This window comes from Zea mays, chromosome 5 (assembly GCF_902167145.1).
Source record: "Zea mays cultivar B73 chromosome 5, Zm-B73-REFERENCE-NAM-5.0, whole genome shotgun sequence".
Classification (NCBI taxonomy): domain Eukaryota; kingdom Viridiplantae; phylum Streptophyta; class Magnoliopsida; order Poales; family Poaceae; genus Zea; species Zea mays.
The window spans coordinates 103,847,951-103,919,585 of NC_050100.1; the positions used below are offsets into that span (position 1 = coordinate 103,847,951).

Here is a 71,635-nt window from a genome sequence, read left to right on the forward strand (position 1 = left end):
GGCCGTTTTAAGGACTAATTGATTTTTACTTCACCTCATCCTTGATGCTGTTTCAAAATATTAGTCACCTTGACTAATTCTATGTTGTGCTCCTATATGCCCCCTTGCCAAAAGTATTTTATTCCAGCATGGTCTACACTTTTCTCAATCTACTAGATCTGATCTCGGTCTTATGCTTGCGACATCTTTGTAGATGACCCCTGACCATAGCCTTTTGTATTTTGGGATTCTTTCCTCTTCCAACATTAAATTGCTACCATTTGACCATCCCTATTCCTTTGGTATTGACGTGCTTGTACCCCTAGATTCTTCAATACTCTTGTTTCAAATACTTACCTCTGAAAAGTTTGTTGCCTATTTAAACATTCCAGTTTATATGTCCATGACCTTCTTGTCTTCTAAGATCCCTCCCTATTCCGTTGCTAAGTCGTTACCCTTTGGCTCTTTCTATTCCCTTACCTTGGTATGTGCGTATCCTTGGAATCTTGCATACTCTTATATTCTTATGTATGCTTATTTTCATACCCCAACGATTGTTCAAGACATTTCAGTTAACATGTTCTTGACCACCCTTGTTTCTTAATGATCCATGAGTGATCATTTTATTTTGCACACCTGTGGTAATCTCATTGTTTCCTTGTAACTTCCTTCGATAATGAATTTTTTACTTCAACTCTTATGTCGGAACCTCACTTATCTTATCCTTGATTGTTTCTCCACCTTGCCATTTCGTGAGTCTTGCCTTGACTCTGTCCATGGATTATGCTTTTCATCATTACCACCTTTATCCTTATCACCTCCATACTTACCTTGAGGTTTATCTTATACCAGCCTTTAAAATATCCTCTTTTCCATCTCGATCTGAGCATTGTACTGTACCTACTTTTCCCTTGGTCGTATCCTCTTCTTTGTCACCTGTGAGTTTTAACTCTGTCCTTTGTTGTATTGTGTTTGTCGTCTCCTTTACCCTTCTCATCACTCTATCCTACCTTGTGATTACATTATGTCTGTTATCTAAAATCTCCAACCTCCCATCTCATTTCGGGACTGGTATTCTACTTATCCTGCCTTTTGGTCGTAACTTCATATTTGCCACGCGCCAGCCTGGCCTGAGCTTCATTCTTTATTGTACTCGTACCCTTGTTCCATTAGCTTCATTCTTTATTGTACTCGTACCCTTGGTTCCTCTGCACTTTCACCTCTTCCCTTACACTCTTGTCTATTATCTCCTTTAACCCTTGTAATATCTGTGTCTTTACCTAAATGCTTACCTTGAACTTATCCTTTAAAAGCCTCCCCTTTCTTTCAACCCAGTTTGAGAGTTGCGAGTTACCCATCTCTCTGTTGATTTATTTTCACTTCTTGTCGCCTTACAAGTTTTGTGTTAATTCCATCCCTTGCTGTGTTTTTATTTGCTATCACCCTTCTATTGTCATCCATCGATCTTGCCTTGATACTCATCTTTATTCCTACTTCTTAAAAATCTCCTCTCTTCCACCTCAATTTGAGAGTGGCAATTTACCTATCTAGCCCTTGGACGCACCCTCTCCTTTTCCATTTCCAGGTCCTGTCTTAACTCCATCCTTTATGGTACTTATATTCTTGGTTCTTATGTCCATTTACCTCCTCTCCTACACCCTTGTCTGGTATCACGTTTAACCCTTGTAATATTCATACCCTTACCTTCATGCTTACTTTGAACCTCCCCTTTAAAGCCTTCTCTTTTCCATCCTTGTTCGAGGATAATGTCTCACCTATTTCACCATTGACTGCTCCCCCTTCTTTGATGCCTTGCAAGTTTTGTCTGAAATACATCCTTTGTTGTGTGTTTGTCCGTTATCACCTTAACCCTTGTCATCCCTCGATCTTTACTTTGATGCTTATCATGTACCTGCATTTTAAAGCTGCCTCCCCCATTTCATTTCAAGAGTGATGTCTTACCCATCCCGGTCTTGTTCGTTCCCTTTTTTCCTATGTCGCATTGCAAGTATTAGCTTTTGCTTGACACCATCCTTACCTTTGTAGTCACTAGACCTTTGCTTGATACTTATTGTAGGTCTGCTTTTTTGAAATCTCCCCTTTTCTATCTCAACTTGAGAGTGGTATCCTACCCATTATGACCTTGGTTGTATTCTTATCCTGGTCGCTTACAATGCTTGCTTTAACTCCATCCTTTATTGTGCTCGTGCCCTGTCCTGCACGTCTTGTTTCTCTCCTTGTCCTTCGACAGCCTTAGAGAGTAGTTATTCCCTTTTCAAGAAAGACCACCATGACTTAAAATGAACGTATAGGAACGAGATGTTTGTTGTTGTATGCTTGTGCTGATTGTCTTTGTGTTATGACTGATTTGCTTCTTTGTGATGAGTGTTGAGGTGTTGTGGCCCTTGGTCCATAATGGCATCAATATGCTAGCTGAGTGTCATAGAGTTAGGTAGTTGGGTGCTCTCTTGTTTCTCTCTTTAATCCATCTATGCTTACCTTTTCTATCCATACCTTTCTTCTTGCACTTGTCCGGTTGGCAACCTCCAACCTCTCTTAATCAATCAAGATCAAAGTCGGCAGCATCTTCATCAAGTGCATATCAACACTTCTGTTAAGGGGGTTAGCCGCTAACCCCAAAGAAGACAATGCGATCAACATCAACCAACAAGAATCAAAGTGCGCAGCGGAAGCGTGTGTGGGTCCTAACCCATAGGTCCAAGAGATCCTCAAGAATTGCATCAATCGGTCTCAAGCATCTGAAGGTCGAAGCAACCAGTCCACAAGTTAAAGTTGCCAGAGTCAAAGTTGAGCTGAAGAAGCTATAAACAATCAATGAACCAATCTTGTTTTCTTGCTGGCCTCTCCTTGAATCTTGAGGGCGAGATTCAGTTAAGGCGGTTAGATTTGTAACACCCTAAATTTGGGGTATAAAATTTCTTTTCCAATATTCACCAAATTCAGGTGTTACCCTCTCTTTTCCTTACTTTTCTTTTCTTTTTCCTAAATAGTGAAGAGTTATTTTGTTTTATATCTATGGGTAAGCCTAGTAAAATAAAATCTTAGAGGAACTTTGATTGTTGCATTCATGTCGATGCATAGTGTTTATGAGTGCAAAATGTTATCGTAATAGGTTAAAGTATCTCGAAGATGTTCCCAAGAGTTTTTGGAATCTTTGGAACGTTTCTTCAAGTATTAAATATGAATTTTAGTTTATTATAATATTAATTAAATACCTAAAATTCAGTTTTTGCGAAAACTATAAAATTTTGGAACTTGGTAATATATATATTTCTTTCTCTCGTCGAGCCTATTCCAGATCTCGTGCCCTTTTTCACGAGATCACCGGACTGCTTCTCCTCGCGATCAACATGTCGCTTGCATCTGCTATCCCCGGCTATCTCGTCGACCCTTTGTTATTCCCTTGACTACCCTCTGTCTAAGTCCACCCCCTCCATCAATCTCACCTCGCGTCATCTCGTCACGCAACGGTCGTGTGTGGGAGAACCGCCCAGCCGCCGCGGGCCCACCAGCGCCCTGTTGATCTTCCCCCAAGAGCCGGAACCACTCAACACCACGTCCTCCACTTTCTTCGTCTAGATAGTTCAGCCCCGCCTCCTCTCTTCCTCGACGTGCACAGCAACCGCGCCAAGCTCGACCCGCCGCCCAGCCGTCTGCACTAGGAGCCTGCGCCCAGAGTTCCGCATGTGCCATGCTCGTCCCAACGTCAACGGTCACCATGAGCAGGTAAGCCCCTCTCCTTCTTCCTCTCTCCCACGCCCGTCTTTGCGCTCCCTTGGTCGCGCCCCCTCCTTGTGTTGCAGCCGTGCCGGCAACGGCCTGCAGTGTCGCGCCCATCCCATGTCGCGTCCGGCCGCGCCACTGTGGGCATGTGCTCGGCGTCGCTTTGCCCGCTACTTCCCAGCCGGCGAGCCGTCGGTGCCGCTCCTGGTCGAGCGCTCTCGCTCACCCCATCCCCTGTGCGGCTCCACCACCCTCACGGTCCTCACCCCATATACCCGGTCGTCACCTCTCCCTTCTCTCTTCCTTGCATCCCATCACCTCTCTCTTGGGCCAACCATGGCCGCTGATGCCAGCTCCGGCGAGCAGCAGCCCCACCGCGTGTCCATGGCGCCACCGGCCGTGGCAGCAGCCATGGCGTTGCTCTGCGCGCCCTGCACCCTGGCCGAAAATGATCGCGCCCCGGTCGTCCCTACGCGACCCTGATCAGCAACCGTTTTGGCGTGTGTGCGGTGCATGGAGGAGAACCAGTCAAACCACCTTGCATGCGAGATAGAGAATCAGGGAACCGCCCATGCCCCTCTGCGCTGGCTGCATGTAGCAAAAATCAAGGGCGTCTAGGAGAGAAAAAAGGAATTGTCATTGGACCCAGGCACATGCACAATAGGTTTCCATGCATAGGGCCAGCCAATAAAAATATTGCCCTCACCCCATCTAAGGGTTTAACTTTGTCCAATCATGTTGTGCCGCATCATATTAATACACGGTGGAGGAAGTATGTAAAACTATTTTCATTAGTTACCCCAAGTGCTATAATATTTGATTACTCTCACAAAGCCGCCGGCGCCTCCGCCCTCATGCCCAGGGGTCGACGCCGACTTACTCTCGCCCCAATTTCGTCGCCTCTGCCGGAGGGCGGTCAGACTGAAGATGGGCGCGCCCAGGGCGGACAGACTGAAGATGGCCGCGATGCTGCTGCTACCGAGGAAGCGAGTTCGGAGGATGAAGTTCTTCGGTCGGCGATGTACGCTGGGTTCTCGTCGGAGGAAGCAAGTGTTTTTTTGCAAGAGAAGAAGAATTCGCAGGTGTCTCAGGTACGTTTTGATGCTCAATTTAGAGAAGATTTCTGGATTGATTTGGGCTTTCCTAAGGGCAGCCGCTGGTGGGAGAACTCGGATTCTCCCATTCATGGTGCGCCTGTGAATCCTAATGCTGTTGTTCGATCCGATGCTAGTCTGGGCGTTCATGAATCTTCAGAGAGCCTACAGGCTAGCCTGAATGCTTTGGATCTGGAATCTAGGATCGGAACACATACGGATCAAAATAAAAGATCATTCGTAAACAGTTCATCGATCCAGGATTCAGGTGCACACCTAAAACCTTCTCGTCGTGGTGTCCATATCCGGCCTTGGCGCGGTCCTCTCCCGCGGCCTAGAAGGAAGGAAGCTATTTCTCTTGCTGCGTTCTGGCCTTCTTCGGCACAGGCCTTCCATGGGTCCTGTTCGCCGGTCTCAACTTCCAAGGTGGGATGGACGATGCCACAGCCCCCAAAGCTAGATGTGCGCAGCGAGTTTCCACCGCTGATTGCTGCTGTTTCGGTAGATTCCCGATCGGGTCCAGCAGTGATCCCGGCGGAGATTGAGGCAGTCGGGATTTTGAATTCTGTAAGTTTGGAAACAAATCGTGCGGCTTTGGTGAATCGGGCCAAGGGATATGGTTTGACAAGAAAACTTTTACGAAGACCTATTCCTAGGACTTGCCGTCACTTCTCCTCTCGGCTCGGCCTCATTCCCATGAGCGACAACAACCGACCTTCATACGCAGCGATGGCGGCCCGTCAGCCGACGCGTGAAGGTCAGCGCCCACCGATGCCGCAAGCACGTGGTGGTGGGCTTGCTGCTCCGCGTGGGGGTAGAGGATCTCTCCCAAGGTCCAGCCGTGGACGGGCCATCTTGGGGGGTCGTGATCGCGGTCATGCCCGTGGGAGTGGCCGCGGGTGGTTCAATCCTGGACGTGGGCGTGGCTTTGGGCAGGTTCAGGCTGCTGCTCCTCAACAACGCTATGTCCCGGTTGACCTTCAGGAAGCTAGCCAAGGAACTCAGGCAGAGGCGCCGGAACCAATCAAGGCCAAAAAGCCTCGTACACCATTCTGTTTTCGCTGTAAGTGTCTTGGGCACCTGCAAGAGAATTGCTCAGCTATTCTTGACTGCTGCATCTGCAACAAAAAAAATAATCATGTGCCGGCAAAGTGTCCTATTCTCAAGATGCCAAGGCCTACTGCATCTATGTTGGGGTGTGCAAAAAATGAATTGACCTTTTTTCGGATCCCGGAGTTTGACTTGATGGTCGAGGCTCCTGCACCGGCACCAACTGCTTTGATATCAGTATCAGGTGGTAAATTAGATGCGTTGGCCATTCAATTGGAGCTTGCCAAATTGTCTAGAGTGGAGTGGAACTGGGAAGCTCTACCCCATGGGGATGATTCTTTTCTGGTAGTATTTCCCTCAGAGGATGAACTGCTCCGGATGGCTGATATTGAGTATAAACTCAAGAGTGGAATTTCTATTAGTATCAGTCAATGGGAAAGGACTGGGGATGCTAGTCCAGCCTATTATTTGGATGAGATTTGGGTGCATGTTACAGGTGTTCCTCATGACTGGCGTCACTTCTTGGCCTTCTGGGCAGTTGGGTCTATGATTGGCACTACGATTGAGGTTGATATGTTGACATACAGGAAGAAGGGGATTATTCGCCTTCTGGTTGGTATTTTAGACAGAGAACAGTTGCCTCTAACAACAGATATTGTCTTCCACAAGGTTGGATATGATATTACTTTCACCCCTGAGCTGCCAGATTTTGAACCGGCTATGCCTTCCCTGGTCCTGGATGCTTCTGAGAAAGAGGACGGAGACAACAAGGAAGATGGGGCTCCGAGGGTCAGTGAATTTGATCCATCAAGAAAGAAACAAAAGAATGTACTGGGTTCCTTCGGTCCAAATTCCTCTAGTGATAGGCAGGACTCGGCCCCCATGCATGTTGATTGCAGTGAGGTTCATAGGCCAATGTACACAACAGGGTCAGGAGTATGTGTTGTAGCACCTACAGAGAAGAGTGTAATCAAATCGTCTTTACCACCTGGTTTCAAGACAGGCAAACCAAATGGTTCAATTAGTCTGATGAAGCCTCTTTCTCCTTCGAAGGAAAGGACAACTGATCACGCTAAGCAGGTTTCAGTGCATGTTGTGCCTGGTTCCGCTTTGGTTGCAGGGACAGGTGCCGCAATCCCAGCAGGTGATCTTGCCTCGGATAATTGGGCACCGGTGGTCCCTCAGGCTGGGCCATCTTTAACCTCCATGGTCAATGGGACTACGATGCCTCTGCAGTTTGGATCTCTGAACATGGCCAACCAAACCTTGGCTGCTTGTTCACGGCCTGCTGTGGAGAGGAACCTGGTGGCGACTCAGCAAATGAAGACCACCCAAGGTGTTGTCCAGGATCAGAGCCTGCGTGGCGAGTCTGAGCCCGAAAATTATGCACCTGCTCCGGTTATTTCTTATGGTAATAGTCCATCCCATTTTCATTATATTGATGGTTTACGCCGTAGCTTACGATGTAATATGCAAGCTGCTAATGGCTCTTACCTATCAGATATTGATATGACAGAAAAGGCAATGCGGCGCGCTGCAGCACGGAATCTTGACGCTGATTTGGGCTCCAAGACGGTGGCTTCCTCACAAGAGATGCTACATTCGCCTTTAACGCCCGTGCAGCAGGAAACTGGTATGTCACAACACATAAATTCCATGTCTTTTGTCACAATGACTGATCGGGATTGTGCTATAAACTTAGACAATTTAGGTCTAACAATGAAAAGAAGTAGCTCAGGGACTAACTTATCAATTAAAGCTCTTAAAAGGATAGAAATTGATAGAACAAGGTTGTATCAATCTAACAAGCGTGAGGCCTCAAAGAAAATATCGCCTAACCATATGGAAAGCAACCCCTTTGATTTAAGTGATGACGAAGCCACTGAGCCTGACAGTGACGTACTCGCTCACTTGATAAAGGATGTGTCGGCTGTGGATCTAGAGACCGAGGATCTAGACACAAGAATTTGTGATCTAATGGCCTCATCTCGCAAGTCACGTAAAAACCGGCATAATTCTAATAAAGATAAAAAGCGGTCTTCATGAAAGGTCTCTTTTGGAATAGCAGAGGTCTTTCAGACTTGGCTAAATACCGTTATATTTCTGATGCAGTTAAGGAAAATAATTTGGACTTTATAGCAATCATGGAAACTGGAAAACAGGATATGTCAAATTCGAATCTGGCGCGACTATCTGGTGGTTTAGATTTCAATTGGCATTGTCTCCCCCCGAGGGGTAGATCAGGGGGCTTGCTCTTAGGGATTAACACTACAGTTTTTGATTTGTCCTTAATTGTGGAAGGGGAGTTTTTTATTAAATTCCATCTAAGCAATAAGTCAGATCATTTCAAATGGATCCTTATGGCAGTATATGGTCCAGCCCAGGATGACTTCAAATCAGCTTTCTTGGCTGAACTTGTAAGGAATTTTCAGCACAACCATTTACCAACTCTAATTGGGGGTGACTTTAACATTATGCGTAGCAGCAAGGAAAAGAATAATAATAGATTCAGTGATAGATGGCCTTTCTTGTTCAACGCTGTAATAGACAGTTTTGAATTAAGAGAGATTGATCTCACTGGCCGACAATATACCTGGGCGAACTCTTTACCTACCCCAACCTACGAGAAGCTAGATAGGGTTCTCATGTCAACCGAGTGGGAGACCAAGTTCCCACTTGTTTCTGTACAAGCTTTGGACAGAGGCATGTCAGATCATACTCCCCTTATTCTAGACACAGGATCACCTGCTTTTTTGGGGATATCTCGGCAGTTCAGATTTGAGCTTAACTGGTTCTCTCGAGAAGGTCTCCATGCCAAAGTTATAGAAATTTGGAGCAGGCCAGTAAAAGGTAGCAATTCAGTTCAACGATGGAATCATAAGTTGGGTGCTCTTCGTAGGGCTCTTCGGGGGTGGGCAAGCCACACCAACGGGGTTTACAAAAGGAAGAAAAAGAGTCTGCAGTTAACAATAAATGATCTAGACATAGCCGCGGAAGTTAGAAACCTGACAGAGCTTGAAAGGGAACAACTAGCCCAAGCTCGAGATGATCTAGCTCGCCTCTTGAGAGAGGAGGAGATCAAATATTTTCAGCGAGCTAAGGTGAAAGACATCCTTCTAGGGGATAATAACACTAGATACTTTCAGTTGATTGCCAATGGCAAACATAGAAAGAAAAAAATTATTTCCTTGGATCATGACGACAGAAAGATTGAGGGTCAGGCTAATTTAAAAGGTTACATAACTAACTTTTATAAAGAACTTTTTGGGGAGCCTGAGGAGAGCCTTTTGACCTTAGATGATGAAGGGGTTGCTGATATAACACAAGTTTCAGATCTTGAAAATGCTCTTTTAACCTCTCAGTTTACTGAGAAGGAAATCAAGGATGCTTTATTTCAGATGGAGCACAACAAGGCACCTGGGCCTGATGGCTTCCCTGCAGAATTTTACCAGAAATTTTGGGATATCATCAAAGATGACTTTTTACTCATGTTTCAAGAGTTGCATTCTGGATACCTGCCATTATTTAGCCTGAACTTTGGTGTTATCACTCTAATACCTAAAGTTCAAGAGGCCAATGTAATCCAGAAATATAGGCCTATCTGCCTTCTAAATGTGAGTTTTAAGATTTTTACCAAAGTCGCCACAAATAGACTGAGCTTAGTTGCAGACAAAGTCGTGAGTCCAACGCAAACTGCTTTCTTAAGGGGACGAAACATCCTAGAAGGAGTTGTCATACTACACGAAACGATTCATGAGATACATAGAAAGAAAATGAGTGGGGTTATTTTAAAGATAGATTTTGAGAAAGCTTATGACAAGGTAAAATGGCCTTTTTTGCTCCAAGCCCTCCGGATGAAAGGATTCTCGCCGAAGTGGATTTCTTGGGTAAAGTCCTTTATTTCGGGTGGCAGCGTTGCAGTCAATGTGAATGACGAGGTGGGGAAATTCTTTCAAACAAGAAAAGGGCTTCGACAAGGGGATCCTTTGTCACCTATCCTGTTTAATATTGTTGCTGACATGCTTTCAGTCTTAGTCAAGAGAGCTAAGGATCATGGGCAAATCGGTGGGGTAGTGCCTCACTTAATTGATGGAGGTCTATCTATCCTACAATACGCAGATGACACGGTCCTATTTTTGGACAATGACTTAGAAAAGGCTCGCAACATGAAGCTATTGCTTTGTGCTTTCGAGCAAATTTCAGGGCTCAAAATAAATTTTTACAAAAGTGAGTTGCTTTGCTTTGGGGATGCTCAAGAATCCTTAGAATCGTATTTGGAACTGTTTGGCTGCAAACAGGGGGATCTACCTTTAAAATATTTAGGCATACCTATCCATTACAAGAAACTTCAAAACTCCGATTGGAGAGAGATTGAAGAACGAGTGGAGAAGAGGCTTGCTAGTTGGAAGGGAAAACTTATTTCAATTGGAGGTAGATTGACATTGATTAATTCAGTGCTTAGTAGCCTTCCAATGTATATGATGTCCTTCTTTGCGATCCCCAAAGGCGTTCTTAAAAAACTAGATTATTTTCGCTCTCGTTTCTACTGGCAAGGTGACGAGAATAAAAGAAAATATCGCCTTGTTAGATGGAGTATCCTATGCCAGCCTAAAGATCAAGGAGGCCTTGGGATCCATGATTTGAGTATTAAGAATATAGCCTTACTAAGTAAGTGGTTATTTAAACTATTAACATCAGATGGGACTTGGCAACAAATTTTAAGAAATAAGTATTTGGGCTCAAAACCACTAGTCCAAGCCGAATGGAAATTAGGAGACTCACATTTTTGGTCCTGTTTGATGAAGGTGAAGCAAGACTTTCTTCGCTTTGGAACCTTCAAAATTAACAATGGGTCGCAGGTGAGGTTCTGGGAAGATACGTGGCTTGGAGCAAAAGCTTTAAAAGACCAATACCCTGGGTTATATAGTATAACTAGAAATAAGCACATAACCATTGCCGCGGTTCTAACGACATCACAACCTAACATCTCCTGGAGACGAACTTTGTTTGGGTCTAGATTGGTGGCGTGGAATGAATTGCTTTCACGCATCGCCAACATTCACCTAACTCAGGATAAGGATGCCTTCTGCTGGACCTTGTCCCAGTCAGGACAATTCTCAGTAAAGTCTCACTATCAAGCATTGATTAGGCGTGAGATACCAAATGTAAATAAAAGATTGTGGAAACTAAAAGCCCCACTTAAGATCAAAATTTTTTTGTGGTATCTCAGGAGGGGAGTGATACTAACCAAGGATAATTTAGCAAGGCGCAACTGGCTGGGAAACAAAACATGTTGCTTCTGTCATGAAATAGAGACAATTCAACACCTTTTTTTTGATTGTCGGTTTGCCCGTATGGTTTGGGCTTTAATCCACATGGCCTTCGGGATATCTAAACCATATAGTGTCTCTAATTTGTTTGTTTCCTGGCTTAGTGGCTTTGATAGAAATATTAGAAATATCATCTTTCTTGGCGCAGCTACAACCTGTTGGTCTCTTTGGTTACACAGGAATGATATCATATTTGAAAAGAAAAACAATTCTTCTCCCTTGCAGGTCATTTATTCCATTGCACATTGGCTTCGAACATGGGCTATTTTACAGAAGGCGGAGTTGCGACCTATGGTTGTGGAGGCTACGCAGTACTTGGTGCAGGTGGCCATGGACTATTTTTCCCGGGCTCATGGGTGGCGGTCTAGTCTGCGGATTGATTACCATTAGAGTGTGTGGATTATCATCTTTATTTTGTCTTTAAGCTGTGTGCTTCTTAAGCAGAGGCTGGAAGAAATTTCAAGAATTGTATCCCCTCGATGTAATGTGCTTGAAATTATTAATAAAATCTTCCTTTATCAAAAAAAAATATTAATACACGGTTTATCAAATACACGTTAACTTTTACGTTAAATGTCTGATTCATTATGTTTCAGTCGCGTTAACTTCTAAATAATATTAACAAAAAATTAGTAACAATATTTTGTTGTAACACACATATTAGTTAGTTAATTAATTAATTGTTTTGTCCGATGGTTATTAGAAAGACGTTCCAATTTAAAACTATTTTATGGTTTCGATTTACGCATTTATAATTAGTCACTAACACTATTAACCTTAACTGAGGTATTCTTTATTAATAATTGTTTGTTTAATCATGATGTCTATTTATTAATTTCCACGTATCGTATCGGCGTGAGTACCGTGTGCGTGCCGCGGTGCTGTTTCACGCGCATCGTCGCATGTCGTTCGTGAGTGTCACGTGTGCTGTTCGCACGTGTTGTCGCACGCCGTTCGCACGCGTTGTCGGGCGCTGTTCGCATGTATCACGCGTTGTTCGCGTACGATATTAAACTGTTCACTTATAATCACTCATGTCAGTTAATTAGCTATTTATTTAATTATCCACAATTAAAACAGTAAGCAAGTCAAAACTAAGTAGTTTTAATTTATATTTCATAAATGTCAATTAATATAATTACGTCGAATTAAATATTCTAATTAATACTTGCTTAGTGTAAACATGCTAACCCCTCGACCGTAGCTTCGAGTTCGACGTCTCTTTTTCCTCTCGTGGCCGTGGAAGCGTGCTCTATTTCGTATTCCATATTTTTGGTATATTTTTCTTTGTATGGTGTAATGTTCTTATGTATATATATTTGTTTTCTTGTGCATGTTCGTCTTCGCTTCGCGTTGCGATTAGAACGCGATCTGTTTATGAGCTTCGAGAAATCGATGGTCAAGATTCGACAACCAAGTGATCAAGCTCTTTGAATTCTACAAGGCTGAAGACCCTGATCATCTGTTTGGTGAAGGCAAGTGTCCTCTGACCCATTATGTCCTATTTACTTTATAATTCACTATCCCGCATACTATGAACAACATAAGGATTGGCTAGTATTCTGTTTTCGTGTCTTTGTTTAACCTTTGGGAATTGGTTACTATGATTAGTATTATGCTACTGCTTTACTTTAATCAATGAACATGATGAGAATATTTATGATACGTTGATGATATCTTGATTATGATGTTGGACTGGTGATATTTTAGGGGACTTGAGCGGTTTCTCGAGTGCCTCTCCGTAAGGACTGGTTCGTTGGATGACCACCCGGGAAAATAGTGCAACCATGAGGGTGGTATGGGATGCCCTTAGCTGATTAATTAGAGAAACTGAGGTGTAGTTCGCTTCGCCGTCGTGCCGTCAATGGGGCTCGGTGTATGTGGCTCGCTCTGCCGAGGGTGGATTGCCCCTTGGGGAGGAGTGCGGTACATTTAGGAAACCTAATGGGCGGCTACAGCCTCAAGGAATCTTTGTAAAGGCTTCGTAGTGAATCCCTGACCATTCACCTCGGGAGTGAACAAGGGTCTTGCAAGCCCGGGCTAGAGAGGGAATCACGGCTCGTGGGTAAAGTGCGCAACCTCTGCAGAGTGTTATGAAACTGATATATCAGCCGTGCTCGCGGTTATGAGCGGCCAAGGGAGCTCCATGGATTAGAGACACATTGATTAGGGCTACTTTGTTTCCAGATGATGATGAAGATAATGTTGGTTTCAATTATGATTATGATTTCAGGTATTCTTTCTGTTTGGAAGTAGTACTTTTGGGTTAACAACTTGGGTTAATGTTAAAAACTGGCTCTCTACTAGTAATAATTACCTGACCAACTAAAAGCAACTGCTTGACCTTAACCCCACATAAAGCTACTCCACTTCAATCAAACGGGACATTTGCTGAGTACGTTGATGTGTATTCACCCTTGCTTTCACAAAACACCAGGTTGCCTTTGATGTAATCTATGCTCAGGTAAAGAAGGCATCGAGGCGGATCTCCAGGAGTTCCAGGACATCGACGAGTTCGAGGATTAGGCTAGCGACCTCCCTCAGTCAGCTGCCTGTGGTGGGTTGTTTACGTTGGCTACGTTTCAATTCTGTGTACTTTGATTTATATGATGTAAATGACTCTAGTCTTTAAAATTATTACTTACTCTTTATTGTAATTCGAAGTATTGTGCTATGATGGGTCATTTATGTAATCGCTGTGTACGTGAATTTCTGATCCTGGCACGTACATGGTTCGCATTCGGTTTACCTTCTAATACCGGGTGTGTCAGGAACAAAATCTTTCTTTCAATGGTATATGAGAGACGGTCCGTAAGTCCTTCCATGACTCTTTTCTAAAGAATTTGTGTGGGGGGAAATTATATTTGGCATTCGGGAGGTATCCTTTTAGGAGTGAACTTAGATGTGTGTGATATTGGAGGAATTGATGAAGGGAACTTTTGTGTGAAGTTTAAGCTTCATAATAAAAATGTGCCTCTTCGTCATTGACATCTCAAGTTGTGCCTCTTCATCAAGGCTAGCAATAGGTGTCTTATAATCATGCTCAATGAGAGCTTTTTCAATATATAGATGATTTTCTCTCATATCCCTCTTCTTTTTTGGCTTAATACTACTTCTTCCAACAATATATCCTCAACATCAAAGGGCACATTGAGACATGGCTTCACATTACCTTGTAATCCACAAAAATGCTCCCTTAGATCAAATGTGTAATACTTCCGCTTGCTTGGCCTATACTACAGTATCCACACTTCTAGCCAAGTTTACCCCTTCTAGTGCCATGGCTCCATCGGTCCTTAATTGTTCCTTTAAATTCTATCATTTTCCTAAAAATATGATTTGTTGTTACAACAAAACCACACAAATGGAGGAAACTTGAGATATTATCACATTTTGTGAAATAGATGAACCTTCTTTAGTAACCACATATGACTTAGACAACCCACTAGCTTCACTACATGACTCACCACTATCAAGTATGGTCTTCTCTTTGCCCTTGCCACTTACTAGTACGTAGTATGAGTATCTAATCTAGGAACTCGAAACAATTAAAGGGAGTCAGTCTGTACTCAAGCTGCTAAAATGATGTAGGCATTTAACACTAATTTAGCTAATAAGCATTCATTCCCATGAAGAGGAAAAAGTAACAATTCCAATCATTGACAAGCATATGAAATTCTTGTTTGAAATCTGTTGTGCCCAAACCCATACAGATTACTGAGATCACTTTTGTTATAGCTACAGGTAAAAAATCGTCATTTTTACATAGAGCTTTGCTTAACATACAAACAATTTGGCGAAAAGATACATTTACATAATCACTTTGCTCAAAATAGGAGAAAAAGCTGAAGAGGCTACAAATTAAGTACTTGAGTTGAAAAAAGAACCTTAATCACTGAAGAGGCTACAGATTAAGGAGAAAAAAGGAGATACATTCCCCAATGATTAAGGTTCCTTTTTTACTTAATTTGGTGAAAAGATACATTCCCCTGAAGAGGCTACAAATTAAGTACTTGAGTTGAAAAAAAGGAACCTTAACACTGGAGAAAAAGCTGGTGTTGAAGCAGAAAGGCCAAAATGAAGGAAAAGGTTGAATTGGGGAGTTCAGGTTTCTAGCTATCTTTAGCAGCTCTCATATCACATCGTATTTTATCTCCTATTTTAACTAACAGTAGTGTAAAACGGTGTTTTATACGATCATATACAAGATTTGCTGGACACCACCTGCGCCACTGCCTTTTGCCTCGGACGAATTGACAAGCAGTAGCAACAGCACCAGCACCGCAGGCTGCCGTTGTGCTACACCATGCTTCTATTAACAGCTTCGTGAGAGTAGGTAGAGAACGGAAGGGAAGAAGATACTTGGAGAAGAAGAACAGAAGAACGGTAGTGTTGTGTTTCTGTTATTGCATAACCCATTCAGTTTTGTCAGAGGTTTCAAGTCCTGCGCCACGAGTGCTGCACTCCACGACACGCCTCCTCGGCTACCGTTCCACTCGGCCTCACAACGATCAGCTTACAAGGCCCACCGTGGCCCAATATATTTTGTATTCGGGATCCTTTTCCGCGCTCCACGGCGCTCACCTTGGCTTGCAGCTTCATCCACCGAGCTTCCCGCTGTTGCCCTTGACGCTGGCAACCACGGCCGGCCCTGAGGGGGTGCGGCGGGTGCGGCCGCACCGGACCCCCAAAAACAGAGGGCCCCTCTAGCTACTGGATGTTAGCACTTTTTTCCCGCTAAGCATATCTACCCTAGACATAAATACGCAAAAGCGATGCACTATTGATCAGTTTCGTTTAGATTGTTAAACAAATATCTCAATTACTTATATAATATTCACTTCGTTTTAAAATAGTATTTGTTTTAACTCTTGATCTTTATGTCTATATTCAACTAGATGATGAGGAATCAACTAGAGAAGCAAAATAAATTCTATTTTAATACAGAGAGAATATTATTTACTATACACATGATGGTTGCATCGACGGAGAGAAGATTTTTAAACTTGAAATATTTTTTGAACTATTTAAGGTTAACAATGACTTAAGAGAGGTTAAATGGTTTGGCGATTATATGTATCTAAAAGAAGTTGTTGGATGTGATTGATCTTAATGGTATAAGCGATGATTTGCATCACAAAATGTTAGAAGATATTTTTAATGACATCGGATAACAAGTATGTGTTTTTGGTATATTTTATATTTGTCATCTTATAAACTTGAAAATAGTGCATTAAAATTTGTATACGTTGAATATTATATATATATATATATTGTGTGTGGATGAGGCCTCTATTTCGGATTTCGCACCGGGCCCCTAAAAAGTTAGGAACGGCCCTACTGGCAACTCCTTCCCATCTTCGTTGCTCACAGCTTCCGGGCGAGCAGTTCGCCGTCGTTGTGGATAACGGCCATCGTCGTCGCTGGGGCTCCTCTCATCGAGCTGCTGGATGAGAAAAATGAGGAATGGGTTCTTTTGTTATGGTTTTGAGGGGCTGGAGGTATATTGGCTGGCACGAGCAATGTTTGGACTGGAGAACGCATTTTTGGCCGACATGAAAAAAAAATCAGACTCCACAGATACAACCAATATATCAGAATTTTCGACAAATATCGTCCAGAAAAAAAACTCTGAGCAGGACTGGTGGCGCTCTGGTATGTTACTGGATTGAAATTATTTCTATGCCTGAAATTAAAGTGTACAAGCTATGCCCTTTTCATAGCAGTGCATCCTGCATTGCGTATAAGTCCACCAAAAGATCATATACGAACTGGATAAAGCACAAAAATGAACATTTTTAAGGAACCAAGGATTTAGAAGGCTTATGCATGAGCAGCAAACCACAATTGTTATCAAACAACCTAGCAAAAGGTGGTTATGAGGAGCTGTGGTGGTTACTGGATGCTTGCAGACCAATTTTTTCTACAGTGTGCCTTGTAATTGAAAAGGGGTAACTGGTGACAATTTGTATGCCAATGTAGTTGGAAACTCATGGTTGCAGCATCTGTTAGAGAAACAACCATTATTACTCTTTTTTGAAGCTCCATCTGCTTTGGAGCATCCTAAAGTCTTAACTTAAATCACCTAGCTTTTAGGTTGAAAATCATCATATCACCAAACAGTCACTTTTGATTTATCTATTCAGATTCAGCAACTTTTTTGAGGTCCTCAATGCCATCAGTGCTATCTTTATTGTGACATGATGATCCTTTAAGTTCCCTTTGTACTGTTATCTGCTTTCCCAATGGACCCTATTTGAATAATTAGATCATTTAACATGCCTAGGAATAAGGACCGCGAAGAAATAGTTTTTCTCCGATCATTTTATCGCTTGATTTTCACGGGCTATCACTCAAGAAGCAGACACAAATCGGCATCACTTATTTGCATGGCGATCAGGATTCTGCGTTGGCACCCTGCAGCAAAATATCAGTATTATGCATTTGCTAATTTTGTACATATCCAATTGTTTTAATCCATATTTATCTTATTTGGACGCCATCTTGAAATTTTGAAAATGCTAAAGAGTTAAATATGTGTAGACATTTAAACATGATGTGGTGTGTTGTGTTAAAGGGACTTTTTTGTTAAGCCATTTAGTGTATTTTTTGGCTGAACCTTACCAAGGCGAGTATTTTATTGCTGCCTTGCGTCCAAGGGCGGAGCTACGTGATCTCATTGGGGTTAGCTGACTGCCTGACTCCTATAAAATGTACTGTTAGCGCTAGTGTATTTAGATGATGATTAGTAGAATGACTCTAATGACTTTGTTGTCTGGCTTCACCTCTCCTTGTACCTTTTGGGTAGATTTAAGAATCTTTTATCATGTTCACCATTAAAAAAAATGAAATGGCTACTCCTTGATTTCATCATTTGTAGCCGGTTCTGTCTTCCACTGTTCCACTTTTCCCATGCTCCTTTGATGCTTTAAGGGCAGTTTGGTAGCTCTATTTTACCAATGGATTCTTATTTTTCTAAGGAAAAATGAACTAATTTTCTTTGGAAAAATAAAAAACCATTGGGATAATAGAGTTCCCAAACTAGCCCTAATTAATTTTTACTATGGCGCTGTGACCTAACAAAACCTTATATTGATAGAGTGGAGGCATTGGCTCCGGCAGTGGAGGTACAGTAGCAAAAGGTGTAGATGCAACTGAATGCTCGAGAGAAAATAGACCTGATGGCAGTGCCCAGTGGATTCTGCAGAACTGGGAGATCTCATAAAGGAGTAGGAGCCTCCCTTCTCTTCACGCTTCATGCCCTTCGTTAAGGAACTGATGAATTTTCTGGAGTTCCAATTATAAACTCTAAGCCCGTTCAGGTTTCGCATGCCTTTTTTCTGTGTTTCCCGCGTCTGAGTGAGTCCTTTCATCCAATGGACAATGGCATGGAAAAGAAGCATGCTATGCTACGCTGGGGAATGGGGATAAAAGAAATTGCGGCGGACCAGGATGACCTAGCGCTTTCCTCGTACCGAGACCAAGGCGTAAGGCCCACACAGCTTTCTCTGGCCAGTGACCACGGTCAAAAGCGTCTAGGCCCATATGGCGGGCACATCCTAATCACGGATCACCGCGGCTTCCCGGGGCGTCGCCGCCGGCATCTCCGCACTCCGCAGACGATTTCAACTGCATAGTGAACTTTGGAGCTCGCTCCGCAGACGAGTCGTTCCTTGAGGTTTCAGATGGTGATGACAAAATTTCTCTTGGTTCTCATATGTTTTTTAGTCATGTTTGCCATTTGGACTATGCACACCAACACGGACAGAGATCGAACCGGCAGAAATTCTGGTAAGCAGGTCAGCCTGTCGGCAAAGCTACCCAATAATGCCCAGGGAAAGTGCTGTTATATATAAACTGCCTTGAAATGCCCCGAATCAACTCGTCAGATCTATACCAAGGGGAGGGAAAAAAAAAACAAATCATGCTTTGCCATGTTGCAGCTAGCTAGAGCTTCATTTTAGATTTTACTAACTCATATCATGAAAGAATATAGATACAGCAAGTGATCTCCTATATGCTGATATATATATATATATATATATATATGCTCCTTCTCCTTGCACAAATGCACCACCGAAATTAGTACTAAGTATTTTTTACCTACGTACTCAACAGTACTACTACAGGGCTACTGAGCACGGCATTTCTAAGCCACCTCAGGGCTCAGGGCTGCAGCTTCGGCCTCTCCCATCAGTTCCATCTCGCTGAGTCTTCTCTGCAGGCCAGCAGCTTCTTCTCTGAGCTTGGCGTTCTCACGAGCCAGGAGAGCATACTTGGCGGTCACATGGTTGAGCTCGACCAGAAGCCTCTGGTTGGTGCCCAGGAGCTCGGCGACCTGCAATGAGAGTTCGTACAGGCGCCTCTGCTTCCTCACGCGCGACCTCCTCGCGGACTCACGGTTCGACGCTAACCTTCTCTTCTTCCTCTCGACGTCGTTGCCACGCCTCTCCTGATGCTTGTCCGCCGCCGCGGCAGACACTGAGCTGACGGTGGTAGTAGTAACGCTGCCATTGCAGCTGCACGGATATGGGTCGAGATCGACCATGTCGAAGGTGCTGAAATCATACATAGGATCGTCATTCTGTGGTAGGAAAAGGCTGCCCAAGTCCAAGCCAGGGAGGCAAGCTAAATCGGCTGCCCAGTTTTGTTGCATCTCTGAATGGAGTAGGCTTGGTGGCTTGCAATGTGGAGAAAGAAGGGAAGAGGCAGTACGTGGTGTTCTACTGCAATTGCAAAAGGAGTGTGCTGGATGGATGGAGGGGGGAGGATGAGCAGGCAAGTGTTCCTTTTAAATCGCAAGAAAACCAGCCAGCCACGCAGCTAGCCCCTAAAGGAGAAGACACTGACCCACCTGTGCTGTAAGCAAAATATGCTTTTCTAACTTTGTGGCCGCTTGAGATTATCGTCTTGATTTATCAGACACAGCCATTTGTTGGCATTTTGTTGCAAATGCGTCAGCGTCATGAGGAAAGCTGCTAGGGCTTTCTAAAAAAACGCCTTTCGATGCGGAAATTCTGTCGAAAGTTACAACTATTTTGCTCTGATCTAGTACTAGCTAGGCACAATATGCAAAGCACCAGCAGTTAAATCATGCCGTCAAACGTGCATGTGATGTGAGTGAGACTACCTGGGGGGAGAAAAGAGCTAGGTCAGAAGTATCACATGAGTACATCCTCTGTTCATGCATTTGCATTTTGCAAACAGGAAATAAACACAGGGAGCTTTGGTTTTGAAGAAACGGAAAGAACCGCGCGCGCCAGCCATTTAGGACTTTCAAGTAACATCACAGATTTACAGTGAACAATAATGCATTGCAATCATATACAGCCATGTATTGCAATCCAGTGTGCCCTTTCAAGTCGAGATACCGTGCTTTTAAGTTAAATGAGGGGTGATTGTTTCGTCCACTACAGTACAGCCCAGGTTGCGTATGACTTGAGAACTGCTTGATAAACAAATCTTCACGCTATTTCTTACTGTAGCTCTTTTTTTTTTTTTTGCCTAAAACCATAATTGATACCGTGCTTTTTCTAAGCAGTTGTGATTCTTTGGTAAGCTCTAGAATTGAGCTACAAAGCAGCTTCAGTTTTGTCGGGCACAACCGCGCAAGCACAACCACGTCTGGACAGTCGCCTGAAAGGCTGAAACACACACAAATATATGGGCCCATTCTTATTCTACACATGGACATGGTAGCCTTGAAATATTATTGAAAGCTTTTTCAAACAAAACCACCTAAAGTGTCAATGATTGTTTGATCAGAACGTTTCAAATTCCTACGAAAACACTTGCGTGTGTCTAATTGCCGATAGAAGAACTAGTTGCTGTTCCGACAGACTAGCGACTAACAATCATATATATATTATGTTGCTGTCAACCAAAAGGCAATAATTAGTGACTTTTGTTGACCGTCTTCTTTCTGTGCACCATCCTTTTCTTTTCATATAGCTATCAGGAATACTGAAGATTAGCTTCATTTCTCTTCACCACGCATTGTTCCACCGATAAATTATGATCATTAACGGTTTCCCTTGAATGTCTACTTTGCATATATATACCTTGTCTTGTCACTGTCTGTTCTGTTACTTTAGTTTTGCTTGTGTGACATGTTTAGCTTGTTCACCTTGAAATGAAAGTATACTTTCACCACACTGGAATTTATTTGCCAGAACAGGAGGGACTTGGATTGGCCAGGTCCTAGTCGGCTAGTGCACATCTCCTACAAGGCTAAGCACCTTGAGTGAGGGAACTAGAGACCATTAGCATGGCCCGTCCATACTTTGCAATTTTTGAGCACCTCAGCGCCCCCCTAAAGGAGCTGACTAAAGCGCTTTTACGATGACGCCACTACTAGGTCCTTTAAGCTATCTGGACAATCATTTAATTATACAATTGATATTGGAGGATAGGGGTGTGATTTGTGGGCTAAGTACCTTTGCCACCACAGTAGCTAGTGCCTTGAACTTTAGATGCACCTGTCTCTTTGCTACGATTGCAAATTAGTATATGTGTAACTCGAATGTGCAGCATTTTGTGTTGTTGCGTTGCATGCCGCCATTACACCATACAATGGTTTTGTGGATTCTAGAAAGTGAACGGGATGATAGGATCGCAATGCTGAATCCTGTCATTGTCCTTGTGATTAATTTAACTAAAGCATCACTTTATTAAAAACAAATGTTGGTGGGTACTTGAAGGCAGTGAGGCTTGGATGTAGTCCAAAGCACTATAATTTTCCACATTCTTCTTATTCTCTAGTAGCCTGTAACGGTTCATGAGGCCTCATGTTCTCTTATTATGAAATAAAAGGATCAGTAGGTTGACTCTCATTCTTTTTTCTAAAAAGAAAACTCTGCATGTGAGGAGAGGAGAGGGTCCCCTTCTTCTTAGCTTATTAAAAGAGAATTTATTTTATAGTGATCTGTATCAATAATTCATACACTCTGTCACAGAGGACAAATACGATGCATGTGCTTGTTGCTGATCAACTTTGGATATCCAGGATAAAATCCATGAGTGGCATTAAGTTTCTTACTAGGATTGTTTCGATACGGTTCTTAGCGTCATGACCCATGGGAGAAGCGATACACTGACTGTTCACATCAGGCAAAGCATATTGTATACCTCGATGTTCATCAGCGCGCGTTGCTCAATCGCAGTAGGTAGCGTTTTGCTGTCCATGGACCTTCCTAGCTACACCCATAGAGGGTTCTCTTCCACCGTTGTCGGAAAGACGACCGAGTGATCCACCCTTCTTTGCCCTTTATTTTGCTTAGGAAGAAGGCCAGTATGCTCTTCCTTTCTATGCTTTCCTAGCCCAGCCTACCAGACCGCCCGGCGTCCTTTTCCACACCGGTCCTTCTCCCTGAAAATACAATGAACCACTGATGTAAAGATGCAAAAATGTCGACAGATTAATAAACTCATCCAACAAAAGCTTTGCTTAGGCTGATAATGTGTCTACCAAAGGAGGCGGTAGTTAAGAAAAGCTTCTGATTCTGCCCAAAAGCTGGTCAAAATGTACCGGTTGATTTGCCTAGTGCAGCGCTGCTGGGTGTAGCATTTGCTTTATAGCCTAGACTGTCAGAGACAGTTTTTGCACTTCCGATTGGAGGTCCATCCACACATCCTTTCAGCTCAAAACAATGGTTTGGAGTTGCGTTGATCTCATATGTTACTCTTCGGTATCACTATTATATAGTACAGTACTAACATTTGCACAAGATTGGTCTATTTGAATCCTCAGAACACCTGTGTATTACACTTCAAATAGAGCAGTGTGTGACGAAAATGACAATAAACCTGTGATATGGTATTTCAGCTCATTGTTCATGTGACTACAAGCTAAATAAAGTACAACAAAGAAAGAAAATTTTGACACACCTAATCGAGACACTATGAAAATTAAAATTATGACGCCAACTATTCACTATCCATCATATGATGATTGCATCTGCTGCAAGGACCCTGCTCATCTTCTTATTTGTCACTAGGCTTTGGATGTGCCTTCGGAATAATCACAAGATGCTGTTCTCTTGTTGCTGCCATGAATCAATCTGTTGTAGTTTAGCAGCAAAACTGGATCATATCATGGATCAAGTGGCAAAACTTCTCACTGTCACCAAGAACAAAATGGACTCCATAGCAAACTAGGTGGGATTATCTGTCTTTGCTTCCGGTCAAAATTTGGATGGTGCCAGCAAGCATGCAGCTGCCTCAACTATAGTTTCTGTAAAGATAATATATCAAATAACTGTTCATGACTTTGACTTGATTATTAGGGCTGCATGTGAATATCTGGTATGTCTTCCCAGTGTATTTTTCAATCTAGAAAGGAGATTCAAGTGACTCATCCCAAACATCTCCACTAGCATTGGAAGCATCTTCACCATCTTCTTCCATCGCCAATCTTACATACTCTCTTCGTGCAAAACGATCCCAGTCTGTTAATGATGGCTCTTCACGCATCTGCACTTCGATTGGGGGGAAAGCAGAGATGTTACAAGTGACAAACAGTTCATATGAGATTATCAATGGGTGTTATAACATGAATAGGAACTCGGCTCACTTGACGGATGAGAAATGGATCCCTAGCTTCAAATGCCATAAATTTGTTCAGATTAAAAAGAATGTTAAAGAAATGTCCAGACAGTTTGCACCTTCGGAAGTCTTTCAATGTCAAATAGCTATCATTCTGGAACAAAATTAATGCATAATATTCAGCATAAAATGTCTATAACATGGAAATGCACAAAAGTACTAAAGGCAACCTCAGGTCCAATCATATCAATGAGCTGACACAAGATGTCCTCAAATAGAACAGGTTCCTGGGCCATGCACTCCATGCGATGAAGTTGCTCCTCAAAGAAGAACTGTAGTTCAATATGTGTAAGTATGCCATTGCCGTCCAAATCTATACATTTGAACCTGAAGAGATGGTGTCACCAAGAAAAAAATATGAGAACTTTTGGATGTTACAGGCTTGGTTGGAGGATAAGAAATTTTAGGATTTAGTTGAAGCTTGTACTGAATCTTAGAACCACCATTCCAAAATGGCAAGCAAATCAAATTCACATGACAGTTTAGACTGATGTGTTTTAGGTTGAGGATCAAAGGCTACCCTAACAGATATAGATATGTCTTCTCGTTTTAGAATTGATCTCCTAGTAGGAATACATTTTTGCACTTAAAAAAAAACTCGACCTGCGGGGGTAATTTTTGTACTTTCTATATTCATTCTCACTTCTTAGTGTTAATAGAGGGTCAAGTTGACTATGGCTCTACCAAAATTTGATTAATGTTTCCAAAACCACAAATTCATTTCTTAGTCCAAATTGTCAAAAAAGGAAACATTTGCTTGAAGCACCATTAATGAAGAATTCTACCCGGATGGAATGACAATGAAACCAATAGCCAGTATAGCTGTGACATTTATTGTAGTTGAAGTTACTCTGTTCAAAGTAAGAGACTTTTTCGTGCTACTGGCCTTTCTCTTTGTGTTGACTAGTTTGATATCTTATAATGAGCTCATCACTTAACATTTTTCTTTCAAAAATATCACTTTAACAAAGATAGTTCTATAATAAAAAGCACCATCTACTCTATGTTTTAGACATGTTATACAGAGACGATTCCAATGGTTGCATGATATGAATATCCATTGAAATCATAAGATAGTAACTGGTGCATAAGCGCTCATGATAGGAAGTGCAATAAACATAAACACTATAGTACATTGAAGATGGAGCATCGATCAATTTTAGAGAAGGCATTGGACCAAACATCAGCAACATACCAATATTCTTGGCTTGGCGCTGATGATTTATCCTCTTCAGACAATATAAAATGGACAAAATCTTCGTAGCCCATTTTCCCTTCAACCTTGCTTGTAAATTTCCTAGGAACCTACCATATATCCATTTAAAACTATCAACATACACTTAATAAAATGAACCTGATGATAACTCAAAGAAAATGAAATTGGTAGGACAAAAAAAAAGAAGGAAAACTAACCTCTGAAAAAATTCTATCTACAATCCTATATGTCAATGCATGATTTCCATACTTAATAAGATTTTCTTTGTCAATAAAGAAGTCATGATCGGTGTCCAGCTCCCAGAACTTGCAATATATCACATAGAAATGCTCATATGAGAAATACCTACAGGGAAACACAAACAAGAAGTTCAGTGTGTTGCATAATGGAAGCTTAGGGTTCCATTGAAGAAAAACTGCACTTGAGAAAATACAAAGGAGCAGAACTGTTAGAACATGATTTGAAGGTGTCACCTTAAAACTTTATTGATATCTTCTTCATCATCAGCATGCCTGAGTGCACTGAGTAGATTTCCATGCTTCAGCTCCCTAAGTGTTAGCTGTCCACTTCCAATTCGATTCAAGCAATAGAATATTCTATACACGACAGTCTCAGCTGACAAATAATGTTGTATAAGCCAAAGAAAATAGAAGATGAGATTTGATATAACATAGCATGTCAAAGAAAGTTTACCATATCTTTCCTGAAATTCAGGTGTGCTCTTTAAGAACTCCAAACCAGGATGATTGTCCAAAAGGTCTTTCAGAATCGGTTTGAAATCCTCCTAAATGAATCCAATCAATCATTTTTTGAACCCAATCAATCATTATGAAGCATTGATTAGAGAAGAGCAACTGTAAGCAACAAGACTTTTACTCTCATCGAGAGGATGACATTATGAGTTGGGGTGATTTTCTGTTTATTTTCTCAAATACTACACAATGTCATATCCGTCTAATGGTTGAGATACATATTTATAGCCCAAGGGGCTGCAACATATGCTTACTAGAGATGTGAATATGCTGTCCTACAAACTGCACTAACCACTAGGTGCTGTTGTACTCTAGTCAAAAGAAAACCGCAGCAAGTTGCTGTCCTCGTAAAGCTGAAAAATGGAAAAGGAGATGTCTGCGGCACGCTATCCTTGCAGTCAAAGACTGCTACTGTGCAGCATGCTATCCTTGCAGTCAAAAGACTGTTGTTGCTGCTGTCCTACAGCAGAGATGCTGTGCGGACTGTCCTCCACACCAAAAAAATAGATATGTTGTCCTCCACACGAAAACCACATGACTTATTCCATCAGCAACAGTGATCAACCACAACATGCTTTCATGAAATAACCCATTGAGTCTTTCACTGCACGATGTTTAAAGCATCTCCAAAAGAATCTTCATTTTTAGCTATCTATTTGACTCTTTATATACCCTTTATATATATATTATATATATATATTGTATATTAGGAGCCTTGGGCTTCCAATAACTAAAAGAAGCCCAGGCCAGACAGTGCAATTCGGTCGAGCCGGACCAGGTCCAGACGTCTATAAAAGAAAATCCGTAGTGCTAGGGATCAGTTTTCCACGCCCCATCTTGATTCATTAGCGACAGCGGTTGCCCGATAGCGCGCGTGGCGGTGGACCCCCGGGCAGTGGCTGCGGTGGCCGCGGCTCCCCGACCTCGACATGCGGTGGCGGCGGTTCCTCGATCCGAAGTAGAGGCGGCGGTTCCCAGGCCGGCGGCGACGGCCCCCGATCCAAAAGGCGAGCGACGGCAGTGCCCTTGTGCGGTGGCGGAGGTTCCCAGGCCGGTGGCCGCAACTACATTACCTCGACGTGCGGTGGCGAAGGTTCCTTGATCCGGAGTAGTGGCGGCGGTTCCCCGATCCAGAGGGCGAGCGACAGCGGGGCCCTTGTGTGGGCAAGCGGCGGCGTCCCCGAAGCCCCGAGGAGGGGGCACTTCCAAGGCCAGCGAGCAAGCGACGCCCGTCGACGTGCGAGTAGCGACGACGACGCATGAGGCGCGATGTTCGAGCGAGCGGCGTCACGGAAGACGCGAGATGCGCGCAGCGATGGTCGCGCGTGACATCCTCCGGTCCGGCACAGTTTTCTTTTCGATTATTGTGTTTTATGACTACCACATGTATTATTTACGCTAAAAACTGTACGATTTTATGCTTGAACATGGAGTTCGTATATCAGTTTACTGCATGTAGATTGGAAAGGCAATTTCTTTATTTATGCTGTTCGTAATTTGCGCGTATGCAATGGAAACTCCCACGATTTTGCCATAATTTTTGGATCTGTATAAAAATAGAAACCGCATGCATGCGTCTGCCATGTTTTTCAGATCTGTCATAAAAATAGGATCGTAATAACAACCTACTAGAGCTATCAACCTCTCATTGACTCGGTATTTACGCCTATAATTGAGGGATTTTATGCTCAAAACTTAAGGTTTTTACGCTCCACCCGGAGATGCGTCCACCAGTGAACAACATGCCAGATTTTTTACGCAGTGTAAGAAATTACATAAATACCTACACCGTATAGTATAATTTGTATCAGTATATATCATAAACTAGTTCTAATGCGCTTAGCTGCATGGCTGTTGGAGGGATCCTATATTTATGAAGGAAATAAAACATTAAATGCGATGTTTTGTTTCTATGCATGTAATTCATTTTCTTTCATTGCACATTATTTTCATCATAATTTCGTGTGCATGCAGCTGGTAACAGATTTTTACGCAGTATACCGAATTGCATAATTATCTACACATGGTAGCATATTTAGTAGCAGTATATATCATAAAATGGTCCTTACGAGTTTAGCTGCATGGCTGTTGCATCGATCCTAAATTTATGGAGAAAATAAAGCATTTAAAAATAGAAACCGTCACACATATCTTTCCTAAATTTACGCGTATGCAAGGGAACATGTTTGACTCATGCATGTATTTTTTTTTTTTGCGCGCACAGACGTGGGCGCGGATGGTGCAACCGACAGACTGATCTAGTCGGTGCGCTGGGTTGAACCAGGTTGCAGGGGTGATCGGCCTGGGCTTTCTTTAACTATTTGGAAGCCCAGGGCACCCGTTATACCTACCATATATATATATATATATATATATATATATATATATATATATATATATATATATATATATATATATACCATCTCACTCCAACAGACTATTTATCTAGTTTGGTTAGTAAAGGTGGCTAGCCAAGTTTGATCAGTGAGAGAACCAATTTGAAGAGTCGGATAACTTGACGTAAATGACTAGTCTGTTAAAGAGTTATTTTACTGTTGAGTAGCTAAAATTTAGCTTGATGAGCCATTTGGTTAGTCTTTTAGAGATGTTCTTAGAGAAACAAGAGATGTATACCTTTGCGAGGTAATTGCGATTCTGTTGCTTCAGAATTGTGAATACTTGGGTTGCACTATCCATACTCATCAAATTGCTATTCACCCAGAAAACAATGAAGGCCTCCCTGGATCAATTGAAGTATGTTAAGTCTATCATACAATAATTTTGTATAAGAGGACAATCAAATTTTGCCAACAACTACCTTGTCACGAATCCAGTGCCCTCCTTGTCTATCTTGTCGAAGAGAACAGTAGTAAAGAATGTCGGTAGTTTGCAGAGTTCCCTGGTAACCATCCGAAATTCTGTTGTGCAACCAAAAGAGACACCGAAAGAAAATTATTAGATGAGTGCCTCACCTGTCATCACAATCTAATGTGATCAAGACAATTGCCGGTTTCAATTGATTTGAGAGGGAAAGCATGAAACTGTCTTATCATCAGCATCACTACTAGCCAACAGAATATTTCAAGAATTGAATAGAACAAAAATGCAGATCGAATTTGGCGCACCTGGAGCCCGAAGACCATTTGAGTGGCCGGCGAAGAGCTGATCAACGGTTGATATGCATTGCTTCCTCACCTCGTACGGCGGTGGCCGTCCATCTTGAAAATAAAACTGGCGAACATAACACACGAAAGAATTTCGATTGCTAACTCACTCATGGCAATAATCAAATAGGATTCCATTCAGATTGGACAAAAATGAGTCTGATCCGATCGACGGATGACGTGGAGCAGTACCTGCGGTATGACCTCCTTGGCGGAGCGCGCGGCTGGCGGGCGGAGCGGCGACGCGGAGCGGTGGGGCGGGCCGGAGCCTAGGCTGCTGGGCCTCCGCGAGAGGCGCGGGGACCTCGGAGAGAGCGGCGGCACGGCGGCTCCCCCCTGCAGCATCATGGAGGGCAGCATCGAGGCCCCCGCCGCCGCGGCGCCGCTAGCCTTGGCCTTGTGCACGAGGCTGGCGAGAAGCGCGGCAGTTTCGGGGAGAGAGAGCCAGTGCGCGAAGAGGTGGTCGAGGACGCCGCGCAGCGCGGGCGCCCCCGGCGCGGGCACCTCCGGCGGCAGCTGCAGGAGATCCACCTGCAGCGACAGCGCGCTCACCTGCGCCGCCGCGCTCAGATCCGACGGCGCTGGCGCCTCCACCATCCTGTACGTCCTCAGACTCAGAGCGCTCTCCTGAACTGCCGATCCGCTCCGGCGCGTGAACCCGTGAGGAAGCGCGGGGGAAGCTGCGGCCTGGTTTAAATGGAAGGCGAGGCGAGCGCGCGGGCGTGGGCGTGGCGCGACGCGGTGGCGGGGGAGTTTAGTTACCCGATGGCTCCACGGATCTCGACTCTGTCTGCGCCGTCCGATCCATCATAGCCTGCGTGGCAAGCAACACGCGTAGCGCGGGTCAACGGTGTAGCGCGCAAGCGCAATGGACGGGGACTTCCACAACCACACAGAACAGCATGATGCCATGCATTAGTTTACCATCACCGATCTTTGCATCTTTCATTTCGATTTTCCACTATACAAAAAATATATTCCAAACCCATATTTTATCTGTTCATATAACTAATATAGATCTGTCACCTTTGAATATTCTACCAAAACTCTACATTTACATTCACTCTAAAAAAACTATGAATGTATGATTTATAGACAATGTTGCTGAGTACTTTGACATTGCAAATGCATAGCATACAGTGATTTTTTAATGTGTTTTACTTTGGGTTGTAGCAAACGGAAAAGTGACAATCCATTCTGTGTTTTCATGAACCAAACCAGGAAGCATGTAGGAATGGAAAGGAAAAAGATACATACCATATGAAAATCAATTGCAAATGTATATAGGATTTTTGATCTTGATGCATATCTCAATGCGAAAATCCAATCAATTGATGAGATACATACCATATGAAAATCGGGATGTAAGAACAAATGTGATTGAGAAAAGAGGCTTAAAGGACCACTTAGCCTTGAAAAAGCAGGGACAAATAAAGAAGCAACAACGAAGGAGAAAACTAACTATAAATAGAGTTAGTGTGTTCGGGTTAGAAATAGAATAGGTGGATGCAAGAAAAAAGAATGAGGAAGTAGGGCTCAAAGAGCATCGAGAAGCTCGGGCCACATGTTTCCCTCGCTTCAATTCACCAATGTAAAAATGAACAATATATTTTTCATTTTCAACTTTTGTAGGTTAAATTACTACAATATTACCCTTCATTTATAAATACTTAAACATCAGATTCTATTCATTTTTTGATAATAAACGCGGCACCAAACTTTGCTTCCTTTATTTTTGCCCTTTGTGGACTCCATGTGAAAATCTAACTTGTGCTTGCTCATTAGAAATTTCTAGAGCTACCACTCCAGTTGTCACATGCGCATTTGGAATGTGCTTATGTGTACCAACAATAGAAAAAAGGCATCATGGTAACTATAAATAAGACAAATTTATGCATTGGTTTGTGTTTAGATCATGCACTACAGGAAACCGTTAAAAGAACGTCGGCCAGGAACCTTACATTATTACTCTAATAGTCTGACGTATTTAGTTTAAGTACGTCGGTAAGTCAACGTGGTTAGCCGACGCTAGGAATTTAGTGATGGGTGGTCCAACTTAAGTGCAACAAAACCATTAGAGTGATATGTCTAATATCAAATCTTGCCTATCGGATCCATCATCTACGGATGAGTGCAACTCCATCTAGACGGCGCACCCTATTATGGTGAAATGTAAGGTTTTTTTAGAAAATAGTCCGATGAAAGGTGGGATTGCACTCAAACATATATAGTCGATCTCACAGACAAGAATTGATGTTAGCATGTTAGCACTATAATAGTTTTTACACTACATACGCTGCCAAAATAAAATAGGGTCAAATAAAAAGGTCTTACCATCATCTAACATCTTTGAAATAAAAGGCATATTTAAAATAAAAAGTATAAACCATATAGTGCACATGCACGTACGGCTGTATGAGAATGATCGATCATGTGTTGTTGATAAGATTTACGGTACCTACACAGCGAACACAACCTTCTTTTGCCTAAGCATCTTGACGTAGACAACGGGCATGCAACATGTCGTATTGAATCTAGAACGCGTGAGAGGTATAGTCGTGCTCGATCTGCTTGGAGCACTACCGTGCATTTTTTCTAGAATCAGATAGCCATTTGGTGCGGCTGTATGCCCATGCGCTAGCTTCACTAGTTGATGTTGTGATGTGTTGCATTGCCATTGTAGACACATCAAATAAATAAAACGAAATTATTGCTTAGAAGTAATATGTTTTACATCGAATATATATAGTTTAATGTGCTTTGAGCTAGGGTGATCCGTGGCCCACACGAACCACCAAGGGCGTAGCTAGGTAGAAGATGGTGGATGCACATGCACCCACGAAAATTTGAAAAACTAGTGATTTAGATCATTTTTTCACCATATATGCACGACCTATAAGTTATTACTATATATACACCCTCAATGTATTTGCACCCTCCTCTAATTCGTTCTAGCTTCGCCATTGTGGACCACCCTCTAGCTTTGCATCTGGCTGACGTACACATTCTATCGTACTTAAACGAACTAGTAAAATGCCCGCTTGAGGAGGTGCTCGTTGTACCAACATCCTCATGTATCTCAGCCAACCACCCTACATAAAAAGTTAGTGATGCAACGAAGATCTCCAAAAACTCAATGCATCGGTCATACAAGCACAAAGTTCGATCAAATTCATATTTGTATTCATGTAAGTACAGTAGTATAAACTCTTTGTTTCAAACGGTGCTAGTAATGAAGCACCAACTGTTGGTCACTTGTTTTCAATTGCTGTGAGGAATCGAAAACAAGGCAACACAATGTTAGATATTAAGAACCTTCGTCCTTAGAAACATTATCTTTCCCTTTCCCAGAGATAGTGTTCCTTGGACGAAGGTAAATGATACATGTTAGATTCCATCTTTAGATAACCTTCCCTCGAAGGTTATGAGGAGGTGTTAATTTACAAAGGAGCAGGAGTATTTGTGTTTAATAACTGAGAGGCAAATAATAAAGGATTAACATCTTACTTTATTTGTGTAAATATATATGTATATGCATATATATATATATGTATATATATATGTGTGTGTGTGTGTGTGTGTGAGATTACATTTTGAACAATACAACAAATAATTGCATTATTACCTTAGGTTCTGCATAAAAGAGATTGCTCCTTATGATCTCTGTAACACCCTAATTTTGGGGTATAAAATTTTTTTCTAAGTATCACCCAAAATCATGTGTTACTCTTCCTTTTCTCATTCTAGGCTTTCTCTCTCTCTAGATTCTTTGCCCATTTTTCCCTTTTGATTAGAGATAGCCTAAACTAGTGGAGGTTAATTATTTATTTTTGCCAAAACCTTATGAGTCATGACATGTTGCATCATGCTGAGTTTAAATATTCTTTGAAGTGTTGCACAAGTTTGAATTTATTTGAATTTGAAACCTAGTTTGAGTTTGAATTGAAAACCCTAGAGAAAATAAATAGAAAAGGAATTAGAAAATACAAAGGAAAAGAAAAAGCCATTTCGGCCCAAACCAGCCCACCAGGCCCAGTCCCGCGCGCGCCTGCGGCCCCTGACAGGCGGAGCCCGCCTGTCGGCGCTAGTCTCTCGCGCGCGCCCTCCCTCTCTCGCTGCCCAGTGGGACCAACCTGTCGGCGCCAGTTACTTCACCTGCTCGCTCTCCTTCTCTCTCTGTCTCGCGAACCCAGATCGCCAGTTGTCGAGCCGTTGCCCCGAGCGTCCCTCTTTTCTCTCTTTGCGTCGTGGGCCAGCCCTGCCAGCTCCGCCCTCTCCGCGCGTCGCCGTGGACCAGCGCGTGCGCACTCGCGCACGTCGCCGGGTTTCTCGGCCATGATGCCTGCCCACACGCCCAACTCCCTTCTTATAGCCCCGCTGGTGCCCCGCACACACCCCTCACCTCATTTCGCGCAGCTTCACCCTCTCTCGCGCTCTACCCTTGCCGCCAGCCGCCGCCGGAGACCCACGCCCGCGTTCCCGGCATCCAGCTCGCCGAAGACCGCCCCAAGCCTCCCCAAGCTCTGCCCTGAGGTGAGACAACTTTCCCCATGCCCAATTTCCCTTATTGCACCCTGTGTTCGTCCAATTTTTCCTTCGCCGGTGCTCGACCGCGGCGGTCCGCCGTGCTCGCGCGGTGGCCGGCTGATTTAGCCCAGTCTAGTTCACTGGAGTAGTTCCCTGTGTCACCCCTGTCTCTGCTGAAGCCAGCCCAGGCCTTAGCACGCCTTAAGTCCCCTCCCCGTGGCCGGAATCGCTCACCGGAGTTTCTCCGGCCCGCCCGAGACCTTCTCACCGCCGTCCTCCCCTCTCTGCCCATGGATTCATGGCCTCTTCCTCGCGATCGAGGTCGCCGTGGCACCCTCTTCCCCTCTACCCAACTCCGGCGACCCCGGAGCCACCCTAGCTCGCGCCCGCCTCAACTCCGGCGATTTCACCGCTGTGGAGAGGAGCGGCGCCGCCCGCAGCCGTCTGTTTCCCCGGTCTAATCCCCTCAGTCCGATTCAGATCGAACGGCCCGGACCGCGGGATACCGCTTCGTGCACGCGCGCCTGACACACTCTGGCCCGCCTGTCAGTGCCATTCGCACCCACTCGGACCCGCTCGGACCCCCCCTCGGACCCGCTCGGACCCGTTCGGACCCGTTCGAACCCCTTTGGACCCCCTCCGTCCGATCTTGATCGAACGACTCGGACGCCCTCGGACCCCTGTAGCCGTCCGTTTCCCCTCTGGCGCTGGGCCCGCTCGGTCAGTGCGCCTTCCCCCCCTCTGTTGCTAACACCCCCTATCCCGCCTGTCAGCGCTCGCCCGCCCCCGCGCGCGCCCTCGGTCGCAGATCTTATCTCAGCCATCGGTTTCTGATCTAACGGTTAGATTCACCCGATACCCCTTCACGCGATAGTTTTATTAAAGAGACCCCCTGGTTTTAGGAAATCAACCCGCCGTCCTTTGTTTTAGCGCATAGGCCCCTGGTTTGTTTTAATTAGACCCCTAGACTTTTATTTAATCACAGAATTAGCCCTAATTTCATATTTTGATTTCCCAAACTTGTTTATTTCATAACTTTTGCATATGAACTCCAAATTTAGTGATTCAAATTGCAAAATGCTCATAGAATTATTCTCTGTTTAAATAAAATGATTTCACTCACTGTCTGCACACTCTAAATTTTTAGGATTGAATATGAGCTATTGTAGGTGTATGTTTTACTTATTTAATAAACAAATAAGGGAGAACCTTAGAGATTTAAACTTGCTTAAACTTGTGAGATTAATAATATGTGTTGAATGCATGCTCGCTTTATTTAGACAATGAGCAGTCCGAGTTTCCTGAGTGTGTTGTTGGAGACCTCCCTGAGCAACTACCTGGTGAAGGCAAGTGTCCTCTGACCCATTATGTCCTACATACTTTATGATTCACCATCCCACATTACTTTATGAAACCTAAGGATTGACTAGTCTGTATTCACTTATCCTTGTTTACCTTTTTGGGGTTATCATGGTTAGCATGTTGCTATTGCTTTAACTTAATCAATGAACATGATGTGAACATTTACGATACTATAATCCTGATATTGTTGATGATCTTGTGATACCTTAGGGGACTCAGGCCTTTTTCCTGAGTACCTCTCTGTAAGGACCTATTTGTGGAGTGACCACTCGGGATAACAGTACAACCATGAGGGTGGAATGGGACGCCCTTAGCTGATTAATTAGATGAACCTGGGGGTGTAGTTGGCTTTGCTGGAGGGTCATCAATGGGGCCGGGGCATAGTGCTCGCTCTGCCATGGTTGGGGTGCAGAGGTTCATTCGATTTGGTTTTTGTTAGTCACCCACCTTGGGGAGGTGTACTGCGTTTGTACGACTGGCGAAACCTAACGAGCAGCTATGCACCAGGGGAGTCTGTGTAAAGGCTACATAGTGAAACCATGCCGACTCACCTTGGTAGTGTTTAAGGGTTTGATTGAACCAAGGCATAAAGGGATCACGACTTGTGGGTAAAGTATACAACCTCTGCAGAGTGTTAAAAACTGGTATATCAGCCAAGCTCACGGTTAAGAGCAGCCTTGGGATCCTCTTTGATTAGAAGAACTTTGGATACTTTTATGATGATGATTAACAATGATGTTATAAAATCTGATCTCTGGTATTTCCTCTTTTGAGGAGGTACTTCCGGGTAATAACTGGGTTTATTACTAAAAGTTGGCTCTACTAATAATAATAAATACTTGACTAACTTAAAAGCAATTGCTTGCCCTCAACCCCATATACAGCTAGTCCACTTTAGCCAAACGGGACATTTGCTGAGTACGTTGATGTGTACTCACCCTTGCTTTACACACCACCCCCACCCCAGGTTGTCCCCAGTGTACTTAGTGCTCAGGAAGTGATGCTGGCAACATGGATGACTTTGAGGAGTTCTAGGAATATGACGAGTTCTAGTTCTTTCTTAGTGGCAAATCCCCAGTCAGCTGCCTGTGTAGGCTTAGCATCTATGTTTCGTGTTTCCGCACTTTGATAATTATGTTGAACAATGATTATGTAATAGACTATGTGGATGTCTTGGACATCTTGATGTAATAAAGTACCTTTCCGCTATTTATTTCGAGCATTGTGTGATGATGTCCAATTATGTAATCGCTATGTACGTGAGTTTCTGATCCTGGCACGTACATGGTTCGCATTGGGTTTGCCTTCCAAAACCGGGTGTGATATAAGTGGTATCAAAGCCTTGCTGACTGTAGGACCGCTAACCTAGACTAGAATGGTCGACCTAAGGACTATAGACCTCTACTCTTACCTTGACCTTAGTGTCTTTTCAAAAGTTGTTCATCTTGACCAACTCTATGTTATCTACTTATCTGAAAAAGTTTTGTCCCACTTTTATATTTGTTTACTGTCTGGTCTCATAGTTCTACTCTTACTCTTGTGCTTACGATGTCTTTTGTAGATGGCTCGTCGTAGGTGCACTACACGTAAGTCTATGATCCCCTTTTTGCCTTCTCGCCTGGCGGAGCGTCCTCTGCGTCGCACGGTGCCAGGTCAGTCCTACCAGCTGGAGAGACTGCATCGTCGCCTGCACGAGGAGCAGGAGCGCCGACACCATGAGCAGGAGTAGGACCAGGAGCAGTAGGACTCTTCCCCCTCGCCTCAGCAGGAGGTTGAGTCTGAGAGGCCGCCTTCCCCTGCACCTCAGCCAGAGATGCCCCCTGCACCACGTCAGGGCATCCCAGCTACTAGAGGAGACCTTAACGGAGACGGAGATGACGACGACGCCGGTGGTAGTTCGAGCCACGACACAGAGCTCTCGGAGGAGCCAGAGCCGGATGGATGGATCGCCAGACCCATCACTCGTGACGCCACTCGCGGGTGTCACTTCCATGACGCTCTCGATACCCTGCTGCGTCGGGCCTTCGACCGACACACATGGTCTATCGAGTACCGTTGTGTAGTCTACCAGCATCGTCGTGGGCTATACCCGGACCAGTGGGAGACTACTTTCTTGGTGCGCCGTCCGGACGATGATCTCTAGGGTGCAGAAGCCTTCTCAGAGCACTATTCTATCACTGAGAGGGATACTGCCAAGGCAGCCATGCAAGATGCAGCACGACGGGCACTTTCTCAGTATTGCTCATTGTTCAGTGGGGTAGCTGATGGCCTTGACCTGAAGTACTACCCTCACCGTTCGACCGATAGTGCTGGAGGTGTGATTGTCTCGCCAGTGGGTGAGGGAAATCCTAGGCTGAGCAGCATGGTCAACTTGGTCGCCGTGCTCAACACAGAGTTGGACCATGCCCTTGACGAGTTGGGCAAGGTTCGGGTGGAGGTTGTGGAATTGCGTGCTGAATGCGCGACATGCCACTATCTTGATGGTGGTTCTCCCGCCCCTATTGGGATTCAACACCCTTACCGTTCACCGCCCCATGGTCGCTTCGACTATGGTACCCCAGGCTACAGGACCCGCATAGATTTAGATCCATAGATCAACAGAGTCGGAGTCTGTAATAATGCTTAATTCAGTGTCCTAGTCTAGTCAGTCTTAGTTAGAGTTAGTTTGGTTATCTTTTGTTGGGTGCATGCATGATGAACATGTAATGAAGTTGGATCTTTGTAATGATTGTCATCAAGGTGTGGGTATCCTCTGCAACTTGGTGTAGTTATTAATAAAGTCAGTTATTTAGTTGGGTAATCCATTTATATCCACTTTCCTCTTTATCTGAGAAGCTGTCAGTGAAGATGGTCATTTGTTCAGTTTTATGAAGATCTTCTATACATCTTTTCTTGTGCTGAAAGACGATAGAGTCAGATTTGATTTATGTGTGTGATTTCTACAGATGTCTGAGAACAGGCGCAAAAGTGCGAGGCGTGCACAACCAGAGCAGCAGACACCCCAAGAGGAGGCAGCCCCGCAGCAGCATTTGCCACCGCCACCCCCGATGACCATTGAGCAGATGTTCTTGATGCAGACCCAAGCAGTCCAGGCAATTGGTCAGACCTTAGCAGCTATGCAGCAGGCGCAGCAGCAGCCACCACCGCCCCAGCCTCCAGTGCAAGTCCAGATGCCTCAAGTGCCTAGAGACAAGCAGGCAGAGTTCATGAGGGGCCATCCCCCAGTCTTTGCCCACTCTGCTAATCCTATGGACGCTGAAGATTGGCTGCGTACCATGGAGCGTGAGTTGCACACTGTCCAGTGCAACGATCGTGAGAAGGTGTTGTATGGTCCCCGACAGCTGAGGGGAGCAGCACAGTCTTGGTGGGAGTCCTACCTAGCCACCCATGCCAACCCTGAAGCCATTACTTGAGAGGAGTTTAGGGACAACTTCTGTTGCTACCATGTGTCCAAAGGACTGATGATAGTGAGGAAGGAGGAGTTTCTCGCCCTGAAGCAAGGACCCCTGTCCGTGAGCGAGTACAGGGACAAGTTTCTGCAGCTGTCGCGTTATGCTTCAGAGGATGTCAACACGGATGCCAAGATGCAGTACCACTTCTTGAGAGGATTAGTTGATCCCCTCCATTATCAGCTGATGACCACACCTTCCCCACCTTCCAGCACCTGATAGATAGAGCAATCATGACATAAAGGAAGCGTCGGGAGATGGAGGACATGAAACGCAAGATTGGTGGACCTCAGGTTGGGAGTAGCAGTCGTCCTCGCTACTCAGGCAACCCACCTCAGAAATTCAAGCAAGGTCACCAGCACCAGCATCAGCGTCAGAACCAGCCACAGCAGTACCAGAGGCAGTTTCCTCAGCAGCAGCAGTACCGTCAGAACAACCAACAAGGACGAAATCAATACCAGCGTCAGAGCAACCAGGCATCCTATCTTCCTGCCCTAGCAACCAACCAGTACAACCAAGCAGCTCAAGGAGGAAGTCGTGTATGTTTCCACTATGGTGAACAAGGCCATTGGGCGAATCATTGCCCAAAGAAAGCAGCTCAGCAGCAGCCAGCTCCCAATGCCCCAGTTAGACAGAATGCAATGCAGCAAAGAAGGCAACAACCTTGGGCAACCTCGTGCCCAGTATGGAAAGGTGAACCACTTGGAGGCCGACACAGTCCAGGAGACTCCAGGAGTGGCACTAGGTACCTTTTCAGTCGAGTACCATTCTGCAAATGTCTTATTTGATACTGGAGCAACACATTCTTTTGTGACTGCATCATGGGTAGAATCACATAATATACCAGTATCACCCATGTATCAACCTATGAGAGTTAGTTCAGTTGGTGGAAGGACCCAAATGGATAGATTTTGCCCTAGTGCAAAGGTTCAAATAAGGGGGATAGAGTTCCCCACTGATTTAATAGTTATGGGTAACCAGGATACAACTATAGATGTCATCCTAGGGATGAATTGGTTAACCAAGTATCAAGTCAGTCTTAGCTGTGACAAGAGAACAATGAAGTTAGTGTCCTTATCAGGAGAAGAAGTGTTAGTGGAGTTAGTCTTGTCAGGACCGAGGAAAGGGAGTTGTCACCAAGTCACCACTTATATTGAGGAGATTAAACCATCAGAGGCTATCGGTGTAGTATCAGAATTCCCAGATGTGTTTCCCGAGGAGTTACCAGGTATGCCACCTGAAAGGAAGGTTGAATTTTCCATAGAGCTTATTCCAGGCACCGCCCCTATTTCCAAGAGAGCCTATCGAGTGTCCGGACCGGAATTGGTGGAACTCAAGAAGCAGATTGATGAGTTGTCGGAGAAAGGTTATATTAGACCGAGTACCTCGCCTTAGGCAGCCCCAGCGCTATTTGTGGAGAAGAAGGATGGAACAAAGAGGATGTGCATTGACTACAGATCCTTGAATGAGGTTACTGTCAAGAACAAGTACCCCCTGCCCAGAATTGAGGATTTATTTGATCAGTTGAGAGGAGCTAGTGTGTTCTCAAAGATAGATCTGAGGTCAGGCTACCATCAGCTCAGAATCTGACCCTCAGAACTACTGAAGACAACATTCATCACTAAGTATGGACTATATGAGTTCACAGTCATGTCATTCGGTTTGACGAATGCGCCAGCTTACTTCATGTACCTGATGAATAGTGTGTTCATGGACTACCTCGACAAATTCGTGGTGGTGTTCATTGATGATATTCTTGTATATTCCCAGAATGAGCAAGAGCATGAGGAGCATTTGAGGAAAGTACTTCAGAGGCTACGAGATTGTCAGCTATATGCCAAGCTTAGCAAGTGCGAGTTCTGGATCAATGAAGTCCTATTCTTAGGTCACATTATAAACCGAGAGGGATTGGCTGTAGATCCGAAGAAGGTAACATCTATCTTGGACTGGAAAGCACCAAAATATGTCCGAGGAATCAAGAGTTTCATCGGAATGGCTGGTTATTATCGGCGTTTCATTGAAGGTTTCTCCAAGATTGCCAGACCAATGATAGCATTGTTGGCAAAGAAGGTTGAGTTCAAGTGGACCCCAGCATGCCAGAAGTCCTTTGAGACATTGAAGGAGAAGTTGACAACAACGCCAGTGTTGGTTCTGCCAGATGTTCACAAGCCATTCTCGGTGTATTGTGATGCGTCGTAGACCGTTTTGGGATGCGTGTTAATGCAGGAAGGGAGAGTAGTGGCATACTCGTCCCGATAGTTGAAGATCCATGAGAAGAATAATCCTACTCATGATCTGGAATTAGAAGTCGTGGTTTATGCATTGAAGACCTGGAGGCATTATCTTTATGGGCAGAAGTGTGATATCTACACAGACCACAAGAGTCTCAAGTACATATTCACTCAGTCAGAGTTAAACACGAGGCAGCGAAGATGGCTAGAATTGATCAAAGACTATGAGCTGGAGATCCATTATCACCCGGGCAAGGCAAACATAGTTGCAGATGCTCTGAGCAGGAAGAGTCAAGTCAATATGTTGGCCGCTCACCCGATGTCGTTTGAGCTAGCGAAGGAATTCGACAGGTTGAGTCTCGGTTTTCTGAACAACACCCAAGGAGTGGTAATTGAGTTGGAACCCACTCTAGAGCAAGACATCAGGAAAGGTCAGAAGGATGATGAGAAGATCAACGAGATCCGGCAGCTGATCAGAGATGGAAGAGGCAAGGATTTCCATGAAGATGCAGAAGGAGTGGTATGGTTCAAGGATAGATTGTGTGTTCCCGATATCAAATCGATCCGGGAACTGATTCTCAAGGAAGCTCATGAGACAGCATACTCTATACACCCTGGTAGTGGGAAGATGTACCAAGACCTGAAGAAAAGATTCTAGTGGTACGGTATGAAAAGAGAAATAGCAGGGTATGTGGCTGTATGTGACAGTTGTCAGAGGATTAAAGCGGAACATCAGAGACCTGTAGGTTTGTTGCAACCGTTGAAGATTCCTCAGTGGAAATGGGATGAGATCAGAAGGAATTTCATAGTCGGTTTGCCTCGCACTCGTACTGGTTACGACTCCATCTGGGTAGTAATGGACCGTTTGACAAAGGCAGCCCATTTCATACTAGTCAAGACCACCTACAACAGTGCAGTGTTAGCCAAACTATATATGGCTCGGATTGTGTGCTTGCATGGCGTCCTGAAGAAGATAGTATCAGACAGAGGTACCCAGTTCACCTCTCATTTTTGGCAGCAGTTGCATGAAGCTTTGGGCACACACTTGAAGTTCAACTTAGCTTACCACCCACAAACATATGGTCAAACTGAGAGAACCAATCAAATTCTGGAGGATATGTTGAGGGCTTGTGCTTTGCAAGACAAGATAGGTTGGGACAAGAGATTACCATATGCAGAATTCTCTTACAACAACATCTACCAAGCCAGCCTGAAGATGTCACCATTTGAAGCGCTCTATGGGAGGAATTGTAGGACTCCATTGCATTGGGATTTGGGACCAACCTGGTGAAAGACAGGTGTTTGGTCCAGACATTTTGCTTGAAGCCGAAGAGAACATCAGAATGGTTCGAGAGAATCTAAAGGCAACGCAGTCCAGATAGCGAAGCTATGCTGACACTCGAAGAAGAGAACTCAGTTTTGAATTGGGAGACTATGTCCATTTGAAGGTGTCTCCCATCAGAGGAACAAAGAGATTTGGAGTCAAAGGCAAGCTAGCACCCCGATATATTGGGCCGTATCAGATTCAAGCAAGACGTGGAGAAGTGGCTTATCAACTCAGTTTGCTAGAGAACCTATCCGCAGTGCATTATGTGTTCCATGTGTCTCAATTGAAGAAATGCCTGAGAGTGCTGGAAGAGCAGTTGCCAGCAGAGGATCTTGAAGTTTAGGAAGATCTGACTTATGTAGAGAAGCCAACGCAGATTCTGGAGACAACAGATCGGGTTACTTGGAGAAGTACCATCATGATGTGCAAAGTCAAATGGGGTCACCACTCAAAAGAAGAAGCAACCTGGGAAAGAGAAGACGATTTGAAAGCCAAGTACCCTGAACTCTTTTCTAGCCAGCCCTGAATCTCGAGGGCGAGATTCTTTTAAGGGGGATAGGTCTGTAACACGCTAATTTTGGGGGTATAAAATTTCTTTCTAAGTATCACCCAAAATCATGTGTTACTCTTCCTTTTCTCATTCTAGGCTTTCTCTCTCTAGATTCTTTCCCCCCTTTTCCCTTTTGATTAGAGATAGCCTAAACTAGTGGAGGTTAATTATTTATTTTTGCCAAAACCTTATGAGTCATGACATGTTGCATCATTCTGAGTTTAAATATTCTTTGAAGTGTTGCACAAGTTTGAATTTATTTGAATTTGAAACCTAGTTTGAGTTTTAATTGAAAACCCTAGAGAAAATAAGTAGAAAAGGAATTAGAAAATCTAGGGAAAAAGAAAAAGCCATTTCGGCCCAAACCAGCCCACCAGACCCAGTCTCGCGCGCGTCTGCCGCCCCTGACAGGCGGACCTCGCCTATCGGCGCCAGTCTCTCGCGCGCGCCCTCCCTCTCTCGCTCGCTGCCCAGTGGGACCAACCTATTGGCACCAGTTACTTCACCCGCTCGCTCTCCTTCTCTCTCTGTCTCGCGGACCCGGATCGCCAGTCGTTGAGCCGTTGCCCCGAGCGTCCCCTCTTTTCTCTCTCTGCGCCGTGGGCCAGCCCTGTCAGCTCCGCCCTCTCCGCGCGTCGCCGTGGACCAGCATGTGCGCACTCGGGCATGTCGCCGGGTTTCTCGGCCACGACGCGCGCCCACGCGCCCAACTCCCTTCTTATAGCCCCGCCGATGTCCTGCACACACCCCTCACCTCATTTTGCGTAGCTTCACCCTCTCTCGCGCTCTGCCCTCGCCGCCAGCCGCCGCCGAAGACCCGCGCCCGCGTCCCTGGCCATCTAGCTCGCCCGAGACCGCCCCAAGCCTCCCCGAGCTCCGCCCGAGGTGAGACACCTTTCCCCGTGCCCAATTTCCCTTATTGCACCCTGTGTTCGTCCAATTTCGCCTTCGCCGGTGCTCGGCCGCGGCGGTCCACTGTGCTCGCGCGGTGGCCGGCTGATTTAGCCCAGTCTAGTTCACCGGAGTAGTTCCTTGTGTCACCCCTATCTCTGCTGAAGCCAGCCCAGGCCTTAGCGCCTTAAGTCCCCTCCCCATGGCCGAAATCGCTCACCGGAGTTTCTCCGGCCCGTCCGAGACCTTCTCACCGCCGTCCTGCCCTATTTGCCCGTGGATTCATGGCCTCTTCCCCGCCATCGAGTTCGTCGTGGCACCCTCTTCCCCTCTACCCAACTCCGGCGACCCTAGAGCTACCCTAGCTCGTGCTCGCCTCAACTCCGGCGACTTCACCACCGCGGAGAGGAGCGGCGCCGCCCGCAGCCGTCTGTTTCCCTGGTCTAATCCCCTCCGTCTGATTCAGATCGAACGGCCCGGACCGTGGGATACCGGTTCGCTCACGCGCTCCTAACACGCCCTGACCTGCCTGTCAGTGCCATTCGCACCCGCTCGGACCCCCCCTCGGACCCGCTCGGACCCGTTCGGACCCCCTCCGTCCGATCTTGATCGAACGGCTCGGACCCCCTTGGACCCCTGTAGCCATCCGTTTCCCTCTGGCGCTGGGCCCGCTCGGTCAGTGTGCCTTCCCCCCTCTTTCGCTGACACCCCCTGTCCCGCCTGTCAGCGCTCGCCCGCGCGCGCGAGACATCGACCGCAGATCTAATATTGGCCGTCGATTTCTGATCTAACGGTTAGATTCACTCGATACCCCTTCGCGCGGTAGTTTTATTAAAGAGACCCCCTGGTTTTAGGAAATCAACCCGCCGTCCTCTGTTTTAGCGCATAGGCCCCTGGTTTATTTTAATTAGACCCCTGGACTTTTATTTAATCACAGAATTAGCCCTAATTTCATATTTTGATTTCCCAAACATGTTTATTTCATAACTTTTGCATATGAACTCCAAATTTAGTGATTCAAATTGCAAAATGCTCATAGCATTATTCTCTGTTTAAATAAAATGATTTCACTCACTGTCTGCACACTCTAAATTTTTAGGATTGATTATGAGCTATTGTAGGTGTATGTTTTATTTATTTAATAAATAAATAAGGGAGAACCTTAGAGATTTAAACTTGCTTAAACTTGTGAGATTAATAATATGTGTTACATAAGTTCATCTCTGTTCTAAATTTTAGGTCACAAAAAAATAAATTGATCTATGATTATGTACTTGTAAATAAGACTTAGGGAAATAATAATCTACTTTCAAACAAAGTTAACGTAGGTTATAGTTTATGTTATACATTGAATCCATTATCCCTTATGTAGTATTGTGTCCTTTTAAGATGTGTTCCAATGTTTGTACATGTTTGGTGTGATGTTCATTTGTACTTTCTAAATGTATTGAATGCATGCTCGCTTTATTTAGACAACGAGCAGTCCGAGTTTCCTGAGTGTGTTGTTGGAGACCTCCCTGAGCAACAACCTGGTGAAGGCAAGTGTCCTCTGACCCATTATGTCCTACATACTTTATGATTCACCGTCCCGCATTACTTTATGAAACCTAAGGATTGACTAGTCTGTATTCACTTATCCTTGTTTACCTTTTTGGGGTTATCATGGTTAGCATGTTGCTATTGCTTTAACTTAATCAATGAACATGATGTGAACATTTACGATACGATACTGTTATCCTGATATTGTGGATGATCTTATGGTACCTTAGGGGACTCAGGCCTTTTTCCTGAGTACCTCTCCGTAAGGACCTGTTCATGGAGTGACCACCCGGGATAACAGTACAACCATGAGGGTGGAATGGGACGCCCTTAGCTGATTAATTAAATGAACCTGGGGGTGTAGTTGGCTTTGCCGAAGGGCCATCAATCTGGGCCGGGGCTTAGTGCTCGCTCTACCAAGGTTGGGGTGCAGAGGTTCATTCGATTTGGTTTTTGTTAGTCACCCACCTTGGGGAGGTGTACTGCGTTTGTACGACTGGCGAACCTAACGAGCAGCTATGCACCAGTGGAGTCTTTGTAAAGGCTACGCAATGAAACCTTGCCAACTCACCTTGGTAGTGTTTGAGGGTTTGTTCGACCCGAGGCATAAAGGGATCACGACTTGTGGGTAAAGTGTACAACCTCTGCAGAGTGTTAAAAACTGGTATATCAGCCGAGCTCATGGTTAAGAGCAGCCTAGGGATCCTCTTTGATTAGAAGAACTTTGGATACTTTTATGATGATAATTAACAATGATGTTATAAAATCTGATCTCTGGTATTTCCTCTTTTGAGGAGGTACTTCCAGGTAATAACTGGGTTTATTACTAAAAGTTGGCTCTACTAATAATAATAAATACTTGACTAACTTAAAAGCAATTGCTTGCCCTCAACCCCATATACAACTAGTCCACTTTAGCCAAACGAGACATTTGCTGAGTACGTTGATGTGTACTCACCCTTGCTTTACACACCACCCCCACCCTAGGTTGTCCACAATGTACTTAGTGCTCAGGAGGTGATGCTGGCAACATGGATGACTTCGAGGAGTTCCAGGAATATGACGAGTTCTAGTTCTTTCTTAGTGGCAAACCCCCAGTTAGCTGCCTGTGTAGGCTTAGCATCTACGTTTCGTGTTTCCGCACTTTGATAATTATGTTGAACAATGATTATGTAATAGACTATGTGGATGTCTTGGACATCTTGATGTAATAAAATACCTTTTCGCTATTTATTTCGAGCATTGTGTGATGATGTCCAATTATGTAATTGCTATGTACGTGAGTTTCTGATCCTGGCACGTACATGGTTCGCATTGGGTTTGCCTTCCAAAACCGAGTGTGATATAAGTGGTATCAAAGCCTTGCTAACTGTAGGACCACTAACCTAGACTAGAATGGTCGACCTAAGGACTATAGACCTCTACTCTTACCTTGACCTTAGTGTCTTTTCAAAAGTTGTTCATCTTGACCAACTCTATGTTATCTACTTATCTCAAAAAGTTTTGTCCCACTTTTCTATCTGTTTACTTTCTGGTCTCATAGTTCTACTCTTACTCTTATGCTTACGATGTCTTTTGTAGATGGCTCGTCTTAGGTGCACTGCACATAAGCCTGTGATCCCCTTTTTGCCTTCTCGCCTGGTGGAGCGTCCCCTGCGTCGTACGGTGCCAGGTCAGTCCAGCCAGCTGGAGAGACTGCATCGTCGCCTGCACGAGGAGCAGGAGCGCCGACGCCAGGAGCAGGAGTAGGACCAGGAGTAGTAGGACTCTTCCCCCTCGCCTCAGTAGGAGGTTGAGTCTTAGAGGCCGCCTTCCCCTACACCTCAGCCAGAGATGCCCCCTGCACCACCTCAGGGCATCCCAGCTGCTGGAGGAGACCCTGATAGAGATGGAGACGATGACGACGTCGGTGGCAGTTCGAGCCACGGCACAGAGCTCTCGGAGGAGCCGGAGTAAGATGGATGGATCGCCAGACCCATCACTCGTGATGCCGCTCGCGGGTGTAACTTCCACGATGCTCTCGATACCCTGCTGCATCGGGCCTTCGACCGACACACATGGTCTATCGAGTACCGTTGTGTAGTCTACCAGCATCGTCGCGGGCTATACCCGGACCAGTGGGAGGCTACTTGCTTGGTGCGCCGTCCGGACGATGATCTCCGAGGTGCAAAAGCCTTCTCAGAGCACTATTCTATCACTGAGAGGGATACTATCGAGGCAGCCATGCAAGATGCAGCACGACAGACACTTTCTTAGTATTGCTCGTTGTTTAGCGGGGTAGCTGATGGCCTTGACCTGAAGTACTACCCTCGCCGTTCGACCAACAGTGCTGGAGGTGTGATTGTCTCGCTAGTGGGTGAGGGCAATCCTAGGCTGAGCAGCATGGTCAACTTGGTCGCCGTGCTCAAAATAGAGTTGGACCACGCCCTTGACGAGTTGGGCAAGGTTCGGGCGGAGGTTGCGGAATTGCGTGTTGAATGCGCGGCACGCCACTATCTTGATGGTGGTTCTCCCGCCCCTGTTGGGATTCAGCACCCTTACCGTTCACCGCCCCGTGGTCGCTTCGACTATGGTACCCCAGGCTGCAAGACCCGCATAGATTTAGATCCATAGATCGACAGAGTCGGAGTCTGTAATAATGCTTAATTCGGTGTCCTAGTCTAGTCAGTCTTAGTTAGAGTTAGTTTGGTTATCTTTTGTTGGGTGCATGCATGATGAACGTGTAATGAAGTTGGATCTTTGTAATGATTGTCATCAAGGTGTGGGTATCCCCTGCAACTTGGTGTAGTTATTAATAAAGTCAGTTATTTAGTTGGGTAATCCATTTTTATCCACTTTCCTCTTTATCTGAGAAGCTGTAAGTGAAGATGGTCATTTGTTCAGTTCTATGAAGATCTTCTATACACCTTTTCTTATGCTGAAAGACAGCAGAGTCAGATTTGGTTTATGTGTGTGATTTCTACAGATGTCTGAGAACAGGCGCAGAAGTGCGAGGCGCGCACAACCAGAGCAGCAGGCACCCCAAGAGGAGGCAGCCCCACAGCTGCATTTGCCACCGCTACCCCCAATGACCATCGAGCAGATGTTCTTGATGCAGACCCAAACAGTCTAGGCAATTGGTCAGACCTTAGCAGCTATGCAGCACGCACAGCAGCAGCCACCACCGCCCCAGCCTCCAGTGCAAGTCCAGATGCCTCAAGTGCCTAGAGACAAGCGGGCAGAGTTCATGAGGGCCATCCCCCAGTCTTTGCCCACTCTGCTAATCCCATGGACGCTGAAGATTGGCTATGTACCGTGGAGCGTGAGTTGCACACTGCCCAGTGCAACGATCGTGAGAAGGTGTTGTATGGTCCCCGGCAGCTGAGGGGAGCAGCACAGTCTTGGTGGGAGTCCTACCTCGCCACCCATGCCAACCCTGAAGCCATTACTTGGGAGGAGTTCAGGGACAACTTCCGTCGCTACCATGTGCCCGAAGGACTGATGATAGTGAGGAAGGAGGAGTTTCTCGCCCTGAAGCAAGGACCCCTGTCCGTCAGCGAGTATAGGGACAAGTTTTTGCAGCTGTCGCGTTATGCCTAGAGGATGTCAACACGGATGCCAAGAGGCAGTACCGCTTCTTGAGAGGATTAGTTGATCCCCTCCATTATCAGCTGATGAGCCACACCTTCCCCACCTTCTAGCACCTGATAGACAGAGCAATCATGACAGAAACGAAGCGTCGGGAGATGGAGGACAGGAAACACAAGATTGGTGGACCTCAGGTTGGGAGTAGCAGTCGCCCTCGCTACTCTGGAAACCCACCTCAGCAATTCAAGCAAGGTCACCAGCACCAGCATTAGCGTCAGAACCAGCTGCAGCAGTACCAGAGGCAGTTTCCTCAACAGCAGCAGTACCGTCAGAACAACCAACAAGGAGGAAATCAATACCAGCGCCAGAGCAACCAGGCAGCCCGTCTTCCTGCCCCAGCAACCAACTAGAACAACCAAGCAGCTCAAGGAGGAAGTCGTGCATGTTTCCACTGTGGTGAACAAGGCCATTGGGCCAATCATTGCCCAAAGAAAGCAGCTCAGCAGCAGCCAGCTCCCAATGCCCCAATCAGACAGAATGCAATGCAGCAAGGAGGCAACAACCATGGGCAACCTCGTGCCCAGTATGGAAAGGTGAACCACTTGGAGGCCGACATAGTCCAGGAGACTCCAGGAGTGGCACTAGGTACCTTTTCAGTCGAGTACCATTCCGCAAATGTCTTATTTGATACTGGAGCAACACATTCTTTTGTGACTGCATCATGGGTAGAATCACATAATATACAAGTAGCACCCATGTATCCACCTATGAGAGTTAGTTTAGTTGGTGGAAGGGCCCAAACGAATAGATTTTACCCTAGTGCAAAGGTTCAAATAAGGGGGATAGAGTTCCCCGCTGATTTAATAGTTATGGGTAACCAGGATACAACTATAGATGTCATCCTAAGGATGAATTGGTTAACCAAGTATCAAGCCAGTCTTAGCTATGACAAGAGAACAGTGAAGTTAGTGTCCTTATCAGGAGAAGAAGTGTTAGTGGAGTTAGTCTTGTCAGGACCGAGGAAAGGGAGTTGTCACCAAGTCACCGCTTATATTGAGGAGATTAAACCATTAGAGGCTATCGGTGTAGTATCAGAATTCCCAGATGTGTTTCCCGAGGAGTTACCAGGTATGCCACCTGAAAGGAAGGTTGAATTTGCCATAGAGCTTATTCCAGGCACCGCCCCTATTTCCAAGAGAGCCTATCGAGTGTCCGGACCGGAATTGGTGGAACTCAAGAAGCAGATTGATGAGTTGTCGGAGAAAGGTTATATCCGACCGAGTACCTCGCCTTAGGCAGCCCCAGCGCTATTTGTGGAGAAGAAGGATGGAACAAAGAGGATGTGCATTGACTACAAATCCTTGAATGAGGTTACTGTCAAGGACAAGTACCCCGCCCAGAATGGAGGATTTATTCGATCAGTTGAGAGGAGCCAGTGTGTTCTCAAAGATAGATCTGAGGTCAGGCTACCATCAGCTCAGAATCTGACCCTCAGACATACCGAAGTCAACATTCATCACTAAGTATGGAGTATATGAGTTCACGGTCATGTCATTCGGTTTGACGAATGCGCTAGCTTACTTCATGTACCTGATGAACAGTGTGTTCATGGACTACCTCGACAATTTCGTGGTGGTGTTCATTTATGATATTCTTGTATATTCCCAGAATGAGCAAGAGCATGAGGAGCATTTGAGGAAAGTACTTCAGAGGCTATGAGATTGTCAGCTGTATGCCAAGCATAGCAAGTGCGAGTTCTGGATCAGTGAAGTCCTATTCTTGGGTCACATTATAAACCGAGAGGGATTGGCTGTAGATCCGAAGAAGGTAACAGCTATCTTGGACTGGAAAGCACCAAAAGATGTCTGAGGAATCAAGAGTTTCATCGGAATGGCCGGTTATTATCGGCGTTTCAGTGAAGGTTTCTCCAAGATTTCCAGACCAATGATAGCATTGTTGGCAAAGAAGGTTGAGTTCAAGTGGACCCCAGCATGCCAGAAGTCCTTTGAGACATTGAAGGAGAAGTTAACAGCAGCGCCAGTGTTGGTTCTGCCAGATGTTCACAAGCCATTCTTAGTGTATTGTGATGCGTCGTACACCGGATTGGGATGTGTGTTAATGCAGGAAGGGAGAGTAGTGGCATACTCGTCCTGACAGTTGAAGAACATGAGAAGAATAATCCTACTCATGATCTGGAATTAGCAGCCGTGGTTCATGCATTGAAGACCTGGAGGCATTATCTTTATGGGAAGAAGTGTGATATCTACACGGACCACAAGAGTCTCAAGTACATATTCACTCAGTTATTGTTAAACATGAGGCAACAAAGATGGCTAGAATTGATCAAAGACTATGAGCTGGAGATTCATTATCACCCGGGCAAGGCAAACGTAGTTGCAGATGCTCTGAGCAGGAAGAGTCAAGTCAATATGTTGGCCGCTCACCTGATGCCGTTTGAGCTAGCGAAGGAATTCGACAGGTTGAGTCTCGGGTTTCTGAACAGCACCCAAGGAGTGGCAATTGAGTTGGAACCCACTCTAGGGAAAGACATCAGGAAAGGTCAGAAGGATGATGAGAAGATCAACGAGATCGGGCAGCTGATCAGAGATGGAAAAGGCAAGGATTTCCATGAAGATGCAGAAGGAGTGGTATGGTTCAAGGACAGATTGTGTGTTCCCGATATCAAATCGATTTGGGAACTGATTCTCAAGGAAGCTCATGAGACAGCATACTCTATACACCCTGGTAGTGAGAAGATGTACCAAGACCTGAAGAAAAGATTCTGGTGGTACGGTATGAAAAGAGAAATAGCAGAGTATGTGGCTGTATGTGACAGTTGTCAGAGGATTAAAGCGGAACATCAGAGACCTGCAGGTTTGTTGCAACCGTTGAAGATTCCTCAGTGGAAATGGGATGAGATCGGAATGGATTTCATAGTTGATTTGCCTCGCACTCGTACTGGTTACGACTCCATCTGGGTAGTAGTGGACCGTTTGACAAAGGCGGCCCATTTCATACCAGTCAAGACCACCTACAACAGTGTGGTGTTAGCCGAACTATACATGGCTCAGATTGTGTGCTTGCATGGCGTCCCGAAGAAGATAGTATCAGACAGAGGTACCCAGTTCACCTCTCATTTTTGGCAGCATTTGCATGAAGCTTTGGGCACACACTTGAAGTTCAGCTTAGCTTACCACCCACAAACAGATGTTCAAATTGAGAGAACCAATCAAATTCCGGAGGATACATTGAGGGCTTGTGCTTTGCAAGACAAGATAGGTTAGGACAAGAGATTACCATATGCAGAATTCTCTTACAACAACATCTACCAAGCCAGCCTGAAGATGTCACCATTTGAAGCGCTCTATGGGAGGAATTGCAGGACTCCATTGCATTGGGATTTGGGATCAACCTGGTGAAAGATAGGTGTTCGGTCCAGACATTTTGCTTGAAGCCGAATAGAACATCAGAATGGTTCGAGAGAATCTAAAGGCAGCGCAGTCCAGACAGCGAAGCTATGCTGACACCCGAAGAAGAGAACTCAGTTTTGAAGTGGGAGACTATGTCTATTTGAAGGTGTCAATCATCAGAGGAACCAAGAGATTTGGAGTCGAAGGCAAGCTAGCACCCCGATATATTGGGCCGTATCAGATTCAAGCAAGACGTGGAGAAGTGGCTTATCAACTCAGTTTGCCAGAGAACCTGTCCGTAGTGCATGATGTGTTCCATGTGTCTCAATAGAAGAAATGCTTGAGAGTGCCGGAAGAGCAGTTGCCAGCAGAGGATCTTGAAGTTCAGGAAGATCTGACTTATGTTGAGAAGCCAACGCAGATTCTGGAGACAGCAGATCGGGTTACTCGGAGAAGTACCATCATGATGTGCAAAGTCAAATGGGGTCACTACTCAGAAGAAGAAGCAACCTGGGAAAGAGAAGACGATTTGAAAGCCAAGTACCCTGAACTCCTTTCTAGCCAGCCCTGAATCTCAAGGGCGAGATTCTTTTAAGGGGGATAGGTCTGTAACACCCTGATTTTGGGGGTATAAAATTTCTATCTAAGTATCACCCAAAATCATGTGTTACTCTTCCTTTTCTCATTCTAGGCTTTCTCTCTCTAGATTCTTTCCCCTTTTCCCTTTTGATTAGAGATAGCCTAAACTAGTGGAGGTTAATTATTTATTTTTGCCAAAACCTTATGAGTCATGACATGTTGCGTCATTCTGAGTTTAAATATTCTTTGAAGTGTTGCACAAGTTTGAATTTATTTGAATTTGAAACCTAGTTTGAGTTTGAATTGAAAACCCTAGAGAAAATAAATAGAAAAAGAATTAGAAAATCCAGGGAAAAAGAAAAAGCCATTTCGGCCCAAACCAGCCCACCAGGCCCAGTCTCGTGTGCGCCAGCCGCCCTTAACAAGCGGACCCCACCTGTCGGCGCCAGTCTCTCACGCGTGCCCTCCCTCTCTCGCTCACTACCCAGTGGGACCAACCTATTGGCGCCAGTTACTTCACCCGCTCGCTCTCCTTCTCTCTCTGTCTTGCGGACCCGGATTGCCAGTCGTCGAGCCATTGCCCCGAGCATCCCTCTTTTCTCTCTCTGCGCTGTGGGCCAGCCCTGTCAGCTCCGCCCTCTCCGCGCGTCGCTGTGGACCAGCACGTGCGCACTCGCGCACGTCGCCGGGTTTCTCGGCCACAACGCCCGCCCACGCGCCCAACTCCCTTCTTATAGCCCCGCCGGTGCCCTGCACACACCTCTCACCTCATTTCACGTAGCTTCACCCGCTCTCGCGCTCTGCCCTCGCCGCTAGCCGCCGCCGGAGACCCGCGCCCGCGTCCCCGGCCATCCAGCTCGCCGAAGACCGCCCCAAGCCTCCTCGAGCTCCGCCCAAGGTGAGACACCTTTTCTCGTGCCCAATTTCCCTTATTGCACCCTGTGTTCGTCCAATTTCGCCTTCGCTGGTGCTCGGCCGCGGCGGTCCGCCGTGCTCGCGCGGTGGCCGGCTGATTTAGCCCAGTCTAGTTCACCGGAGTAGTTCCCTGTGTCACCCCTATCTCTGCTGAAGCCAGCCCAGGCCTTAGCGCGCCTTAAGTCCCCTCCCCGTGGCCGGAATCGCTCACCGGAGTTTCTCCGGCCCGCCCGAGACCTTCTCACCGCCGTCCTCCCCTCTCTTCTCGTGGATTCATGGCCACTTCCCCGCCATCGAGTTCGCCGTGGCACCCTCTTCCCCTCTACCCAACTCCGGCGACCCCAGAGCCACCCTAGCTCGCGCTCGCCTCAACTCCGGAGACTTCACTGCCGCGGAGAGGAGCGGCACCGCCCACAGCTGTCTGTTTCCCCGGTCTAATCCCCTCCGTCTGATTCAGATCGAACGGCCTGGACCGCGGGATACCGCTTCACACACGCGCGCCTGACGCGCCCTGGCCCACCTGTCAGTGCCATTCGCACCCGCTCGGACCCGCTCGGACCCGTTTGGACCCCCTCCGTCCGATCTTGATCGAACGGCTCGGACCCCCTCGGACCCCTGTAGCCGTCCGTTTTCCCTCTGGCGCTGGCCCCGCTCGGTCAGTCTGCCTCCCCCCCTCTGTCGCGGACACCCCCTGTCCCGCCTGTCAGCGCTCGCCCGCCCGCGCGCACGCCCTCGGCCGCAGATCTAATCTCGACCGTCGATTTCTGATCTAACGGTTAGATTCACCCGATACCCCTTCGCGCGGTAGTTTTATTAAAGAGACCCCCTAGTTTAGGAAATCAACCCGCCGTCCTCTGTTTTAGCGCATAGGCCCCTGGTTTGTTTTAATTAGACCCGTGGACTTTTATTTAATCACAGAATTAGCCCTAATTTCATATTTTGATTTCCCAAACTTGTTTATTTCATAACTTTTGCATATGAACTCCAAATTTAGTGATTCAAATTGCAAAATGCTCATAGCAATATTCTCTGTTTAAATAAAATGATTTCACTCACTGTCTACACACTCTAAATTTTTAGGATTGAATATGAGCTATTGTAGGTGTATGTTTTATTTATTTAATAAATAAATAAATAAGGGAGAACCTTAGAGATTTAAACTTGCTTAAACTTGTGAGATTAATAATATGTGTTACATAAGTTCATCTCTGTTCTAAATTTTAGGTCACAATAAAATAAATTGATCTATGATTATGTACTTGTAAATAACACTTAGGGAAATAATAATCTATTTTCAAACAAAGTTAACGTAGGTTATAGTTTATGTTATACATTGAATCCATTATCCCTTATGTAGTATTGTGTCCTTTTAAGATGTGTTCCAATGTTTGTACATGTTTGGTGTGATGTTCATTTGTACTTTCCAAATGTATTGAATGCATGCTCGCTTTATTTAGACAACGAGCAGTCCGAGTTTCCTGAGTGTGTTGTTGGAGACCCTGGTGAAGGCAAGTGTCCTCTAACCCATTATGTCCTACATACTTTATGATTCACCGTCCCGCATTACTTTATGAAACATAAGGATTGATTAGTCTGTATTCACTTATCCTTGTTTACCTTTTTGGGGTTATCATGGTTAGCATGTTGCTATTGCTTTAACTTAATCAATGAACATTATGTGAACATTTACGATACGATATTGTTATCCTGATATTATGGATGATCTTGTGATACCTTAGGGGACTCAGGCCTTTTTCCTGAGTACCTCTCTGTAAGACCTGTTCGTGGAGTGACCACCCGGGATAACAGTACAACCATGAGGGTGGAATAGGACACCCTTAGCTGATTAATTAGATGAACCTGGGGGTGTAGTTGGCTTTGCCGGAGGGCCGTCAATGGGGGCCGAGGCGTAGTGCTCACTCTGCCAAGGTTAGGGTGCAGAGGTTCATTCGATTTGGTTTTTGTTAGTCACCCACCTTGGGAGGTGTACTGCGTTTGTACGAGTGGCGAAACCTAACGAGCAGCTATGTGAGAGCACCTAGAGGGGGGGGGTGAATAGGTGATCCTGTAAAAACTTCAAACTTAAGCCACAAAAACTTGTTAAGTGTTAGCACGATTATTGCCAAGTGGCTAAGGTGAAGTCTCAACAATCTCAACAAAACACAGTACCACAAGAGAATCAAGCACAGAGTGACACAGTGGTTTTATCCCGTGGTTCGGCCAAGACCAACGCTTGCCTACTCCACGTTGTGGCGTCCCAACGGACGAGGGTTGCAATCAACCCCTCTCAAGCGGTCCAAAGACCCACTTGAATACCACGGTGTTTTGTTTTCCTTTCACTATCCCGTTTGCAAGGAATCTCCACAAATTGGAGTCTCTTGCCCTTACAAGTATATGATCACAAATGAAACACAGAGTAAGGGAGGGAAGCAACACACACAAATCCACAGCAAAAGCGCACACACACGGCCAAGAATCGAGCTCACAAGACTATCTCAGAGTTCTCACTTAGAACAGAGCTCGAATCACTTAGAAACACAAACGAATGCGCAGAGACTTAGTGTGGATGATCAAGAATGCTCAAAGGTTGCTTGTGTATCTCCTCCATGCGCCTAGGGGCTCCTTTTATAGCCCCAAGGCAGCTAGGAGCCGTTGAGAGCAAATCCGGAAGGCCATCCTTGCCTTCTGTCGTCGGGGGCACCGGACAGTCCGGTGCACACCGGACACTGTCCGGTGCCCGATTTGTTTCCTTAAACGGCGAAGACGACCGTTGCAGACTGTTGGCAGATCTGGCGCTGTTGGCGCACCGGACATGTCCGGTGCACACCGGACAGTCCGGTGCCGTCTTCCGACCGTTGGCTCGGCCACGTGTCCCGCGCGGATTGCGCGGCCGACCGTTGGCCCTGGCCGACCGTTGGCTCACCGGACAGTCCGGTGCACACCGGACAGTCCGGTGAATTTTAGCCGAAGTCGCCGGAGAATAACCCGAGAGCGGCTGGTTTGCGCTGCGCTGATCTGGCGCACCGGACACTGTCCGGTGCACACCGGACAGTCCGGTGCCCCAGCCCGAAGCAGCCTTTGGCTGTACACAGCCACTCTCCACTTCTTTTCTTTTCTTCTTTCTCCTGTTTCTAACACTTTAGACAAGATGTTAGTACACAAAACTAATGTACTAAGGCTTAGAAACATACCTTTACTTGTGATTTACACTTTGTTCATCCATGAGCATATTTTCACATTTAGGCCCTTGTGTTTGCACTCAATCACCAAAATACTTAGAAATGGCCCAAGGGCACATTTCCCTTTCAATCTCCCCCTTTTTGGTGATTTATGCCAACACAACATAAAGCAAGTGGAACAAGTGCAAAATCACTTCAAATAAAAACTCAAATTGGTTTTATTCAATTTTGGCATATATGGATTATCCTTTGCCACCACTTGGTTTGTTTTTGCAAATCAAACTCAAATCTCTATCTCTAAGTCAAACACACATGTTGAAGTATAAAGAGAGTCATTCCAAAAGAGATTGATCAAAGATTTCAAAAACTCCCCCTATTTCCCATAATCAATACTTCTCCCCACAAGAAGCCAACTTTTGACAAGAGAGACAATAAAAGCTTTTGACACAACAAAAACTCTATTCTACTATTTTCAAAATCTCTCAAGTGGTAGCTGATCCATTTATCGCTTTGGCCTTTATTTTCTCCCCCTTTGGCATCAAGCACCAAAACGGGATCAATCTTGGCCTCTTTAACCCCATTGCCTCACCAAAGTCTTCAATTAAGAGCAAATGGCAATAAGATGTCATGAGATGAACTTGGAATTAGTTACCCTCTCATCGGAGTGCAGTGGAAGTCTTTCATGGTCCAAGTTCACCTTTCCCTTTCAATTCACCTTCGAGACTAAATCAAGCAAACTCAAGCAAATGGTTAGTCTCAAAGGGTCAAGTTGTAACACATCTCCCCCTAAACATGTGCATCACTTTGCAACGGACTTGTGAGGTCCAGGGAGGGTTTGTACAACTTGAGCACCACAATAAGCAACAAAATGCAGAATGAACCTGATCAAATGCATAAACACATGTATGCTACAATTCAATCCAAGTTCCGCGAATCTAAGACATTTAGCTCACTACGCAGCCTGCAAAAGGTCTTCTCATCTAGAGGCTTGGTAAAGATATCGGCTAGCTGGTTCTCGGTGCTAACATGAAACACTTCGATATCTCCCTTTTGCTGGTGGTCTCTCAAAAAGTGATGCCGGATGTCTATGTGCTTTGTGCGGCTGTGCTCAACAGGATTCTCCGCCATGCGGATAGCACTCTCATTGTCACATAGGAGTGGGACTTTGCTCAGATTGTAGCCAAAGTCCCTGAGGGTTTGCCTCATCCAAAGTAGTTGCGCGCAACACTGACCTGCGGCAACGTACTCGGCCTCAGCGGTGGATAGGGCAACGGATGTTTGTTTCTTAGAATTCCATGACACCAGGGACCTTCCTAAGAATTGGCACGTCCCCGATGTACTCTTCCTATCGACCTTACATCCAGCATAGTCGGAGTCTGAGTATCCAACTAAGTCAAAGGTAGACCCCTTTGGATACCAGAGCCCGAAGCAAGGCGTAGCAACCAAATATCTAAGAATTCGCTTCACCGCCACTAAGTGACACTCCTTAGGATCAGATTGAAATCTAGCACACATGCATACGCTAAGCATAATATCCGGTCTACTAGCACATAAGTAAAGCAAAGAACCTATCATTGACCGGTATGCTTTTTGATCAACGGACTTACCTCCTTTGTTGAGGTCGGTGTGTCCGTCGGTCCCCATCGGAGTCTTTGCGGGCTTGGCGTCCTTCATCCCGAACCGCTTTAGCAGATCTTGCGTGTACTTCGTTTGGGAGATGAAGGTGCCGTCCTTGAGTTGCTTCACTTGGAACCCAAGGAAGTAGTTCAACTCGCCCATCATCGACATCTCGAATTTCTGCGTCATCACCCTGCTAAACTCTTCACAAGACTTTTGGTTAGTAGAACCAAATATTATGTCATCGACATAAATTTGGCACACAAACAAATCACCATTACAAGTCTTAGTAAAAAGAGTTGGATCGGCTTTCCCAACCTTGAAAGCATTAGCAATTAAGAAATCTCTAAGACATTCATACCATGCTCTAGGGGCTTGCTTAAGTCCATAGAGCGCCTTAGAGAGCTTACACACATGGTCGGGGTACCATTCATCCTCGAAGCCAGGGGGTTGCTCCACGTACACCTCCTCCTTGATTGGCCCGTTGAGGAAGGCGCTCTTCACATCCATTTGAAACAACCTGAAAGAATGGTGAGCGGCATATGCTAGCAAGATACGAATTGATTCTAGCCTAGCCACAGGAGCAAAAGTCTCCTCGAAATCCAAACCTGCGACTTGGGCATAACCTTTTGCCACAAGTCGAGCCTTGTTCCTCGTCACCACCCCGTGCTCGTCCTGTTTGTTGCGGAACACCCACTTGGTTCCCACAACATTTTGCTTCGGACGAGGCACCAGTGTCCAAACTTCATTGCGCTTGAAGTTGTTTAACTCCTCTTGCATGGCCAACACCCAGTCCGGATCTAGCAAGGCCTCTTCTACCCTGAAAGGCTCAATAGAAGAGACAAAGGAGTAATGCTCACAAAAATTAACTAATCGAGATCGAGTAGTTACTCCCTTGCTAATGTCACCCAGAATTTGGTCGACGGGATGATCCCTTTGAATCATCGCTCGAACTTGAGTTGGAGGTGCCGGTTGCGCTTCTTCCTCTATCACTTGATCATCTTGTGCTCCCCCTTGATCAAGCGCCTCCACTTGAGGTACCTGTTCGTCATCTTCGGTTGGGGGTTGCACCATAGTTGAGGAAGAAGGTTGATCTCGTTCATCTTGTTCCTGTGGCCGTACTTCTCCAATCGCCATGGTCCGTATAGCGGCCGTCGGAACATCTTCTTCATCTACATCATCACAATCAACAACTTGCTCTCTTGGAGAGCCATTAGTCTCATCAAATACAACGTCGCTAGAGACTTCAACCAAACCCGATGATTTGTTGAAGACTCTATACGCCTTTGTATTTGAGTCATAACCTAACAAAAACCCTTCTACAGCTTTGGGAGCAAACTTAGAATTTCTACCCTTCTTCACTAGAATGTAGCATTTACTCCCAAATACACGAAAGTACGATACATTGGGTTTGTTACCGGTTAGTAGCTCATACGACGTCTTCTTGAGGAGGCGATGAAGGTAGACCCTGTTGATGGCGTGGCAAGCAGTGTTCACGGCTTCCGTCCAAAAGCACTCGGGGGTCTTGAACTCTCCTAGCATCGTCCTCGCCATGTCAATGAGCGTCCTGTTCTTCCTCTCTACCACACCATTTTGCTGTGGTGTGTAGGGAGCGGAGAACTCGTGCTTGATCCCTTCTTCTTCAAGGAACTCCTCCACTTGAAGGTTCTTGAATTCGGACCCGTTGTCGCTCCTTATCTTCTTCACTTTGAGCTCAAACTCATTTTGAGCCCTCCTGAGGAAGCGCTTGAGGGTCCCTTGGGTTTCAGACTTATCCTGCAAAAAGAACACCCAAGTGAAGCGGGAAAAGTCATCAACAATAACTAGACCATACTTACTTCCCCCTATGCTTAGATAGGCGACGGGTCCGAAGAGATCCATATGCAGCAGCTCCAGGGGTCTTGAAGTGGTCATCACATTCTTGCTGTGATGCGCTCGTCCCACCTGTTTCCTTGCTTGACAAGCTGCACAAGGTCTATCTTTTTCGAAATGAACATTGGTTAGACCTATCACATGTTCTCCCTTTAGAAGCTTGTGGAGGTTCTTCATCCCCACATGTGCTAAGCGGCGATGCCACAGCCAGCCCATGCAAGTCTTAGCCATTAAGCATGCATCTAGACCGGCCTCTTCTTTTGCAAAATCAACTAAATAAAGTTTGCCGTCTAATACACCCTTAAAAGCTAGTGAACCATCACTTCTTCTAAAGACAGACACATCTACATTTGTAAATAAACAATTATATCCCATTTGACATAATTGACTGACAGATAGCAAATTATATCCAAGACTCTCCACTAAGAATACATTTGATATAGAATGCTCATTAGAAATTGCAATTTTACCTAGCCCTTTTACCTTGCCTTGATTCCCATCACCGAATATAATTGAATCTTGGAAATCCTTATTTTTGACGTAGGAGGTGAACATCTTCTTCTCCCCCGTCATATGGTTTGTGCATCCGCTGTCAATAATCCAGCTTGAACCCCCGGATGCATAAACCTGCAAGGCAAATTTAGGCTTGGGTCTTAGGTACCCAACTCATGTTGGGTCCTGCAAGGTTAGCACAAATGTCCTTAGGGACCCAAATGCAAGTCCTGTCTCCCTTGCATTTTGCCCCTAACTTCCTAGCAACTATTTTCCTATCCTTTCTACAAATAGCAAAGGAAGTGTTTAAAGCACAATAAATTATAGAAGGTTCATTCACTACTTTCCTAGGAGCATGAATAACATTCTTTCTAGGCACATGAGCAATATTTCTCCTAGGCATATCCCTATCATGCTTATAAGAAGAACTAGAGGCAAACATGGCATGAGAATCATAAACATGTGAATCAAAATCATTATAAGCATTTCTAGCATTTCTCCTATCATAATACATAAAAGCATGGTTCTTTTTAGCATTACTAGCCATAGGGGCCTTCCCTTTCTCCTTGACGAAGATGGGAGCCTTATGGCTTGTTAAGTTCTTGGCCTCTCTCTTGAAGCCAAGACCATCCTTAATTGAGGGGTGTCTACCAACCGTATAGGCATCCCTTGCAAATTTTATTTTATCAACTTCATTCTTGCTAGTCTTAAGTTGGGCATTAAGACTAGCCACTTCCTTATTTAATTTGGAAATTAAAACTAGATGTTCACTACAGGCATCAACATCGAAATCCTTACACTTAGTGCAAATCTTAACATGTTCTACACAAGAATTAGATTTATTTGCTACTTCTAACTTAGCATTTAAATCATTGTTAACACCTTGTAAAGTAGAAATGGTTTCATGACAAGTAGATAGTTCATAAGAAAGCATTTCATTTCTTTTTACTTCTAAAGCATATGATTTTTGTGCCTCTACAAATTTATCATGTTCATCATACAATAAATCCTCCTGCTTTTCTAAAAGCCTATCCTTTTCATTCAATGCATCAATCAATTCATTGATTTTATCTATCTTAGATCTATCTAAGCCCTTGAACAAGCATGAATAATCTATGTCCTCATCACTAGACTCACTATCACTAGAAGAAGCATAAGTGGAGTCTTGAGTACTCACCTTCTTCTCCCTTGCCATAAGACATGTGAGACGCTCGTTGGGGAAGAGAGCCGATTTGTTGAAGGCAGTGGCGGCGAGTCCTTCGTTGTCGGAGTCGGAGGAGGAGCAATCCGAGTCCCACTCCTTTCCTAGATGCGCCTCGCCCTTTGCCTTCTTGTATTGCTTCTTCTTTTCTCTTTTGTTCCCCTTTTCCTGGTCACTTTCATTATCGGGACAGTTAGCGATAAAATGACCAAGCTTACCGCATTTGAAGCATGAGCGCTTCCCCTTGGTCTTGGTCTTGCTTGGCTGCCCCTTGCGACCATTTAGCGCCGTCTTGAATCTCTTGATGATGAGAGCCATGTCTTCATCGTTGAGTCCGGCCGCCTCAATTTGTGCCACCTTGCTAGGTAGCGCCTCCTTGCTTCGTGTTGCCTTGAGAGCGAGAGGTTGCGGCTCGTTGATCGGACCATTCAAGGCGTCGTCCACATATCTCGCCTCCTTGATCATCATTCGCCCGCTAACAAATTTCCCAAGAACTTCTTCGGGCGACATCTTGGTGTACCTGGGATTTTCACGTATATTGTTCACCAAGTGAGGATCAAGAACGGTAAATGACCTTAGCATTAGGCGGACGACGTCGTGGTCCGTCCATCGCGTGCTCCCGTAGCTTCTTATCTTGTTGATAAGGGTCTTGAGCCGATTGTATGTTTGCGTTGGCTCCTCGCCCCTTATCATTGCGAACCGTCCAAGCTCGCCCTCCACCAACTCCATCTTGGTGAGTAAGGTGACGTCGTTCCCCTCATGAGAAATCTTGAGGGTGTCCCAGATTTGCTTGGCGTTATCCAAGCCGCTCACCTTATGGTATTCATTCCTGCACAAGGAAGCTAGAAGAACAGTAGTAGCTTGTGCATTCTTATGAATTTGTTCATTAATGAACATGGGACTATCCGAACTATCAAAATGCATTCCACTCTCTACAATCTCCCATATACTAGGATGGAGAGAGAATAGGTGACTACGCATTTTGTGGCTCCAAAATCCGTAGTCCTCTCCATCAAAGTGTGGGGGCTTGCCGAGTGGAATGGAGAGCAAATGAGAATGTGAACTTTGCGGAATACGAGAGTAATCAAAAGAAAAGTTCGAATTAACCGGTTTTCTTTGTTTGTCGTAGTCGTCGTCCTTTTGGGAAGAAGAGGACTCATCGCTGTCGTAGTAGACGATCTCCTTGATGCGTCTTGTCTTCTTTTTCTTCCCATCTCTTCGCTTGTGGCCCGAGCCCGAGTCATTGGACTTGTCATCCCTTGGCTCGTTGACGAAGGACTCCTTCTCCTTGTCGTTGATCACAATTCCCTTCCCCTTAGGATCCATCTCTTCGGGCGGTTAGTCCCTTTCTTGAAGAGAACGGCTCTGATACCAATTGAGAGCACCTAGAGGGGGGGGGGGGTGAATAGGTGATCCTGTAAAAACTTCAAACTTAAGCCACAAAAACTTGTTAAGTGTTAGCACGATTATTGCCAAGTGGCTAAGGTGAAGTCTCAACAATCTCAACAAAACACAGTACCACAAGAGAATCAAGCACAGAGTGACACAGTGGTTTTATCCCGTGGTTCGGCCAAGACCAACGCTTGCCTACTCCACGTTGTGGCGTCCCAACGGACGAGGGTTGCAATCAACCCCTCTCAAGCGGTCCAAAGACCCACTTGAATACCACGGTGTTTTGTTTTCCTTTCACTATCCCGTTTGCAAGGAATCTCCACAAATTGGAGTCTCTTGCCCTTACAAGTATATGATCACAAATGAAACACAGAGTAAGGGAGGGAAGCAACACACACAAATCCACAGCAAAAGCGCACACACACGGCCAAGAATCGAGCTCACAAGACTATCTCAGAGTTCTCACTTAGAACAGAGCTCGAATCACTTAGAAACACAAACGAATGCGCAGAGACTTAGTGTGGATGATCAAGAATGCTCAAAGGTTGCTTGTGTATCTCCTCCATGCGCCTAGGGGCTCCTTTTATAGCCCCAAGGCAGCTAGGAGCCGTTGAGAGCAAATCCGGAAGGCCATCCTTGCCTTCTGTCGTCGGGGGCACCGGACAGTCCGGTGCACACCGGACACTGTCCGGTGCCCGATTTGTTTCCTTAAACGGCGAAGACGACCGTTGCAGACCGTTGGCAGATCTGGCGCTGTTGGCGCACCGGACATGTCCGGTGCACACTGGACAGTCCGGTGCCGTCTTCCGACCGTTGGCTCGGCCACGTGTCCCGCGCGGATTGCGCGGCCGACCGTTGGCCCTGGCCGACCGTTGGCTCACCGGACAGTCCGGTGCACACCGGACAGTCCGGTGAATTTTAGCCGAAGTCGCCGGAGAATAACCCGACAGCGGCTGGTTTGCGCTGCGCTGATCTGGCGCACCGGACACTGTCCGGTGCACACCGGACAGTCCGGTGCCCCAGCCCGAAGCAGCCTTTGGCTGTACACAGCCACTCTCCACTTCTTTTCTTTTCTTCTTTCTCCTGTTTCTAACACTTTAGACAAGATGTTAGTACACAAAACTAATGTACTAAGGCTTAGAAACATACCTTTACTTGTGATTTACACTTTGTTCATCCATGAGCATATTTTCACATTTAGGCCCTTGTGTTTGCACTCAATCACCAAAATACTTAGAAATGGCCCAAGGGCACATTTCCCTTTCACTATGCACCAGGGGAGTCTTTGTAAAGGCTACATAGTGAAACCTTGTCGACTCACCTTGGTAGTGTTTGAGGGTTTGATCGACCCGAGGCATAAAGGGATCACGACTTGTGGGTAAAGTGTACAACCTCTGCAGAGTGTTAAAAACTGGTATATCAGCTGAGCTCACAGTTAAGAGCAGCCTTGGGATCCTCTTTGATTAGAAGAACTTTGGATACTTTTATGATGATGATTAACAATGATGTTATAAAATCTGATCTCTGGTATTTCCTATTTTGAGGAAGTACTTCCGGGTAATAACTGGGTTTATTACTAAAAGTTGGCTCTACTAATATTAATAAATACTTGACTAACTTAAAAGCGATTGCTTACCGTCAACCCCATATACAACTAGTCCACTTTAGCCAAACGAGACATTTGCTAAGTACGCTGATGTGTACTCACCCTTGCTTTACACACCACCCCCACCCCAGGTTGTCCCCAGTGTACTCAGTGCTCATGAGGTGATGCTGGCAACATGGATGACTTCAAGGAGTTCCAGGAATATGACGAGTTCTAGTTCTTTCTTAGTGGCTAACCCCCAGTCAGCTGCCTGTGTAGGCTTAGCATCTACGTTTCGTGTTTCCGCACTTTGATAATTATGTTGAACAATGATTATGTAATAGACTATGTGGATGTCTTGGACATCTTGATGTAATAAAGTACCTTTCCGCTATTTATTTCGAGAATTGTGTGATGATGTCCAATTATGTAATCGCTATGTACGTGAGTTTCTGATCCTGGCACGTACATGGTTCGCATTCGGTTTTCCTTCCAAAACCGGGTGTGACAATCTCCTTGATGACCCCTTTTTTCAACTCGTGACCAGTACGTGACACTGTTCTGTTCATCTATTTATAGGCCTGGGACACGGATCAGGCGAAATTACAATTGTGCCCTTAATCTCTATACATTCGCTCTAATGCTAATACTAAGGATAAAGTTGTCCTGCTCTTGAAATAGCTTGCTGCGAGACCTTCGGAATTAGCTTGAGCCGAAGCTACGATCATAAAGATTGCCGAAGCTTTGTCGCGTCCCTTGCGTCCCTCTCTTCGATATTTTACCTTTGGCATTATTCCTGTAGTACGCTTGTTAAATGAATTAAAACAGTTAGTTTTTTAGAACCTTCGGCAGACAGAGACCCCAACAGTAGCAACATCAAGTGCTCGACTATAGGGACTGCACGCTGGGTCGATGTGGTGCCACCTGGACCACCCGCCGAAGTAGTTGTCCTAGACGCCCTTGACTAGCTAGTCCACGTGCATCGCCGTGAGCTCCACCCCAGCACCGCATGGCGCTGACCGCTGCACAGAGTGCCAGCATGCTGGCGAACACGAGCTCCTCGTCCACAACTCCCCTAGTGGATCTGTGGACGAAGCATCCCACACATAGTATTTTGGTTATAAAAGAATGTTCATTTTCATTTGACAATTATATTCTTCCCAATGAGAACTATATTTTACATATACAAATGTCAAACTCTACAAATTTAACCAGCAATTTCTAAGATATAAAACTTGTTTTAATTTATTTTAAAAATTAGCAAACAACAACATTCAGAAGGGGGTGTAAAGAATCTTAGTTTTTAGCAAACGACAATATATTATAAGAGAAATTAATTGTAAAGATATATCTGTTGGTACTTGACTTTAATTCCCTAAAGGTATCAAAAATCAAGGCAACACAAGTTAGTTATAACGACCTTCGTCCTCCTGATCCTTCTTCGAAGCGTTAAAGCATGTGTAAACACCCTGAATTTGGGGTATAAAATTTCTTTTCTGATATCGACCAAATTCAGGTGTTACCCTCTTATTTCTTTGCTTTCCTTCCCTTTTTATAAATAATTGATAATTATGTTATTTTATATTGACAGCCTAGTGAAGTGAGCCTTAGAGGAGCCTAGATTATTGCATTCATGTCATGGCATCGTGTTTATGAGTGCAAAAGTTTTCGAAATATATCGAATTATCTTATATATGTTTTCGAGAGATTTCAGGAGCCTTTCGATTATCTTCCCTATTATTATTAAATATGAATTTCATCATTTTTATACTATTTTAATCCCTAAAACTTAATATTTGCTAAAACCAAAATATTCTGGGAACCCAACAATATATATATATCTTTCTCTTGCTGATCCTGTTCTAGATCTTATGTCCTTTCCTCGAGATCATCAACCGTCTGTCCGTCTCTTCTCCTTAATGTCGTGCTCCTCGCGTCTAGCCCCTCCTCCTCGACATCTACCAGCGTCTATCCCTTGGAACTACCTTCATCTACCCCTACCAACCCTACCTCGCCTCGCTTCGCCGTGCAACCCCTGCTTCCCTGACCGCGCGCACTTCTCACCGCTACATATCCTACTAGCTTGAACCCCCGTGTCAGCTTCCTCTTGCCAAATCGTCGTCTGTTTCACACACACGTGTGACACGGCTGCAGTTGCAACCACCTCGCCTTGCCTTGTCGGGGAATGCCCACACGTCAATGCGTGCAACCATTTTACCGCATCCCTTAATACATATGCACACTTCCCTCCTCCTGTTTCCCCATTGCCAAACCCCCCTCTCCACTTTCCCGATCCAGATCGTGAGCAGGTTCCCTTCGATTACCGACGATGCAGGTGAGTCTGTCCTTCTTCCTCCCTCGCCTCGGCGTCCTCTCCCCTTGTCGTGCTGCGCCGCAGGGCCCCTGGCCGAGCCCTTGCGCGCGAGCGCCCTGGCCGCGGTCCCCTTGCCCCCTCCTTTTCTCCCTTGTGCGCGGCGGCCAACCTGCGCGGCGGCGCACCCTTGTGCCTAGCGTGGCCCACAGCATAGGTGCGGCGGCCCAGCTTAGGCACGGCGCGACACGGCGGCCCGGTGCCTGAGCACGAACCTGGAAGCCGGCGGTCGAGCAGCCACTAGGCTTGGCCGGCTGAGGCCCCGGTGCTGCGCGGTTGAGGAGATGGGGATGGTTATGGCCACAACAGATCCCACCCTTTTGATTTTTTGTGGCTGTGTCCGTGTGGCCAACCCCTAGCCAATCGTATGCGCACGCTGGTTCATTAATTAGTGATATGTTTTGTGTTAATCATTTGTTTCTTTCCGTTCAAGTTGCGTTAGCCTCGTATTATCATCGTCTACATGTTAGTAACCTTGTTTCACCATGTCACATGTTTTAAATAATTAATTATGTTTTTGTTTAACTAATGTTAATTAATTTGACTTTTCAATTAAACTAATTTATAGTTGTTAACTTGCGCTTTATAAATACATGTCGACGTGATTAATACTAACTCAAATGTTTTGATCCAATATTTGTTTAATATAAATGCGACGTCTATTTAGCTTTTCTTGCGTATCGCGCGCGCGGTTTCGCACATGGTCACGTGCTGATTCGTGCGTCGTTCGCGTGTTGTCGCTCGTTTACAACCCATGAGTTGGTATTTATTCGATTATGTGTCGTAAACCCGTTACACCTCGTTTTATCCGTGTTAACTTCATGATAACGTCGATTTTGTATCAGTAATGTTATCTAGCCATGTCGCAAGTTTAATTGATTAATTAATTATTTGTCCTTTCGGTATTCTATAGTTATTAAAAAACGACCTTCTAATTAAAACTGGTTTATAGTTTCTAACTCGCACTTTAATAAATATAAATGTTAACTTGATTAATACCAACTTAAACGTTTTTCATTTAATACTTATTTAGTATAAACACGTTATTTGTTAGCAATTATCGCGTGTCACGCGCGTTGTCGCGTTGTCCATGTGCTGTTCGCACGAGTGACGCTCGCCGTCGTCATGCTGTTCGCGCGTCGTCACTGATCATTTTCGCGTGTGTCGGACGCCTTGCCGCAAATCGTTCGCGTGTATCGTTCGCTGTGCGCGCGCGATATTTAACTATTCGCTTATAAGCACTCATGTCAATTAATTAAGTATTTGTTTAATCGTCCACTACCAAAAACAGTAAGTTAGTCAAAACTAAGTAGTCGTTTTAATTTACATTTGATAAATGCCTATTATATGATTAGGTCGAATTAAATATTCTAATTAATACTTGTTTGGTGTAAATGAGATAACTTCTCGACCGTAGCTCTAACTATCGTGTTTCTTTTCCTCGTGTGACCATAGTTGCGAGCTCTATTTTGTATTGCATGTTTTATTATGTTTTCCTTTGTATGGTATAATGTTCTTATGCGTATATATGTTTGTCTGTTTGTTTGTACCTGTTTGTCTTCACTTCGTGTTGCGATTAGAGCGCGACCTGTTTCCGAGCTTCGGTGAATTGACGGTCAAGCTTCGACGACCAAGTGATCAAGCTTTTTGAGTTCTACGGGATTGAAGACCCTGAGCATCTGTTTGGTGAAGGCAAGTGTCCTCCGACCTACTTATGTCATATTCACATGACAATTCACTTCCCCGCATTACATAATTAAAACCTAAGGATTGACTAGCTTTCTAATTACCTCGTCCTTGAGTTCCTTTTGGGTTATTATGGTTAGCTTCATACTAGCGCTCTACTTTAATCAATGAACATGATGAGAATACTTTATGATACGATGTTTTTATTCTAGATATGATGATAAACTTGTGATACTGAAGGAGGTTCAGGCTGTTTCCCGAGTACTTCTCCATAAGGGCCTGTTCATTGGATGACCACCCAGGAAAACAATGCAGCCATGAGGGTGATATGGGACGCCTTAGCTGATTAATTAGAGGAACTTGAGGTGTAGTTTGCTTTGCGTCGTGCTGTCAATGGGGTCTGGGCATAGGTACTTGCTCTGCCGAGGCTAGGTGCTGTTGTTGGTCGCTCTTCCTCTGGGGAGATGTACTATGTTTATCAAACTGGAGAAACCTAACGGGCAACTATGATGTGATGGAACCTCCCAAGTTATTAGGCCCACCTACAGTTGTCCTTGTCCAACGGACCTTGGACAACCGTGTAGATGCACATAATCACTCGACAAGTTCGGTAACCGTATCCTCAGTTCCTCGCTCAAGAGCGCTTCACCCGTCATGCAGATATTACATCACATCGGAGGAAAGAATAGCGGAAGCAATTACAATAATTTAAATTGCATTCATTCAAATATAGAGAAAGAGTATTATTGTTATTACAAAACCAGGGTGTACGAGTGCATAAAGGATTATTATTACAGACTTGGGAGGTGTTGGAACTCGCTCTCTGCAGCAAGAAGGCCAACAAGGGTGAACGGCGGTGACAACAGGGTTACGTGCACGGGGGCAATAGCTCTGTTGATCTAGCCTCTCACGGGCACTGTGCGGGGGTATTTATAGGTATCTGAGTGCCCAGCGTCCTGTGTTAAGGACGCATGTGCCCTCAGACACCTATTTTATCCCCAGAATATTCTTATAAAGCAGGGTTACAGACCGTAATTACAAGTATTCCTTTACAAGTTAGGCCCGTAATACAGAGGCGGCCACGCGGGGCCCGTTACAATGGGCCAGATCGCACGTGGGCCTTGGGACTGAACGAGGACGCGCCGTGGTAGGACGTCGCCGCAGGCCTTCGTCAAAGTGCCGAGTACTGCGAAGGGTGTCCCTGCCCGCTTTGTCTCTGTCGGACCAGCGGCTGCAGCGAAGGCCTCGAGCGAAGGGTGGCGTCTTTGCCTTCGCCCCAAGATTTGCCCTCCGAGGGACCAGTTCGACAAAGTCACCTGGTGCCGAAGACGTCGCTAGATGGCGGAGACGCTGCCCTCGCTCGAAGTGGTTCCGCGGGGGTTTTTGATGTGACCGTTGATGGACGGCGTACTGTTGGATTGTGGGTTTCCCGAAGCGTCGAGGCCTGTCGGATTGCGGGTTTCCCGAAGAGCCGCGCCCCGCCTATAAAAGGGGGCGGGGGCGGCGCTTTTTGAACTCTGCCTTCCGCGCTCCGTAAAACCCTAGCCGCCCGCCGTCTTGCTGCTCCTTTTCCTCCGCTGTTCCCTTAGCTCGCCGGCGTTCTGGCTCGAGTGAAGCAGACCGCCCGCCGCCGACGACGGTACGTAGCAATGCCATCCTCTTCTTCCTCCGCCGACGCCGCGTCGCCGGCCGCCGCCTCGTCTGAGGAGACGTTGAGTAACGTGGAGGTGGAGGAGTTGCGCGCCGGCGACTCTGTTGAATTTGGTGTGTCACGGATGACGTCAGCCCGTATTGAAGATATGCAGCGGTTGGGCTACTTTGGCGGCGGGGTCGCCCGTGCTCCGGGGACGGAGGAAGTCCCCGAGCCGGAGGGCGAGTTGGTTGTTTTCGAGGCGTTCTTCGTCGCCGGACTCCGCTTGCCTGCGCACCGTTTTGTCAGCGAAGTCCTGCGTAGATTCAGCGTTCAAATACATCAGCTGACACCGAACGCCATAGTGGCGCTGGCGAAGTATGTCTGGGCGACGACTTCGTACGGCGGACAGCCGTCAGTTGAAGTTTTTGCGAAGAATTATTGTTTGCATTGGCAGAAAAGGATGGTTGAGGACGGAGTTGCCCAGTTCGGGTCATGCACATTCACGCCGAAGACCGGCAAGACCACAATGCCAGTAGTGGAGTTGGTCCCGTGCGCCCGCAACAAGTGGGGCAATTGGAATGAATTTTGGTTTTATGTTGCTGAGGCTACTGTCGAAGGCCATGAAGGGCTCCCCGTGTCCTTAATGTGCTCTCACTATTACTCTGCGTATCCACCTTATGAAGTGGCAGAAGAGGATGCGGACGAAGGGGCCCTTCGGTGCGCCGCCGGTCAGAGCAGCGGTCGAGATTTAGTTGAAGAGTTCGTGGCGTACGGGGTCTGGCCCTTGGCGCGCGGCTGGGCGCTGGGCGAAGTATGCCCTCGCCAGATGCCCTTTCACGGAGGAAGGGTGGTGCGAAGTCCTGCCTTCGCACTGAATTTGCGAAACCGTGACCCGGCCGCCTTTGTGCGTGATGCGGAGGGCTTGGCGGTGCGGCTCGTGGGGCGTTACGTGCCGAGGACGGAAGGCCAGCGCAGCTTTGACATCCGCGGGTCAAATGAACGTTTGAACAGGGTCTTCGAATTAAATCAGCTGCCGTACGACGGTTACCCTGGTCAAGACGAAGCGGACCGCCGTGGGAAGAAGCCGGCGGTGGAGACTGGAGGCGACCCTGCGCTGGTGGCCGCCGCCTCCTCGAAAAAGAGAAAATTAGGTACTGCGATGGGAAGACTTGGGGTGTCTGATAGTTTCGCTAGAGATTTAATGAGGACGTGTGCGGCCCCGGGGGAGAGGATGTCTTCGCCCGAGCTCCGGGAGTCTTCGGCTCGGATGCTGAGGGTTACCGGGGGTTGCTGGCCTAAAAACATTCCTATCCCCTGCGCGGCTGAGG

The 71,635-nt window shown here is 45.6% G+C and overlaps 3 protein-coding genes across 5 annotated transcripts; 1 reads left to right on the forward strand and 2 right to left on the reverse strand.

The window, feature by feature from the left end:
• Positions 1-4,563: 4,563 nt before the first annotated feature.
• Positions 4,564-11,726, forward strand: LOC103626764 (uncharacterized). The gene is made up of 3 exons (XM_020538445.3): positions 4,564-7,278; positions 7,369-7,500; positions 11,423-11,726. Exons 1-3 carry the CDS (start codon positions 4,578-4,580, stop codon positions 11,563-11,565), a joined length of 2,976 nt encoding a protein of 991 aa, XP_020394034.2. The 5' UTR covers positions 4,564-4,577; the 3' UTR covers positions 11,566-11,726.
• A 7,468-nt stretch (positions 11,727-19,194) lies between these two features.
• On the reverse strand, positions 19,195-20,307 carry LOC103626765 (basic leucine zipper 8). The gene has a single exon (XM_008647135.3). It carries the CDS (start codon positions 19,851-19,853, stop codon positions 19,347-19,349), a length of 507 nt encoding a protein of 168 aa, XP_008645357.1. The 5' UTR covers positions 19,854-20,307; the 3' UTR covers positions 19,195-19,346.
• Positions 20,308-22,931: 2,624 nt separating this feature from the next.
• LOC100279229 (uncharacterized) lies at positions 22,932-30,432 on the reverse strand. Of its 3 annotated transcripts, none has more exons than XM_008645215.2 (12): positions 30,190-30,432; positions 29,125-29,746; positions 28,894-28,999; positions 28,587-28,686; positions 28,403-28,508; positions 25,710-25,800; positions 25,490-25,631; positions 25,214-25,361; positions 24,996-25,105; positions 23,971-24,127; positions 23,769-23,894; positions 22,932-23,668 (listed from the first exon to the last, which is right to left on the reverse strand). In XM_008645215.2, the coding sequence occupies exons 2-12, from the start codon at positions 29,527-29,529 to the stop codon at positions 23,528-23,530; spliced, it is 1,632 nt and encodes a 543-aa protein (XP_008643437.1). In that variant the 5' UTR covers positions 29,530-29,746; positions 30,190-30,432; the 3' UTR covers positions 22,932-23,527.
• Between the last annotated feature and the right edge of the window lie 41,203 nt (positions 30,433-71,635).

What these genes read in the sequence shown, in the direction of transcription:
- LOC103626764 (XM_020538445.3), top strand. Translation starts at nt 4,578, where the DNA reads ATGCCCAGGGGTCGACGCCGACTTACTCTCGCCCCAATTTCGTCGCCT. An exon ending in TGCTCCGGTTATTTCTTATG is followed by an intron (nt 7,279 to 7,368) that starts GTAATAGTCCAT and finishes CTTACCTATCAG; the next exon opens with ATATTGATATGACAGAAAAG. An exon ending in GCCCGTGCAGCAGGAAACTG is followed by an intron (nt 7,501 to 11,422) that starts GTATGTCACAAC and finishes TCTCCCTTGCAG; the next exon opens with GTCATTTATTCCATTGCACA.
- LOC103626765 (XM_008647135.3), bottom strand. Translation starts at nt 19,853, where the DNA reads ATGCAACAAAACTGGGCAGCCGATTTAGCTTGCCTCCCTGGCTTGGAC.
- LOC100279229 (XM_008645215.2), bottom strand. Translation starts at nt 29,529, where the DNA reads ATGGTGGAGGCGCCAGCGCCGTCGGATCTGAGCGCGGCGGCGCAGGTG. An exon ending in ATCGCAATTACCTCGCAAAG is followed by an intron (nt 25,801 to 28,402) that starts GTATACATCTCT and finishes GGATTCATTTAG; the next exon opens with GAGGATTTCAAACCGATTCT. An exon ending in TAGATAGAATTTTTTCAGAG is followed by an intron (nt 25,106 to 25,213) that starts GTTAGTTTTCCT and finishes GATATATGGTAG; the next exon opens with GTTCCTAGGAAATTTACAAG.